At 39.7% G+C, this 54,280-nt stretch overlaps 1 protein-coding gene across 13 annotated transcripts; it reads left to right on the forward strand.

Annotated features, from left to right (window-relative positions):
* Positions 1–18,024: 18,024 nt before the first annotated feature.
* Positions 18,025–53,296, forward strand: Unc-115a (actin binding LIM protein Uncoordinated 115a). Of its 13 annotated transcripts, none has more exons than XM_076779893.1 (15): positions 18,025–18,212; positions 40,955–41,115; positions 42,260–42,425; positions 43,084–43,321; positions 43,409–43,727; positions 44,618–44,689; positions 45,233–45,419; positions 45,560–45,819; positions 45,883–46,144; positions 46,215–46,298; positions 47,426–47,526; positions 48,884–48,953; positions 49,719–49,801; positions 51,156–51,359; positions 51,564–53,296. In XM_076779893.1, exons 1-15 carry the CDS (start codon positions 18,209–18,211, stop codon positions 51,675–51,677), a joined length of 2,325 nt encoding a protein of 774 aa, XP_076636008.1. In that variant the 5' UTR covers positions 18,025–18,208; the 3' UTR covers positions 51,678–53,296. The 13 variants fall into 13 exon arrangements, 11 of the variants coding, with proteins under 11 accessions (XP_076636008.1, XP_076636012.1, XP_076636011.1 ...); XM_076779887.1 differs by lacking the exon at positions 18,025–18,212 and adding an exon at positions 26,059–26,464; XM_076779888.1 differs by lacking the exons at positions 18,025–18,212; positions 47,426–47,526 and adding exons at positions 26,059–26,464; positions 48,600–48,697.
* The last annotated feature ends 984 nt before the right edge of the window (positions 53,297–54,280 follow it).

Raw genomic sequence — 54,280 nt, forward strand, 5'->3', positions numbered from 1 at the left:
CTATCCTTCTGTCTGTTTTTATCCTTCGCGGTCCTCTTCCTCCTCTTCTTAGCCGACTGTCTTCTCGGGCGCGCTGCCCACTTTACAATACACTTTGTCCATCTGCCTTTTAAGGAGTGAAAAAATGAAAAAAGGGGGCGTGGTCAGGGGAGATCAAAGGGTGCCGCCGCTGGTACCTCCGCCAACGAAAGAGAGAGATCGTGATCCGCGGGGGATAGAGAGACCGGACCAGACGAGACGTACAACCACGGTGGTATGCACGCCACACGCTACGCCCGCCGCCGCGCCGCCGCGTTACCAAACCGCACACTACGCGATCCTCTAAACTGCAATACGCTATTCTCTATATATCGTCGCCGCCGCATCCTCTTTTGACGTCTTCTTCTCTTTTTCGGCCACGGTCGCCCGGCACAATGCCTCACGAAATCGCGTTTCGCGACTCGACTTTTGCTCCTTCACGTGATCCGGAGACAACAGATGCGTCTCGTTTGGTCTCCCTCGTCCCCCTCACCCCCCCTCTCCCGCGATCCGCTCTGTGTCGTCCTACGCGTCCTCCCTTCGTATCGCATGTCGAGCACCAATCTTCCAACCTCCACGGAAACACCAGTTATCGCGCGAATAAACTTTTACGCTCGAGATTCCGCACGACCTGCCAACCGAACGCCGTTAAACTTATCGTCGCTGCGTACATCCGACGAAAACCTTCTGGCCACCTTTGCTCTTCCTCTCTCGCTAACGATTATAATCGATCGTTCCTGAGATGAATAGCCTCTGAGCATCCACGTTGATCTTACGAGGTCTGTTCAAAAAATAATCGAAGTTTTTTAGTTACGTGTTTGTGTATCGTCATAGCAAGGAACAGTTGACAGTTGCAAGTGGCATAATCTTCCGTGTAACTGGTTTTTTCACAAATTGTTTACGTCTTGTTTAGTTTCCGAGTTATTGCTATTTCAGTGCAGCGTGCTTCACTGTTACGAAAGCAGCGATCGTGAAATTTTGCGTAAAACTGGGGAGAACGTTCAGGGAATCGTTTGAAGTTTTTAAGCAAGCTTACACAGATTTTAAAATGGTCGTCGATCGATTGGAGATGATCCTCGATCAAGGAAGGCCTTCGACTTGAACTGATGATATTCATATTTAGAAAATCGAAGACCTTGTGTGTATTAATTGTCGTTTGACTATCAGAGAACTTGCAGGAGAGCAGTATCAATAACAGCCTTGTTAATTCGCCAGTTTTGTGCCAAAAATCAGATGACTGTCCTCCCCCAACCTCCCTATTCCTCAAACCTTGCTCCCTGCAACTTTTTCTTGTTTCCAAAATTAAAATCAGTGTTGAAAGGACGTTGTTTTAACTTTGGAAGGATATTGCAAAAGAAGCTTTCCAGGAATGCACCATCGCTGGAACAAGTATGTGAATAGAGGAGGGGGATACTTTGAAGGAGACAACGAGCAATAAGTTGTACATTAAATAAAAAAAATTGTTTAAAAATAGTTCGGTTATTTTTTGAACAGACCTCGTATAAGTGATCGAGCCCTCAATTAACCCATTTGCATCATAATGAAATATGAGAAAATGGCCTTTATCACCAATTTCGTTTTTCATTATATTTAAATACAAAAAACAAGTAAAAAAACTTCATATTTCAGGACAAATAAATTGCAAATACGGGCTCCACGTTCATATTACTGATAATGGCGGAAATGTTGATTAATTATTTTGGGCAGTATGATAGTATTTGAAATGTTGAATGAATAAAGCCACTTCGAAAGTGGGTAGGATTTCGGGGGAATGTCTATTCACCAAAATTGATTGTAATTGACCCTCACAACCGAAAATAATTTTTCCAAAGTGATTTGAAATTTTTTTTCGGCGAAAAATTTCACACCATCTCGATTTTTTTTCTCGAAAGTGGGTAAGATTTCGGTAGTATGTCTATTGACCAAAAATGATTGTAATTAACCCCTGCAGCCAAAAATATTTTTTTTAGAACGATTTGAAATTTTTTTCCCCCGTTGAAAAATTTCACACATTTATGAATTTTTTTCTTACAAGTGGGTAGAATTTCGGGGGTATGTCTAATGACCAAAAATGATAGTAATTGACCCCAGAACCTGGAAATAATTTTTTCAAAATGATTTGAAATTTTTTAATTTCGTCGAAAAATTTCACACTTTCCCGAATTTTTTTCTCGAAAAGGCGTAGGATTTCGGGAGTGTGTGTAATGACCAAAAATGATTGTAATCGACTCTTGCAATCGAAAATAATTTTTCCAGAACGATTTGAAACTTTTTAATTTTGTCGAAAAATTTCACATTTTCTCGAATTTTTTTCTTAAAAGTGGGTAGAATTTCGGGGGTATGTCTAATGACCAAAAATGATAGTAATTGACCCCAGAACCTGGAAATAATTTTTTCAAAATGATTTGAAATTTTTTAATTTCGTCGAAAAATTTCACACCTTCCCGAATTTTTTTCTCGAAAAGGCGTAGGATTTCGGGAGTGTGTGTAGTGACCAAAAATGATTGTAATCGACTCTTGCAATCGAAAATAATTTTTCCAGAACGATTTGAAATTTTTTAATTTTGTCGAAAAATTTCACACTTCTCGAATTTTTTTCTCGAAAGTGGGTAGGATTTCGGGGATATGTCTAATGACCAAAAATGATAGTAATTGACCCCAGAACCTGGAAATAATTTTTTCAGAACGATTTGAAATTTTTTAATTTTGTCGAAAAATTTCACACCTTCCCGAATTTTTTTCTCGAAAAGGCGTAGGATTTCGGGAGTGTGTGTAATGACCAAAAATGATTGTAATCGACTCTTGCAACCGAAAATAATTTTTCCTGAACGATTTGAAATTTTTAAATTTTGTCAAAAAACTTCACATTTTCTCGAATTTTTTTCTTAAAAGTGGGTAGAATTTCTGGGGTATGTGTAATGACCAAAATTGATTGTAATTGACCCCTGCAGCCAAAAATATTTTTTTTAGAACGATTTGAAATTTTTTTTCCCCGTCGAAAAATTTAGGCACCTACCCCCTGTCGATTTTCCTTAGAAATTCGTTTTCCTTTTTTAGTAATATTATTTGACACCCTATAGAAAAGTTGTCTAATACTTTTTTGTAGGTATCCATGAGCTCTATTACAGAAAAAAGTTTCATTGAAATATATTCACTATCGTAGGAGTTATGGCTGTTTGAAAATTGGGCCATTCTTATGGGGTTTTCCTCATTTTTCGGGGGTCAAGGAACAACTTTTCGAATATTTTTAGAATTTCTACTTATTCTACACTAAAATACGCGTCGTTTGCTTTTTTAAACATTAAAATCGTCCAATCCGTTCAGAAGTTACAACATTTTAAAGATTCGCAATGTAGGAAATTTTTGTCCTCAGATTAGATTTTCGTTAAGGAATTTTTTTCTCAAAAATGCGCAAGATTTCGGGAGTGTGTGTAATGACCAAAAATGATTGCAATCGACTCTTGCAACCGAAAATAATTTTTCCAGAACGATTTGAAAAATTTTTTTTTTGCCAAAAAATTGCACCACCTTCTCGATTTTTTTTCTCGAAAATGGTTAGAATTTCAGGGATATGTCTATTCACCAAAAATGCTTATAATCGACACCTACAACCAAAAATAATTTTTCCAGAACTATTCGAAATTTTTTAATTTAATTGTAATAACTTCTTAACGAGGGCTCAGTCAAGCAATTGTTATTCTTTATTTTCGTCTTATTTTGGCCTCTAGAATCCCCCATTAAAATTTTTCCCAGGGGTGGTCGAACACCCTGTATATACGCTAACGATGCAAACGGGTTAAAGGATGCAAAGTCGATGGTTTAGAAACGTCCTCGACGATTCCGTTCCGAATAAAGAAGCCAGCGAATTCCCCGATCGCTAATGAATTCCCGGCGCTGTTTGCCGGCTATTTATCCGGAGCATCGAATACACCGCGTCCCGGGTAATTGGTTAATAAAACCCCGGAAGGCAGCTCTCTTTCCGGCGTGATTAATTGCACCCTCGAGCGAGTCTGCTCTTATTTTGAAACTTGGACATCCGACCCACCATCCCTGCGCCCCGCGTCAAGCCTTTCTCGCAATTAGTCCCTCTTTATCGCGTTACACGTTACTCCCAGTGTCCAACGACGAGGATGAAACATTCGCAAAAGCTCACTCTGTGACGCCATCGCTCCGAGAAAAATTGCTAAAACAGAGCCAAGAACAACGACGCCAGGCGAACCGCGTCGATCGAGCTTTTAATTAATTCGCCGGTGTTTTAAGTAAATCACGAACACCGAGACGATTCCAGGTAAAACGATCCGCGCTGCGGTGTTCGTTCGATCGGAACGAGTTCGTTAAACGTTTTTGTCCGATCGGTTGCGAAGACAACGGAGCGAAATATCGGTAAAAAAAACGATCGAACGCTGGCTGCTCGACACTGTACCTAATAAACAACGACGCGGCACCTTGGCAACAATTCGAACGCTTCCTGGCGGTTTCTCGGAACGGTTCGGAACAGAACAAGAAAATATCGCTTCCAAATGGCTAGGAACCTGCGTCTATTCGTCGGAGATAAGCTGAAACGGCGACGCACCGGATCCACGAAATCAATTCTTCACGGCGCGATCTCGTCGCGTATTCGTCGCGAAACGATCGGCAAAAAGTGAAAATAAGATGAAAAAAATGAAAATAATCGTATTTCACTCGTGGCGCTCGCGCCCATCTGGGCGAACACGGTGGGCGTACGCCAGGGGCGAGGGTTGCGGGGCGCGGGGTTTATAAGCGTTCAAATTGCAAAATTGCGGCGCCATTGTGCGGTGATCGCACGGTCCGAACTGTCTCGAAGCTTTTCGACGTTTATGACGCCGGTTGATTTACGATTTATTTATGCCGCGAACTCCTCTTTGTAATAATAATAATACCAGCTACCCTTACCGCGGCGCAGAAAGAACGAGAAGCGAGGGAACCGGGAGGGGGGAGGGGGAAGCTGCCTCTGTTACGAACGAACGACAGCCATTTTAAGTGGCCCTTAACTCTTTAGTGTTCCCGGGAACAACGGCAATCTCCATATAAAATTCGATTCCCGGCGTTGAGTGGCCCCCGTGGACGCGCCAGGACCAGGAAGCGGGGGCGTGTCCTTCCTGGGTGCATAAAAGTTGCACTAAGTAGAGTTTTAACAATGTGTTTAAACCTTTCGTTATGTCTTGCCCGCCGAACGTTTCCCTCGCCCGTTCCCTCGCTTACCGGAAGAAATTTCAGCCACGCGATCGATCGCGTCGACGTATCGTTTAATACTTTTCAACGAGGTTTACCTTTCGCGAGATTAAATCGCGCAGATATCGAGATAGCTACGATCGAATGTAAATTCCACGCGAAAAGGGCACCGTCCACCTGGCCACCATTTTACAAGGGCGCAGACCAACGCGACCAGCTTTGTTTGCAAATTTTTTATCCTCGAATCCGTATCGGAGCGGATAGTGTTTTATTGCCGTGCATGTCCGCGAATATCAGTACCATTTTATGGGGCTCGAAGTAAACCGGAAAATAACGATAAGTGAAACGTTCTCTTTCGCGACGCTGACGATAACAAGTCGTGGAATGAATACGAATTTTATTAGGTCGTTCCATAAATAATGTCGTTTTTTAACGGTGATTTTTGGTGAACAAAATTAAGATTCATTTTCAATCATCGATGTACAGGGTGTTCGGCCAACACTGGGGAAAATTTTAATGGGGGATTCTAGAGGCAAAAATGAGACGAAAATCAAGAATACCAATTTGTTGATGGAGGCTTCGTTAAAAAGTTATTAATAATTAAAGTTTCGTCAGTATTGAATTTTTTTCTAGAAAGTGGGTAGGATTTCGGGGGTATGTGTATTCACCAAAAATTATTGTAATTGACCTCTTCAACTAAAAATAATTTTTTTAGGACGATTTGAAACTTTTCAATTTTGTTGAAAAATTTGTCTACCTACTCGAATTTTTTTCTTGAAAATGCGTAGGATTTCGGGGGTATGGCTATTCACCAAAAATTACTGTAATTGACCCCCGCAACTGAAAATAATTTTTCCGGAACGATTTGAAATTGTTTTTTTTTCATCGAAAAATTTAGGCAATTAATTAGATTTTCGGTAAGGAATTTTTTTCTCGAAAGTGGGTAGGATTTCGGGGGTATGTCTATTCACCAAAAGTTACTGTAATTGACCCCCGCAATCGAAAATAATTTTTCCAAAACGATTTGAAATTTTTTAATTTCGCCGAAAAAAGGCACTACACCGTTGCCGATTTTTCTTAAAAATTCGTTTTTCATTTTTGATAATTTTATTTGACGCCCTACAGAAAAGTTGTCTAATACTTTTCTGTAGGTACCTATAGACTCTGCTTCAGAAAAAAGTTTCATTGAAATATATTCACTATTATAGGAGGTATGGCTGTTTGAAAATTGGACCATTTTTATGGAGTTTTTCTAACATTACGGTGTCAAGAGACAACTTTTCGAATATTTTTAGAATTTCTACATATTCTTCACTAAAATACGCGTTGTTTGCCTTTTGAAACATTTAAATCGTCCAATCCGTTCAGAAATTATGGTGTTTTAAAGATTCGCATTTTACGGGAACCATTTTTGGCCTCAGATTAGATTTTCGTTAAGGAATTTTTTTCTCAAAATTGCGTAGGATTTCGGGAATGTGTATAATGACCAAACATGATTGTAATCTACTCTTGCAATCGAAAATAATTTTTCCAGAACGATTTGAAATTTTTTCATTTTGTCGAAAAATTTCACACCTTCTCGAATTTTTTTTTCGAAAATGCGTAGGATTTCGGGGGTATGTGTAATGACCAAAAATGATTGTAATTGACCCCTGCAGCCAAAAATATTTTTTTTAGGACGATTTGAAATTTTTTTTTCCCGTCGAAAAATTTAGGCACCTATCCCCTGTCGATTTTCCTTAAAAATTCGTCTTTCAGTTTTAATAAATTTGTTTGACGTCCTACAGAAAAGTTGTCTAATACTTTTTTGTAGATATCTATGAACTCTAGTTCCCTCCAAAATTTCAATGAAATATATTCACTATTGTAGGAGTTATGATCGTTTGAAAATTGGACCATTTTTATGGGGTTTTTCTCATTTTACGGGGTAAAGAATCAACTTTTCGAATATTTTCAGAATTTCTACATATTCTCTAGCAAAATACACGGCGATTGCTTTTTTAAACATTAAAATCCGTCAATCCGTTCAAGAGTTATGACATTTTAAAGATTCGCATAAAGCATTTCTGGACTCACATTAGATTTTCAGTAAGGAATTTTTTTCTCGAAACTGAGTAGGATTTCGGGGGTATGTCTATTCACCAAAAATAATTGTAATTGCCCCCCACAGCTAACAATATTTTTTTCAGAACGATTTGAAATTTTCTTTTTCCGTCGAAAAATTTCACACCTTCTCGAATTTTTTTCTCGAAAATGGATAGGATTTCGAAAGTATGTCTATTGACCAAAAATGATTATAATTAACCCTCACAACTAAAAATAATTTTTCCAAAACGATTTGAAATTTTTTAATTTAATTGTTAAGTTTTTAACGAAGCCTCCATCAACAAATTGGTATTCTCGATTTTCCTCTTATTTTGAATTGCAGTATAAGACCCATTTTTCGTCACCAGTAATAATCTGATCGAGAAATGAACGATTATTTTCTCGATCTCGCAGGGAAACACAAATATTTATGCGCTGAATACTTATTTTTCCAGTTTCGATACTTTCCCCAATCGTATTAAATATCTATGAACAGTACTGCTGCTACTGCCTAATCTCTCAGCAATTTCATCGGTAATTAATTGTAGTTCTAACTCGATTAAAGCTTTCAATGCCTCAGAATTAAACGCTGTTGGTCGACCGGGTCTCGATTCGTCAGAAAGGTCAAAATCACCTTTTCGAAATTTGGAAAACCATCTTTGACACTGTCTCAAATTCAAAGCATGTTCACCATGCACCTCACAAATATTTTCAACCGTATTCGTAATTGTTCTACCTTTTTCAACACTAGGTTTACAGTACGCGTCAATTTGACACATTCTGATTCTAAACTTAACGTTACAGAACTCATAAATATTATTCGTTAGCAATTTATGTCGAATTGAATTGATGTATACTCTAATTAAAAGAAAAACTGCATTTCAATGCAACTGTCAACGTAGCGAATTACAATAAAAATATGCCCAACGAGTGTCCGCAAATGAAGTTCGAACAGGCTCATTTAAAAATTTTTTTTCAACTGAAAAATGTCGATCAAACTGCATCGAACGCAATCGATAGACTGTCGAGACTCTTTAAGCTACATAGAAAGAAGATTCTATAAACACATCGCCAAGATGCGATTCAAGTGTTTATTTAAATCCCATATTTAAAATTGCAGAACGCGTAAATATTATTCGTTAGCAATTTATGTCGAATTGAATTGATGTATACTCTAATTAAAAGAAAAACTGCATTTCAGTGCAACTGTCAACGTAGCGAATTACAATAAAAATATGCCCAACGAGTGTCCGCAAATGAAGTTCGCACAGGCTCATTTAAAAATTTTTTTTCAAATGAAAAATGTCGATCGAACTGCATCGAACGCAACCGATAGACTGTCGAGACTCTTTAAGCTGCATAGAAAGAAGTTTCTATAAACACATCGCCGAGATGCAATACAAGTGTTTATTTAAATCCCATATTTAAAATTGCAAAACGCGTAAATATTATTCGTTAGCAATTTATGTCGAATTGAATTGATGTATACTCTAATTAAAAGAAAAACTGCATTTCAGTGCAACTGTCAACGTAGCGAATTACAATAAAAATATGCCCAACGAGTGTCCGCAAAAGAAGTTCGAACAGGCTCATTTAAAAATTTTTTTCCAACTGAAAAATGTCGATCGAACTGCATCGAACGCAACCGATAAACTGTCGAGACTCTTTAAGCTACATAGAAAGAAATTTCTAGAAACACATCGCTGAGATGCGATACAAGTGTTTATTTAAATCCCATATTTAAAATTGCAGAACGCGTAAATATTATTCGTTAGCAATTTATGTCGAATTGAATTGATGTATACTCTAATTAAAAGAAAAACTGCATTTCAATGCAATTGTCAACGTAGCGAATTACAATAAAAATATGCCCAACGAGTGTCCGAAAATGAAGTTCCAACAGGCTCATTTAAAAATTTTTTTCCAACTGAAAAATGTCGATCAAACTGCATCGAACGCGTAAATATTATTTTTTAGCAACTTATGTTGAATATATATTCTAATTAAAAGAAAGGTATCACTAAAAATGTGTGTGATCAATGTCCGTAAATCTAGCGTTAAAGTACGATAAGAGACGACGTCACTTATGACCTAATATTTTCGACGACTCGAAACGTTTTCTTTGCCAAATCGGTGAATGCCATCTGCCATTTTACTTTGTTTCCCTTTTGGTCCCGCGGGCAAGTCCGGTTGCGACTTCCGAACGAACGTCAGGGACGCGTCGATCTTTTTACTGCTCAATAAACATGCACATACGAATGAACGAGAAAAATAATGGTCGCGTCCGCCGCGTTAAACTCGTACCACGGACGACTCAACAAACTATAAAATGAACTGCCGTTTGTATACGATTATTGCTGCTCAGGTGTCACTACCGTTTGCGAGACTCGACGATAATCTCTGAATAATGTCTGAGCTTTTTGCGAAACAGCTGCGGACAAGCGCTAATAGATACGTTCTAGGTCGATACGCGTACAACCGACAACCTATAAACATTCGATAGACTCTCGCTGTAACAAATCGTCCCGATCGGTGAGATTTAGAACCAGCCTGAGCCGTAACGACTCCATTAACGGAAACTGCAACCTAACGTGCAGGTTTCGGCAACGATTCCAAGAAAACAATCCATCGAGGTGAATGAGAGGGTTTGTATCCGTTCTTTTTAGTAGAACACCTGACGCAGCTGATCATTCTCTAACAGAAACCCTGAAAAAAGGTACGCGTGACCGCAGAGTTGGACGTTTCCCTTAGAAACAATGGCGACGATAGGAGAGACTTTGCTGTTCGAATCGCCTTCGAAACGGAAAGCATCGTTTATCAATGCTGGGCGCTCCGAACGTAACCCGAAGCGGCCAATTAAACTCGTTCGCGACTCGTGATTCGGGTCTCGTTACCAAACGAAACCTCCCGGTACGATGTCTGGGTCAGATAGTGGAACGCCAGATAGCTCGTGCGCCGGTAATTAAACGTTTTGCATAAATTAACGAGTTTTTGACGCGGTCGTTGTACGCGAACGACGAGAATAAAAGTCGCGTCGACGGGTCGTGGCGACAGGACGAGCACGGCAAATCCCTCGAAAGAGTTCCCATAATTTTCGAGCGTTTCTGGGCCCCCGAGGACGTCAATTACTCGTTCCTCCCGACAGACTTATTTGGATACAAAACGCGTCGGTCACAATGTCTCTGGCAAGAACGAACGTGCCGAGTTCCTGAAGGAGCTACGCTTCGGTGCTCTCTTTAACGACACGCTAAATACGTACTCGTAGGCGGTCATTTTTACCATGATATCAGACCGCCTCGTACCTCCTCGCCATTTTTATTACGACGTCGGTGGTTGCTTTTCGCAGAACGATCGCGCGTTTCTTTCGCGTGTAACTGCACGATACACCGGCGTTTCGCCGTTCGTACGAATCGATCCATTTAAATTACTCCGAGGAACGTCCCATTGTGCCGAGACGTGCGTGGCAAGAACGTTGCCGCGAAATGGACATTGTTCTCTTTTATTCATGGAACCCCAAGTGCCACGGCGTCTCGTGTTTCTCCGACGCTCGCTCAATCGCAGACATCCACGGACAACGCGAAATATCGCTCCGAACAGTTTATTCACCGCTAACTGACTTATCGACATTTTAGCATCCCACGGTTACCGACCGCTAGCTAATTAACCGACGTTTCAATGGTAGTTACCGACTAAAATTTCGCGACTCCGTTAGAGCGAATTTCGGCTGGCAGTTTTAAAGCAATTTGCTCAAAGGGGCGGAAAGGAGGAGAGTTGGCGAGGCATCAAGCGCTTATTATTAATACGCGAGGCGTCGGTTGCCAAAAGGGAGCGCGTTCGCGCATTTTTCCGTCGTGGTGGCCGTCCCGAAGGAAAACCGACCGTTCGAGGGTACGGAACAGGATGCTATCAGTGCACCTGTCGTCTCTAAATCTTGCTACTTAAGTCTGCCAAGTGTCACGGTCGTTTCTCACCCTTTCGTCTTCGGCATTGCACTTAATTGGCTAGCGCGTGCTTGCGTGTCTCCACTTCGGATGCAGCGCGCGTGTCTGCTCCGAATTAGCCTACGCTTAAATCCACGCATTCTGATAGCCTTCGATTCCAAGTTGAACTTTACAGAGAACCCATCGTCTTGTCAGTCGCGATTGTCTCGTTGATGCAAACTTTCTCGATTAAGCACGAATTGCAGGGAACATCTCCACAGAAGAGGACTACCAAAGTATCCTCGATTACTCTCTAAACTGAGACGCAATCGGAATAATTTAATAAGGAACGGTGGTGTACGAAAGAGGCACAGGAGGCGAGTTACAGCGGAGATTTAACAGCTACGAAGACTGGTCTTCTCGTGTTCCAGCACCTTGTTCTTTCTGGCGTTTCGCGGTTCGTCTGTCCGCTGCACGGTCCATGGAGAACGGCGTAAGCCGGCCAGCTTAATGTTGTTTTAATTAAGTAGGCGGTTAGCCGAAAAGAACTCTGTACTTTCGTCCCCCAGCTCGTCCCTCCCCTCTCTATTTCGAGAGGTGCGGCAGAAGCTAGTCCCCATGTGTTCCTCGTATGTTCAGACGTGATGGACGATTTCGCTTGACTAATCGCCGTCTTTTTAACCATCCTCGTCCCCCTCCTCTCTGCAGCTCTTCACCGACCGTTTGCGTTTTCTGCGCCGACGGGGAGGAAACCGAGGAAGTCGCGACACGCCTCATCCCGGAATTTCGAACGCGCTAAACGACCAACGTACCTGACAAAAATCATCCACGAATTTTACCAATCGTCGAGAATATTACCGCCTCGGTGTCCGTAAAGCAACGTGGTCCGGTTGCTGAATCCGTGGCAATGACTTTACGGAATAGTAGATCCGAAGGAGACACGAGAACCGACAAAGACGTTTGCTTTTTTGCCACACGCAAGGTGAACTACCTAACTTTACCGCCTTAAATACCTCTTAATCGAGCTACTGTATAGAAAACGTTTACGTACAATCGTTTCTTGCTACCGTGCTTTTTCACAGATGTACCAAGGCCATCTTTCATTTCTTAAATACAACGTCCAACTTTTTATTGCGCCGTTCGAACGAGAATCGAATTCTGGGAAACGCCAGCGGGCTCGTTCGTCACGCTTTACACTATAAATACACGGATAGTGTCGTTAATGAAAAGAGAAATGAAAATCCTAAACTTTGTTCCAGTTGCTATTACGCGAACTGCCGATTAAATGGCTTTCAAAGCAATCCAATACGGTTCTGCGATTGCTAATGGACGCCGTTAATATTTTAAAGGAAAATGGGATAAAACCAGGTATCGAGGTACTCGTTTATGTTTCAAGTACTCTTTGGCGCAGGCTAAAGCCCTCGCAACTAAACGCAGTTGCATGTTCCGTGATAATTTCAACCTACCACCACCTTCGATCTCTACACGCATGATAACGACGAGGTAAAGACCGCGGAAAGCTAGTTTCGCGTGCAGTTGCACATCGATGGACGCCCAACAACTGCATCCAACGTTGCACGAACATGGTACTCGGTGCAGATTAAACGTCCCACAATCCCGATCTGTACCTCGTTGATCGATAGATCGAAGACTGACAAAACGAGAAAGATCGCGTCCTCGATTAACGGCAGCTCTTTTTATCGGAGACTCTGATACAGTCCTTTCGCGAGCCTTCGTTACTGTTACGTGCTACCTAATTTCACGGTTCGAGCGTCTCCGTCTTGATTTGTTTCCGTGAATGTCTGCAAAATAAAAGCAACAACTTTGTTACCCTTGGTGGATGCATGGGAAATCGACGAGAAAAATGGAGAAACGTTCGAAGAGATTTGAATTAGCGTTAAACTTGAAAGTTTCAATCGGCGTCGAATCGATGTTAAATTGAAATATAACGAAGAACAGAGTGTCTCATTGGAGTTTCCGCTAAATTGTAAATCTGAATGACGTTCAACTTCTTCCTACTTGGCTCGCCGTATGGCCGAGAACACGCAATCATCAGAAATTACAAATTAGCGAGTAATGAAGCGAGAAATAACGCTATTGCGAACCTGCCGAGGCCGACACATTCTATTTACGTATTTACTGTAAAAACTTCCGTGATTAATGTTTCAGGGAAGACTACAGTTAGAAGGTTACAATGGTTCATGAGCTGATAGCCCACAAAAACGAGAATGCACGGAGAACTTTCTACAATTATTAAATTGTATGCATCCCATTTGCACTGTAATGAGCGACGATGGTAGAGTAAAGTATCAATTATCCGTACGATTGTCGAAACGTAAAACGACATTCTATTGTATTTAAAGTGCAAAGAAAATGTTGGTATTTGCTATGGATTGTTGTAAAAGAGCGACAAAGACGATAGTGACTCCATCTGATGTTTACTTGCCATAAACTTTACGGTTGAAAAATAGAATTGTTTTCGATACCTACAATTTTAGAAATATTCGTCTTTTGAAAAATCGTAAATACGAAGAAATACGATCTGAACCTGAATAAAATGTTAGATTTGGTTCTGACCACCAGTCTGTAAAATCAATTTCTACCAGTTTCTATAGCACCAATGGTAAAATCACCACCATAAAGTAGGGATTGAAGATACCTACTATCAAATGCGACGTTACCAATCTAGAAAAGAACAAGACTCCCGAGGTAACGGAATTACAAACAATTGTTATTAAATGTAACAATCTATTGTTCAAATTATAGAGATTTTAATTAAAGATTTCAAAGTACAAATTTATACTTACGTTGCTCGCCGATACGCCCTCTGGATACTGCTGATTTTCAGGATCACGTTCAGAGACTGTGAAAAAAAACTGTAAGAAAACAATTAGAATCTATTAAAGCCACGAAGATTTTTGATTAAAAATTTCAAAGTATGAATTTATACTTACGTTGTTTGCTCGTGGAGCACCGCCAAATATTCCTCTTCGGTGATGCACTGACTCTAATCGCGGTAACAAAGAGCTTTGATTTCAAATTAAAAAGATAATCAAATCTATTGGATACTAAATTACATTACCGTGTAATAATTTAAAATAAAAAACACTGATTCTATTCTCGCGTTTGCCTAACTACGTTGTACGACAACTCTGGGACACTTTGCCCTGAAAAACAAACTGTTGCTACGCACACTCACTGAAACTACCGGCCGCATTGCACGCGGTCAACAAATTTCCTGGAAAGAGAAATGAGACAGGACACAAGAAATACACACAAGAAGCACACCTGTGCTTTCCTACGATTTTCTTTCTACGCTTAGTGACCAACAATGAAAATACTGGTGTGTCTTTCTACATCAGAACGAATATTCAATTACATCGGAAAGAAAAAAGTTAAATTTTCTCAACACACAAATTTGAATATACAGGGTGCTCGGACACCCCTGGGAAAAATTTCAATAGGAGATTCTAGAGGCTAAAATAAGACGAAAATCGAGAATACCAATTTGTTGATGGAGGCTTTGTTAAAAAGTTATTAAAAATTAAATTCAAAATATTCAAATCGTTCTGGAAAAATTATTTTAGGTTGCAGGGCTCAATTACAATCATTTTTGGTTAACAGACATATTCCCGAAATTCTACCCACTTTTTAGAAAAAAATTCGAGAAGTAAAATTTTTTCACGGAAAAAAAATTTTTCAAATTGATTTGGAAAAATTATTATCGGTTGTGAGGGTCAATTACAATTATTTTTGGTGAATACACATACCCCCGAAATCCTAGCCACTTTCTAGAAAAAAATTCGAGAAGTAAAATTTTTTCACGGAAAAACAATTTTTCAAATTGATTTGGAAAAATTATTTTCGGTTGCAAGGGTTAATTACAATCATTTTTGGTGAATAGGCATACCCCCGAAATCCTACCCCTTTTCGAGAAAAAAATTCGAGAAGTGAAATTTTTCGACGGAAAAAAAAAATTTCAAATCGTTTTGGAAAAATTATTATCGGTTGCGGGGGTCAATTACAATCAATTTTGGTAAAATGGCATACCCCCGAAATTCTACCCACTTTCTAGGAAAAAATTCAAAAAGTGAAATTTTTCGATGGGAAAAAAAAATTTCAAATCGTTCTGGAAAAATTATTTTCGGTTGCAGGGGTCGATTACAATAATTTTTGGTGAATAGACATACCCTCGAAATCTTACCCATTTTCTAGAAAAAAATTCGAGAAGTGAAATTTTTCGACAAAATTAAAAAATTTCAAATCGTCCTAAAAAAATTATTTTCAGTTGCAGGGGTCCATTGCAATCAATTTTGGTGAAATGACATACCCCCGAAATCCTACTCACATTCTAGAAAAAAATTCAAGAAGTGAAATTTTTCGACAAAATTAAAAAATTTCAAATCGTCCTAAAAAAATTATTTTCAGTTGCAGAGGTCCATTGCAATCAATTTTGGTGAAATGACATACCCCCGAAATCCTACTCACATTCTAGAAAAAAATTCGAGAAGTGAAATTTTTCGACAAAATTAAAAAATTTCAAATCGTCCTAAAAAAATTACTTTCAGTTGCAGGGGTTGATTACAATAATTTTTGGTGAATAGACATACCCTCGAAATCTTACCCATTTTCTAGAAAAAAATTCAATAAGTGAAATTTTTCGACAAAATTAAAAAATTTCGAATCGTCCTAAAAAAATTACTTTCAGTTGCAGGGGTTGATTACAATCATTTTTGGTGAATAGACATACCCTCGAAATCTTACCCATTTTCTAGAAAAAAATTCAATAAGTGAAATTTTTCGACAAAATTAAAAAATTTCGAATCGTCCTAAAAAAATTATTTTCAGTTGCAGAGGTCGATTACAATCATTTTTGGTGAATAGACATACCCTCGGAATTCTACGCATTTTCGAGAAAAAAATTCAATACTGACGGAACTTTAATTATTAATAACTTTTTAACAAAGCGTCCACCAACAAATTGGTATTCTTGATTTTCGTCTTATTTTGGCCTCTAAAATCCCCCATTAAAATTTTTCCCACGGGTAACTGTACACCCTGTATAAATAAATAATAAAATAATTGGTCGTTTAAAAAATATTATATATAGATCCTTTGTTATTGGAGTCGTATGCGTAATGGTTTTAACTGAATTGAATTTTAATATATCTTTCGATTTTCATAAATATTCTAAAACGTGAAAAAATTAATGTTTCTTATTTACTTTTATCTGAATTGTATATAAGAATTATGCAGTTAACATGTTCTATTCAAGTTATATAGAAAACTATGTAATTGCAATTGCTACAATTCGTAATGGTAAATTTGTAAAAATTCAATAAATATTCGACATCCAGAAATATGTAATCGCGGTCAAAATGCAATAAAATACGCCATTTAATTCGCCAAAATCGATTATAAAACAAATTAAAAAATTATTTGTTATTTAATTTTTATTGTTTAATCTCAACAGTAATATATTAAGCTTTCGACAAGTAATAACTCGATAATATGATAAATGTATATAAAAAATGACAGTTATTATAATAAAATAGTATATTCAATCTTACTAATCCTTAATAGACCATTTGAAATTGGCGCCATTTCAATGTTCCCAAGTGCAGCGGCGTCGATTGCGTGCCGACAGCTTGTTTGAATTCCAATCTGAAACTTTTACACAAATAAAATACAAATTAAAACCAAATGCATTACAGTAAACATATCCAATCATAATTGAACAATAATTCATGTACAAGATACGCAATGTAGGTTAGAAAAATATAATAAATCGACGCCGGTTAGATGCCAAAGAAAACGTGCGAAAAACGATTCAATTTTCGTTACAATTCCGGCTCAATTTGTAATAGAAATGTATCAATTCTAAACGAAAGCACCGTTAGAGAGTAAATGCGAGTAATAATTATGATAAAATACCAAAAGGTTAGAAATACGTACTTCTCGTTGGTCACGGAACGTCGACACGTCTTGTCACATTAATTTGCACATTACGAATGACGACCTCTCGCGGTACCCAACAACGCTCGCGAATTAGGTAGAAGGGAGGGGGGAAGACGTTTTACGTTTTTCCAAAGGAAATTTTAAGCCTTTCGATACACAATAACCTAATAAACACAATCAGTGTTACAGCACAACCGGCTTCGACACGTTTCGATTTCTTTAAACGCAGAGCACGCTATGAAATTATACGAGGCTGGTATTTTAGTCCATCAAAGTCAAACATTGTCGACACTACGGTATTGTTTATTACATTAAACACACACCACACACGAGGTACAGAATAGACTATCTCACTGAAGTCGCCGTCACGTGAACTGAAATACCGACCTGGTAAAAAAGCCATTGGTTTGGTACGACCTCTTCGGAGGACGGCGATCTTGGGAACTATTCATTTACTGAAATCGGGTAGGTAATGCCGTTCAGGTCCGTTTAGAAATAGTAAATTCTCCCGATATTTAGTTCTGTAAGGGTTCTAAATTCGAATTCCGATGTGAACCGATAACGTTGGATACTTCACGGCGATGGTAAGGGAGATTTGGCTGCTCCACTAGCGTAGCATGTTCTCCCATAGGGTTCTCTTCCATTACAGAAAACTCTTCTAGTAAAAATCAAAATTTTCAAATATGAGAATAGATTTAACATTTTAAGATTGCTCCAGTACCGACTATTCGTACAATTAAATTTCAAGAATCCTTTTTACATTTAAATGTGTACAATTCGTTCGAAGGGGGGGTCTAGGTACGGCAGTGTCACAGGAGACGCGCATGCCCACTGCCGAGTTCGCTCGCCACTACAATGTCGGACGTCGAGCGTTCGGTGGTGAGAACGTCTTTCGCATTTCCCGTGATTTCCTAAGTGAAATCCCGTGCGTGTGCTGTTTCTATTCGTGATTAGTGTTGTAATATGATTGTGTAACCGATCGTCAGCGACGAACCGTGATCAGAAAGCATCGTAGCCCGTGCACGGCCGTAAAGATGGGTGAGTAAAAGGCGGAAACCAAGTGGCGAATGCCGGCTAGCTTTTCTCTCTCTCCGTGGCTTCGCCGTTCACGGCGAATGTACGCGCGCGTGTACCGTTCCTTCTCGCCAAACAGTCGAAACAGCTTACGCGCGCGGGGTACGCCCCTGCACGTTGCGATTTCCGCCCGATTTCCACGGGCTTTTCCTCGTGACGAGCAACACCGAATGTTTTCTGCGCGGATCGTATCCGTTAAACTCACTCGGGGGCTCTATAAATAGGTGGATCCATCGGTTTGACGTTTCCTAGGGTAAGCCGGACGCGTGTATACCTCCACTGTTTTTCCTGTTCATTTTGTTTTCGCGCTATTCAAGAGTGACCTGCATTCTCGAGCGCTGCGCTGGGTCGCATTCGATCCTCAGCTAGGGCTGCCACCTTTACCAAGCTCTTCTTTCCCCGTACATTTTCATTTCCACGTAAGCGAATAAAATAAGCTGGTTCATCGCCTTTCCAGCGTGTCGGTTGTTGCGTAACCGCGCAAAAGATTGCTTTTTACCATTTAGTGACGTAAAACTCTTCCACGTACGTAACGAGTCGAATTTGTAGGAAATTATTTTCGTGAGGATTATCTGCCCTAGAGGTGTATGCAAATTGACTTAGACGAATCTGTACAGCTATTTTCTTTTCTAATTATGTGAAATATCGACAGGAATTGAAAGTCTCCGTTGCGTGGCCCGTTTGTGCGTGCACTAGCGATTCCAGGACGGTATGTGAGGACGCCACGCTCGTAAATTTGCTCGCGCAATTATGCGTTCTACCCACGCAACCGTACCTTGCACGATGTGTGCGTGAGATTCGATACGTGTGCACGTCGAGAGGAGCAGCGATGCATCCTGCGACGATTATCCTACTGATTCAGTATTTTCCATCGTGCAGTAAAATTACGTGCAACTCTATTCTTGGTCGTGTAATTAAACGCACATCAGCGTGTCCTGCACGACGGACACGTTCAGGTTTTTGTGAAACACGATTAATATCAATCCAGCGAAGAGGAGCTCTGCATTTTCTCGAGTATTAGCCTGGCGCCATATGCGTCCATTGGTTTTAAATATTGACTTTGTTCGAGTGTAATCGCCGTGTTATCTATATCGCAGGAAACTGCGGTTGGTATTTATACACTCGAATTTCACGACATACTCGGCGCGTACTCTGTACAACCGTGTTGTTGCACCCATGTTAAACGAGTTTTATTTACAACGAAACGATTCGTAGCGTTTTGCGGAACTATACCATTGTGCATTATTGAGCAACGAACAGGGGGTGCGTTGAAACTGCGTTCTAAATAATGCAACGATCGACGAATGGTATTGATTCTTTTTGTTGTTGCGTCCCTTGTATATTGACATACATTTGGCACAAGGGTCTCACCCTCAGAGTGCCGTTAACGGCTTTCAGTGAAACTGCAAACGCTGCAGATCGATACCACCCCCTCGTGTTCGATTCACGCTGCGCTGCTAGCCGGAAGGGAAAATCTCGTGCGGTGAAATGCACCGGAACTGCTGTGGCCATGCGCTTTTGTGACGCTCGCTAACGAGAAGGCTGTCCTTAACTATAAGTACCGCAATCCATGGTGTACGGGATGGACGGCCAACCCTGGGAAAAATTTTAATGGGAGATTCTAGAGGCCAAAATAAGAAGAAAATGAAGAATATCAATTTCTCGACAGAGCCCTCGTTGAAAAGTTATGAACGATTAAATTAAAAAATTTCGAATCGTTCTGGGAAAATTATTTTTGGTTGCAGGGGTCAATTATAAGCATTTTTGGTGAACAGACATATCCCTGAAATTCTACTCATTTTCGAGAAAAAAAATCGGGTATTTTGGTAAAAAAAAAATTTTTCAAATCGTTCTAAAAAAATTATTTTTGGTTGCAAGAATCGATTATAATCAGTTTTGGTCATTACACATACCACCGAAATCCTAAGCATTTTTGAGAAAAAAATTTCTGAATGAAATTATCATTTCTGGCGTGAAATGGTTCTTCAAAATTTTATGTGAATCTTTGAAACGTCATAACTACCGAACGGATTGGTCGATTTTAATGTTTAAAACAGCAAACCACGCGTATTTTGCTAGAGAATATGTACATATCGCAAAAATATTCGAAAAGTTGTTCCTTGGCCCCTTAAAGTTAAAAAAACCCCATAAGAATGGTCTACTTTTCAAACAGCCATAACTCTTGCAATAGTGAATATATTTAAATGAAATTTTAGGGGGAACTAGGGTTCATGAATATCTACAAAAAAGGATTAAACAACTTTTCTATACAGCGCCAACCAAATTAATTAAAAATGAAAAACGAATTTTTAAGAATAATCGACAGGACATAGCTGCTGAAATTTTTCGACGAAAAAAAAAATTTCAAATCGTTCAAAAAAAAATATTTTTGGCTGCAGGGGTCAATTACTATCATTTTTGGTCATTACACATACCTCCGAAATCCTACCTACTTTCTAGAAAAAAATTCGAGAAAATGTGAAATTTTTTGGCAAAGAAAATTTTTCAAATCGTTTTAAAAAAAATATTTTCGGTTGCAAGAATCGATTACAATAATTTTTGGTCATTACACATGCCCCAGAAATCCTACGTATTTTCGAGAAAAAAATTCGAGAAAGTGAAATTTTTCGACAAAATGAAAAAATTTCAAATCGTTCTGGAAAAATTATTTTCGATTGCAAGAGTCGATTACAATAACTTTTGGTCATTATACATACCCATGAAATCCTACGCATTTTCGAGAAAAAAATTCCTTACCGAAAATCTAATTTCAAGCCAGAAATCATTCCACGAAATGTCATGCGAATCTTTAAAACACCATAACTCTTGAACGGATTGGGCGATTTTAATGTTTAAAAAGGCAAACAACGCGTATTTTGGCGCAGAATATTTAGGAATTCCAACAATAATGAAAAAGTTGTTCTTTGACCCCGTAAAATGGGAAAAACCCCATAAAAATGGTCCAATTTTCCAACAGCCAATACTCCTATAATAGTGAATATATTTCAATGAAACTTTTTTTCTGAAGTAGAGCTCATAGGTACCTACAAAAAAGTATTGGACAACTTTTCTATAGAGCGTCAAATAAAATTATCAAAAATGGAAAACGAAATTTTAAGGAAAATCGACAGGTAGGTGCCTAAATTTTTCAACGGAAAAAAAAAATTTCAAATCGTTCTGAAAAAATTATTTTCAGGTTCTGGGGTCAATTACTATCACTTTTGGTCATTAGACATATCCCCGAAATCCTACCCACTTTCTAGAAAAAAATTCGAGAAAATGTGAAATTTTTTGGCAAAAAAAATTTTTCCAATCATTTTAAAAAAAATATTTTCGGTTGCAAGAGTCGATTACAATCATTTTTGGTCATTACACATACCCCAGAAATCCTACGCATTTTCGAGAAAAAAATTCGAGAAAGTGAAATTTTTCGACAAAATTAAAAAATTTCAAATCGTTCTGGAAAAATTATTTCCAGGTTCTGGGGTCAATTACTATCATTTTTGGTCATTAGACATATCCCCGAAATCCTACTCATTTTCGAGAAAAAAAATCGAGAAGGCGTGAAACTTTAATTATTAATAACTTTTTAACAAAGCCTCAATCAACAAATTGATATTCTTGATTTTCGTCTTATTTTGGCCTCTAGAATCCCCCATTAAAATTTCCCCCAAGGTGACCGAACACAATGAATCGAAACTATGGAATAATATTTCTTTCAAGGTTCCATTATTAAGAAAATTCGCCTAGGTGTAGGAAGCACGATAAAATAAAAAAAAGAAACTTACGAATACTTAAATTCCATCGGATACTATAACGAAAGTGCCAACCTCACGTGTGCCTAATTAGCTTGCATGAAATTTGCTGGTCGACCTACAAGACACTGGTAAATAAAAAAAGAAAGTCGCTGGAGGTTTTCCGCTTTCGTAGTCTTCATTATGCGCGTCTTGGAACTAATAACGTTACTTATCAGGGGAGGGACAAACTGAAAGCGACAAAATGAGAGCACAGAAAGGATTGCGGTCATCGGACAGTTTAAGAGTTAAACGGATTTACGTCTTACGCAATCGTTGAATTCGCGTGCTCCATCGGGACGTTGAAAGAAGAATCGCGGGACCCTCAAACTGTTCTCAAGTTGAAATTTTCCGAAAGCTACAGCATTTCTAAAACACCCTGTGGACGCACATGTGCATACGTTTGATCGTGTCGCGCGTAGGCGTTCAACAAGTACGAGGGGGCATCGTCTGGAGTACCACCACTACGTACTCGAGGTCTGTGATCGTTCGATCGGCTCTAGACAAGCATCGATTATGCAAAAAGTCGAAGGGCTGCGGATAGAATTTCGTCTCGATCGCTGCGAGCACGGTGCAGCACGCGAAACCGAACTTTTCGTATATCGTTGCGTAAATAATGTCTTTGATTCCAAGGTATTTCTCGACGGCATCTATACACTCGGCTGTAACGCATATCAGCGCTATCTGAAAGAAAATAAGGCCCGACCGGTGTAGAATTTCCTTCTCGGTGCGCGTAGATCTCGTAACATAATAACACGGCCTCGTAATTAATTTCGAGATAAAACCGGCACTGGTCCCATCATTGGGAAACGCACATTAAGCTGTGTCTCCACTGCTATCCATGGCTATGTGACAAAACTATTTCTTTCTGATTCGATTAACAGTGAAATGCAAAATCTCTTTAAACGATGTTGATTTTTCTCATAACAATTTTTTTATTCGATACAAAATTAAGATCACCTTGATTTTTTTAGTAAAATTGTATTGTTTATTTTTTTCATGAATCGATGCATCTTTGTATCCTTTTGAAAAAAGTATTGGAGGCTTTAGGTCGAAAATTGAATTGTTTAAGAGTTATTAGTTTAGTCACGAACTCCCATATACAGAATGTTAGGCCACCCCTGAATGAGATTTTAATGGGAGATTCTGGAGGCCAAAATGAGACGAAAATCAAGAATACCAATTTGTTGATGGAGGCTTTGTTAAAAAGTTATTAACGTTTAAAGTTTCGACCGTACTGAATTTTTTTCTCGAAAATGCGCAAGATTTCGAGGGTATGTCTGTTCACCAAAAATGATTGTAATTAACCCCTGCTACCGAAAATAATTTTTTCAGAATGATTTGAAACTTTTCAATTTTGCCGAAAAAGGGGACCTGTTGATTTTTCTTAGAAATTCGTTTTTCATTTTTAATAAATTTGGTGGCCGCTGTACGGAAATGTTGTCTAATGTTTTTTTGTAGACATTGATGAACTCTACTTCCAAACTAAATTTCACTGAAATCCATCGACTACTGTAGGAGTTATGGTCGTTTGAAAATTGGACCTCTTTTATGGGATTTTTCTCACTTCACAGTGTTAAGGAACAACTTTTTGAATATTCTTGGAGTTTCTACATATTCTTTACTAAAATACACGTTGTGATCGACCCCTGCAACTAAATATAATTTTTTCAAAACGATTTGAAATTTTTTAATTTCCTCTAAAAATTTCAGTACCTACTCGATTTTTTTTCTCGAAAGTGGGTAGGATTTTAGGGTATGTCTATTCACCAAAAATTCTTGTAATTGACCCCTGTAATTAAATATAATTTTTTTAGTATGATTTGAAATTTTTTAATTTTGTTGTAAAATTTTTCCATCTACTCGAATTTTTTTCTCGAAAGTGCGTAGGATTTCGGGGGTATGTCTATTCATAAAAAATGATTGTAATGGACCCCTGTAACCAAAAATAATTTTTCCAGAACGATTTGAAATTTTTTAATTTTGTCGAAAAAGGGGACCTGTCGATTTTTTTTAGAAATTCGTTTTACATTTTTAATAAATTTGGTTAGCGCTGTACGGGAATGTTGTCTAATACTTATTTGTAGCTATCCACGAGCTCTACTTTTAGACTAAATTTCAATGGAATACATTCACTATTGTAGGAGTTATGAACATTTGAAAATTGGACCATTTTTATGGGGTTTTTCTCATTTTGCGGGGTCAAGAACCAACTTTTCGAATATTTTTGCGATTTATACATATTCTCCATCAAAATACGCGTAGTTTGCTTTTTTAAACATTAAAATCGTCCAATCCATTCAGGAGTTATGATGTTTTAAAGACACGTATGAAATTACAACGAAGCATTTCTGGCTCCACATTAGATTTTCGGTAAGGAATTTTTTTTCTTGAATATGCGTAGGATTTCGGGGGCATGTGTAATGACCAAAAATGATTGTAATCGACTCCTGCAACCGAAAATAATTTTCTTAGAACGATTTGAAATATTTTAATTTAATTTTTTAATAACTTTTTAACGAAGCTTCAGTCGAGCAATTGATATTCTCGATTTTCGTCTTATTTTGGCCTCTAGAATTTCCCTTTAAAATTTTTCCCAAGGTTAGCGGAACACCCTGTACATATAGTCCGGGCTACGATATAGTGAGGTCGAAAAGTCGAATAGTTGTCAATGTTTACATGTTTCAGCTTCCGAAACAAGGGAATTAACAAAAATACGAGTAGCTAAGGTCCTTAGACTATGATCAGGGCTTAATTTGGTCAGGTCAGAAATTAGTTTGTTTTTGAATTTAAGCAACTGCAATTTCTTGTCGGTTAGATACTGATTAACTTCAATAGGAAACATTTTTTTTGTCAATTCATCGAAAGGGGCTGGAAAATCATGGGGACTAGTTCATATGCCTCACCCTGTATAATAATAGACGAATCGCGTCTTCAATCAGATACGAATACTGACTCTGATTCAGATGTAGGCATAATATAATATATAATTGATTTAAAAAATATATTTAACGAAAAAATTCAAATAAGTGTTAATTTTTTATTCTTCAACCCTATATTCTATGTACTCCAGTGATTAATTCGATTTTTTCAAGCATTCTCGATAAACTGACAAAAAATTTTCCAATAAAAGTTACTCGGTAATTACGTGACAACAAATGGTAAACGAAAAAATTGGGAAAAATCTTTTTATTCGATAAAGAATTAAGGTCACCTTAATTTTTGTAATAAAATTGTATCTTTGTATCTCGATGATGGTTTTGGAACGAAATTTACATAAAACTCTGTACGTTGAGGGCTCAACAGACTACTTGACTGATGCACTCTGCATTTTTTTGTTTGTTTTTTGGGAATACTGAAGCAACAAAAGTTAATTGCCGGTCTTGGCACGATCTTTTTTGATGGTTACCGACATCGTGCCGATCGGCTTTCCAAGCCATGCTATCCTAGACGATGCAGGTCTTTAGAGTGTTTGGCTTTGCCAAGAAGTACTTAGAGTGCCGATCGACCATGCTAGATGACAAATGCCGACGCAGTGGAGACGCAGCTTCAAATTGTACGTCTCGCAGAGTCGTTAGCCTTTCCTCGACGAAATTCAATCGTCGCAACCGTTTGTATATTTATAAAATTGATTTTCATCGTTCGCTGTGTGAGTTCGAAGCTTTAAGGAAAGAATATTTCTCCCCTTCCACGCAGTACGTAATTACGTAAAAGGCGATTAACCGTCGAGCTTTCCGAAATACTTTGGAATCCCTTCGATCTTAACGAACTAACTAATGTCTCTGCATACCAACGAACTGTAACCGCTTACATTCAGGTAAGTTTCGCACAAGCGTTGATGATCGAGTTGCTCAAATATGATAAGCAAGCATCGATTCCATCGCTAGCCTCTGGCCCGATCTCCGCACGCAATCGCTATACCGATGGCCGTGAAAAGTAAACGTCATTCGTGCGACTTGACAATCGAAACTCGACGCACGAATCTCCGCGCGCCTCCGACCTCCATTAGTCGACGCACAGTCAGTCTGCGATCGGCGGCCGTGCCGATGATATCGTGTGTGAAACGTTCGAGAAAATCGCGACATCGAACCAAGTCTACTGCTCCAAGTACCTTGGTCTATCCAACTTTCCCGGTGAATCGATACTTTACGCGGGATTTTCGAAATTTCGACGCCCACCGCGACGTATCGTCTTCTATCGAAAGACGAGGGATTCACGCAGCGGCGAATCGAGATATTTATTATCTTATCGCGGCCTAGAGAGGAGAAAAAGGCAAAGGTGTAGTCTGCGGCGCTGGAGCGTTACACAATAGTCACCGACCAGCGGGGACAATGAAGTCGAAGACGAGCGAGAATTTTATAGCGAGTGAAAGTAACGGGGTCAAGAGGGATCAGGAACTCAAGCAGAAACAGCTCAAGAAGGGTAAGAAGTATCCGATATTCCCGGATTCCAAGGCAATCTTCCAATATGATAAGCAGATAAGGCTCGAGGTTCTAGAAAATTAACAATAGTCCGATTTAGTTTCTCCAGATCTGTATAACCGATAGAGTTGTCCCTGGGACGATAACAGTACAAGTTTCTAGTGGAACTTCTCTAGGAATTTTTACGTCTTTCGACTTGGGTACTGTCTTTGCACAACAGTGGAACTAGATTGTTAACGCTTGCAATAGCAGCCAAGTGTATCGATACGTGAAAAATCCACGTAGCGCTCCGCGATTATCGCATGACGTAATTCGTCATTCGAGTACAACAACCAGCAAAATTGTTTCGTTGCAAAAAACACGTTGGAGCGTTTCCAATGGCATCGATTCGATGGGGGAAAGAAACGATAAAGTTCGTCGTCGTTCGCGTGTGTGTTTCTTTTTTATTATTCCGCCAAAGAGCGGTCGCGACGAACGTGACCGTCTAGACACGATCGATGCATCCTTAAGCAGGACGATCGTCGGTGAAAAGCAGCCGGGGAATTTCGCTATTTATAAGACGCGTCGCTTCGACGCGAACACCGTTTTTCTGCTCGAATATTCGTCGCTGACTCTAGAGTAAAACTTGCCGCGTTTAGTTCCCGTTCGATGGCATTAAAAAAAGAACAATTGATAAACCGTTTGCTTGGAAACGAACGTTACCGATTTCTCTGGTCGCCACCATCGCGATATTGTTTCGCTAATCGGCCACGCAACGACGGAAGTTAAGTATAGTTCGGCCCAAAGTATAGCGAGGTTGTAAACTAAACTCTTGAGGGTTGGGACCAAATACTGCTGCTACTTAGGGTCGTATGTGACATCTTGCTTGAGGGTGGCTTTCTGAATGTTTTTCTGTGTCCGAAACTGCACTATCTTTTTTCATTTTCTACGTGTATATACAGGATGTTCAACAACCCCTGGGAAAAGTTTTAATGGGAGATTCTGGAGGCCAAAATAAGACGAAAATCAAGAATACCAATTTGTTGATGGTGGATTCGTTAAGAAGTTATTAACGTTTAAAGTTCCGCCAGTACTGAATTTTTTTCTCGAAAATGCGTAGGATTTCGGTGGTATGTGTAATGACCAAAAATGATTATAATTGGCCCCTGCAATCAAAAATATTTTTTTTAGAACGATTTGAAATTTTTCAATTTCGCCGAAATATTTAGGCATCTACCAACTATCGATTTTTCTTAAATATTCGTTTTTGATTTTTAGTAATTTGATTTGACGTCCTACAGAAAAGTTGTTTAATACTTTTTTGAGGGTACAAATAGGCTCTACTTTAGAAAAAAGTTTCATTGAAATATATTCACTATCGTAGGAGTTATGGCTGTTTGAAAATTGGACCATTTTTATGGGGTTTTTCTCATTTTTCGGGGTCAAAGAACAACCTTTTCATTATTGTTGGAATTTCTACATATTCTACACCAAAATACGCGCTGATTGCTTTTTTAAACATTAAAATCTTCCAATCCGTTTAGAAGTTATGGTGTTTTAAAGATACGCATGAAATTTCGGGGAACGATTTCTGACTTGAAATTAGATTTTCGGTAAGGAATTTTTTTCTCGAAACTGGGAAGGAATTCGGGGGTATGTCTATTCACCAAAAATTATTGTAATTGACCCCTGCAACTGAAAATAATTTTTTTAGAACGATTTGACAAATTTATTTTCGTTGAAAAAATTAGGCACCTATCCCCATTGATTTTTCTTGAAAATTTGTCTTTCATTTTTAGTATTTTTGTTTGACGCCCTACAGAAAAGTTGCCTAATACTTTTCTGTAGGCACCCTTGAGCACTACTTCAGAACAAAGTTTCATTGAAATATATTCACTATCGTAGGAATTATGGCTGTTTGAAAATTGGACCATTCTTATGGGGTTATTCTCATTTTTCGGGGTCAAGGACCAACTTTTCGAATATTTTTGTGATTTGTATATATTCTCCATCAAAATACGCGTAGTTTGCTTTTTTTAACATTAAAATCGTCCAATCCGCTCAGAAGTTATGACATTTTAAAGATTCGTATGACATTTTTATGGGAAGCATTTCTGGCCTAAAATTATATTTTCGGTAAGGAATTTTTTTCTCGAAAGTGAGTAGGATTTCGGCGGTATATGTAATGACCAAAAATGATTGTAATTGACCCCCGCAGCCGAAAATAATTTTTTCAGAACGATTTGAAATTTTTTAATTTTATCAAAAAATTTCACACCTTCCTAAATTTTTTTCTCGAAACTGGGAAGGAATTCGGGGGTATGTCTATTCACCAAAAATTATTGTAATTGACCCCTGCAACTGAAAATAATTTTTTTAGAACGATTTGAAAAATTTTTTTTTCGTTGAAAAAATTAGACACCTATCCCCATTGATTTTTCTTGAAAATTTGTCTTTCATTTTTAGTATTTTTGTTTGACGCCCTACAGAAAAGTTGCCTAATACTTTTCTGTAGGCACCCTTGAGCTCTACTTCAGAAAAAAGTTTCATTGAAATATATTCACTATTATAGGAGTTATGGCTGTTTAAAAATTCGACCTTTTTTGTGGGGTTTTTCTCATTTTACAGAGTCAAGGAGCAAGTTTTCAAATATTTTTGCGATTTGTATATATTCTCCATCAAAATACGCGTAGTTTGCTTTTTTAAACATTAAAATCGTCCAATTCGTTCAAAAGTTATGACGTTTTAAAGATTCGCATGAAAATTTCTAGCCTAAAATTATATTTTCGGTGAGGAATTTTTTTCTCGAAAATGGTTAGGATTTCGAGGGTATGTCTATTGACCAAAACTGATTATAATTGACCCCCGCAACCGAAAATAATTTTTCCAGAACGATTTGAAACATTTTAATTTAATTGTTAATAACTTTTTAACGAAGCCTCTATGAACAAATTGGTATTCTTGATTTTCGTCTTATTTTGGCCTCTAGAATCCCTTATTAAAATTTTTCCCAGGGGTGGCCGAACTCTCTGTATTATAAGCAGGTAAATTAAGAAATTAAAGACTCGAGTAAAACCTTTATCTGTTACTATACCTCTAAAAATGGCGACACTAAATAAAATATTTCTTCGTACGGCCCTGACTATGGCCCAAAGCCCTTAGTTGCTCGTATTTCTGTCAATTCATTTGTTTCGGGATCTGAAACATGTAAAAACTTTGACACCCACTCGATTTTACAACCTCGCTATATTTTGGCCCTGACTATACACGTTGTTCGCCATCCACTTTGTAATTCAATTCTACCGTTCGTTTCCCGTGGGTTACGATGCTCGATACATTATTAAATAGTTGTAACGCGATTGTAATGCTGCTAATTGCATGCCAAAGTCCCATTACATCCTGTTGCATACGCAACGGACTATCATTTCGCGCGGTGGTTGCGTAAAATTAATTACGCGGGATCGATCTCTCGCGAACAACTCTGTTCCCAAGCGTCGAATCTCGAATCGAATAATGAGGAAGAAAGTGGTACTGTGCGGTTCTTATCAGCCCGCGATGCTCGATTCGCGATACCTCACGATACACTCCGATACAGTGTGCAAAAATGGCGATAACAGAGGCACGAGCTATTAAAAGAATACAGCTGATAACGTCGAATCGTTCGAATCTCGGTCGAATTTTATTTGGAAGAATATACTCGAGAGCCAAGCTCCGTTCTTTCCGTCTCGACTGGCTGTTAAATAAATTTATTTGCACGTATTATTTATCAAACGATTATCGTATCGGTGGTAATCGTGTTAACGATCGTTACCAAATATTCGTTCGCGCCTAAAATCCTTCGACGCGAAACACGTAATAATTAACAGCCACTGCAAACAGCCATTAAACGCTCTCGATCGTCGATCGATTCTGTGACCCAGAGTGCATCGAGAGAAAGAGCCGACCACTTAGGGGTCGTTGTGTTTGACCCCACTTTGCGACATCCTATTTAGACCACTTACGAATCATATTAACATACCGAGGCGGCGGAGAACGTATGTAGAACAAAGCTATTCGATGATGGATCGTCATCACGAAAAGCTTCGCCGACCTCCGACACTGGAAAAGTCCAAAATATACAAAATCAGTCGACTTAACGGTGTCTCTTTCTGTCCAGAGTCCCGAGAGAAACGAAGCAAAGTGTTTCGTTCGTTAGCCCGCGGAATTAGTAAAAAAAAGAACTTCAGTGAGGATTTTAGGTAACCTGGAAACACCGTTTCGCGACATCCCATTTAGAGCGGCTTATGAATCATGTTAAAGTAGTTTGCGCCCGGGGTACAATGGATGTGGGGCAAACAGCGCGTGAGCGATATGCAATTATGTAACTTTCTTTTTTTCTAACGGTGTTTGTTACAAGCCGTTCGAAACACCGGTCAGCTTTTCATCGAATCTGGACGGTTGCGTTGGTCGCGAGCAAATAAAAATCTCCGAGCTAAGTGGTTCCACGTAGGTGTGTTACGTGCTGTCGGATTGTCCAGCCGTCGACGTCCATCGCGCCTTATCATCTCTCGTTAGAAATGCTGAGCACCTCCCACGAGACAGCACTTACCGGTTTCTAACGCGATTACCGCTCTGTGAATTCGGAGCCAGGAATTCCAGCGTGATTGCTATGCTACCGCGTGTAGAAATAGCACGCGTATCCGCGATTGCAAAACGGTTGATCACGATGAAACGATTATCACGATGGCTCTTCGGCGTTTAACGGGTCGTTTCAAGACCAATGTAAAATTCTGTTTGTAAAAAGCAGTTAGTCTCGCTTTGAAATACGGTCGAAGGTTGCAGACTCGCGCTTTCCAAGGAATTGTAAACGTACGCGTAAAAAAATACATAGAAACGAGGCAAAGACAAGGCGAGGGACGTCGGAAATTGATCGATGCTTGCAAACAGGAATTACAGCATGCGTACACGTGTACCTGGAGAGATAATAAAATTACCATGAAATGGTTAATACGTACAATAGAGAATTACTTGATAATAGAATTAAATCGTTTGATTAAAGTACCGTTCTGTGTGAAAAGGCATTCCGACGCGGAGTCGGTCTATCGAAAACCGCCATGTAATCGAAGTAGGAGTGACGCGCGGACGAGGGTGTGTCTCGACGAACGACAGAGTACTCAATTTAAACAGAACTCACCTCGTTAAATTTTCTAGTTGCCAACGAGTTTCTGCTCCATCCGTCGTGTCTCGAAACTGGTATTCGATCTGAGATTCTTCTTCCCGGTCAGACGTTCGATAGGAAATTGCTGGCTATCGATTTCCTATAAGCAATTAAAATTATCGTGAGAATGGAGATCGGTCCGTCGTACGCGGATCGCGACAACGCGCGATGACGTCAAATTGTACGAACGGCTCTCTCGAATGATGTCACCGTGTATTTTTAAAATCCCCACGACGCGAACGTTTGGCGAGAGCACACGAAATTTTTGTAAACAACCGTCTGTCACGGATACGTGGATGAATTCGTTCGAAGATCAAGCTCGATCGTTCTCTTGTACGAAATCAATCGTCGAACTTTTGGACCCGGGGATCGTAGCTTGTTTGCCTGGCGCGTCAGACAGCCTTCGATAAGGAAGCATTTTCTTACGAAAGTATCCTTAACGACGGGGCATTTTTCTTAAAACTTTCCTATACGATGATTTTAATGAAATAGAATTCCTTCTACATGTGTATACTAAAAATGTGATAAGTATTTTTGTAATTAATATGGTTTATTAAGATTTTCAGGAGTTATATGTGAATAATAGAATTTTTTTTCTTGTGTTGTTGGAGAAATTACTAAAAAAAACACAAATTTATCGTAAAACGAGAATACTCGTTTCCCGTCGGTAATATGTTAACGCTAGATTTATGGATGTTGATTATATACCTATTTTTACTGAAGTGAGCCAATTTGACTCATACAACAAAACTCAAGTTGTTTATAAAATAAATAGCTCCAAATTAATTTAAATGGAAGATTTATTATTAAAAAATTTCATTGAAAACATTTTTCAAGTATACACACTGTTTCTAAAATACAGTTAGCAAAAGAAATTTTTTCCAACGATGGTAACCCTACGTAATTAGATATAAAATAAATATCAATTGGAATATCTTTTACAAATACATATCGAAATTACCGTGGTGGATCAAATTATTTGACGAAAAATTGATTTTATAAAATTATATTATTTCGCTAAAAATGCTCCGTTTGCACGCGATGTATAAATCGCAATTATGAAAGAATTTTTTTTGGCCTTAGTTAATTAATAAATTGACAAGATTGAACATGAATGTTTACGCTTAATTGGTGTTAGAATTCTGATTCTTTATACAGGGTGTTGTGCCAAAATAAGACGAAAATCAAGAATACTAAATTCAAAAATTTCAAATCGTTCTGGAAAAATTATTTTCGGTAGCAGGGGTAGATTACAATCATTTTTTATCATTACACACACCACCGAAAACCTATCCACTTTTGAGAAAAAAAATCGAGTAATGCTGAAATTTTTCGGTGAAACAAAAAAATTTTCAAATCATTCTAAAAAAATTGTTTTCGGTAGCAGGAGTAGATTACAATCATTTTTGGTCATTACACATACTACCGAAATCCTACGCATTTTCGAGAAAAAAATTCCTTAATGAAAATCTAATCTGAGGTCAGAAATGGTTCCCCGAAATTTCACGCGAATCTTTAAAATGTCATAACTTCTAAACGGATTGGGGGATTTTTAAGTTTCAAAAAGCAAATAACGCGTATTTTAGTGAAGAATATGTAGAAAATCCAAAAATATTCGAAAAGTTGTTCCTTAACCCCGTAAAGTGAGAAAACCCCCATACAAGTGGTTTAATTTTCAAACAGCCATAACTCCTACAATAGTGAATATATTTCAATGAAATTTTTTTCTGAAGTAGAACTCGTGGGTACCTACAAGAAAGTATTAGACCACTTTTCTATAGGGTGTCAAACAATATTACTAAAAAAAAAACGAATTTTTAAGGAATAATCGACGGGGGAAAAAAATTTCAAATCGTTCTAAAAAAAATATTTTTGGCTGCAGGGGTCAATTACAATAATTTTTGGTGAATAGTCATATCCCCGAAATCCTGCTCATTTCCTAGAAAAAAATTCGCGAATGTGTGAAATTTTTCGACGGATTAAAAAAATTTCCAATCGTTTTGGAAAAATTATTTTTGTTTACGGGGGTCAATTACAATAATTTTTGGTGAATAGACATACCTTTGAAATTTTGCGCTTTTTCGAGAAAAAAATTCAGTACGAGAGGAACTTTAATTATTAATAACTTTTTAACGAAGCCTCCATCAAGAAATTGGTATTCTTGATTTTCTTCTTATTTTGGCCTCCAGAATCTCCCATTATAATTTTTCCCAGGGGTTGTTGAACATCCTGTATATTAATCGTAAATGTATGGTTTAACATAAGCCGTAAACGGAGTGACACGTGGCGATCGATTCGAAATGGCGCGAGACTACGTCGCGCGAGATCGTAAATCGCGCGACGACGCGATTGGACGAGCTCTTACCACGTGTAATTTTAACAACTGCTGGATGAATTTACTCACGTTCGGTTATGTAAACGTAGTTACATTTGACGTTCTTGTCGTTCGTTGACTCTACGGCTGTATGTCTGACGTATCGTAAAACTTTAGAGCTGGTTACGTGATCTATGGTACATTGCAATCTTGGTGCGTGAAATCTCTATCCGCGTTTCTTTTTAACGGAATTCCAGTGAAATATAGAGAGGGAATAAAGTCGAATGATCCAATATAATTTATCTGCGCTCGATTCAAGAGCAAACGGCGCACAGAATGCGCCAATGATTCAGTCCTGTGCCAGAAGGGCACCAGATGATAAACGTGTCTGTTTCGTTAAGTTATCTTTTGCTTTGAACGTAAACTCTGCCCCTTCCTCGTCCGTCAGTGTCGTCTCTGAATTACTGTGCTCTGTCTGCCACTTACAATGTGTGGATCGTACAGGCTCGAGCATCGAGACGTTGCATTCTAGGAAAGACCCAAAGATCCAGCTGGTTATCTTTAATAGAGTCGACGGATTGTCCGTTATGCAAACGAATTTATTTCCGTCGTATCGCGAAACTGTTCGCGGCTGTGGAAAACACGATTAGCATAATCCACTTTCACGTCGACTGCGAGCAATTAGGTTCCTTTCTGGCCCGACGATACACGACGATATTCGAGTCGATGTCATCATCGGGACCAAAATACAGAATGACTAAAAACTAACGACGATCTAATCGAAGCTTCGAAAGCGAGATCGTCGATTCGTTTTCCAAAGATAATACGCGTCTCACGCCCTGTTCTCTCGAGAAGAAAGTTCTGGTTGATTGGTTACGCAACTCGGTACGTGTCGAAGAGAAGAAAATCCGCGGATCTATAAGGTTCGTTCGTTTTTTTCGGAATGCCGACGACGCGTCTGGGTTTTCCGGAAACATAAATCAAGCTTTCTCGTCTCATCTTGTTAGCCTCATTTAAACGCCATAATAACTCTGTACTCAATTGGCGAATCGCGAAGGAGTGCGTAAGACGTTGAACGTTGAATCGCGAAGGAAACGGGACTCGAGATTTATCCGAAACGTGGATCACGTTAGGATTCTTGAAGAGGTTTCCGATGCGCTTAGCACTAGATTTACGGACTGAGCCAATTTGACACATTTAGAATTTTTAATATTATTTTTCAATAACATACGTTGGTTTTTAATTCCGTAATGAAATATACATAAATATGAATTCCTCCCATTTCGTATTGTCAAATGTGGCACACCTATTTTCACGATTGTGAGCCAATTTGACTCGTAAAATGTTAATTGCATTGCAAATCAAATTTCTGGCTTATATAGGGTGTTCGGCCACTCGTGGGAAAAATTTTAATGGGGGATTCTAGAGGCCAAAATAAGACGAAAATCAAGAATACCAATTTATTGATGGAGACTTCGTTAAAAAGTTATTAATAATTAAAGTTCCCCCCGTACTGAATTTTTTTCTCTAAAATGCGCAAGATTTCGGAGGTATGTCTATTCACCAAAAATGATTGTAATTGACCCCCGTAAACGAAAATAATTTTTCCAAAACGATTTGGAATTTTTTTTCTCCGCCGAAAAATTTCACACCTTCGCAAATTTTTTTCTAGGAAATGAGTAGGATTTCGGCGATATGATTATTCACCAAAAATGATTGTAATTGACCCCCGCAAACAAAAATAATTTTTTCAGAATGATTTAAAAAATTTTTTTTTCGTCTAAAAATTTAGGCACCTACCTCCTGTCGATCATTCCCTAAAAATTCGTTTTTTTTTTATTAATATTGTTTGACACCCTATAGAAAAGTTGTCTAATACTTTCTTGTAGGTACCCACGAGTTCTACTTTAGAAAAAAATTTCATTGAAATATATTCACTATTGTAGGAGTTATGGCTATTTGAAAATTGGACCATTCTTATGGTGTTTTTCTCATTTTTCGGGGTCAAGAATCAACTTTTCGAATATTATTGCGATTTGTATATATTCTCCATCAAAATACGCGTAGTTTGCTTTTTTAAGCTTTAAAATCCCCCAATCCGTTCAGAAGTTATGACATTTTAAAGATTCACATTCGAGGAACCATTTCTAGCCTCAGATTAGATTTTCGTTAAAGAATTTTTTTCTCGAAAATGCGTAGGAATTCGAGGTTATGTGTAATGACCAAAAATGATTGTAATTGACCCCCGCAAACAAAAATAATTTTTTCAGAACGATTGGAAAAATTTTTTTTTTGTCTAAAAATTTAGATACCTATCTCCTGTCGATTATTTCCTAAAAATTCGTTTTTTTTTTAGTAATATTGTTTGACACCCTATAGAAAAGTTTTCTAATACTTTCTTGTAGGTACCCACCAGTTCTACTTTAGAAAAAAATTTCATTGAAATATATTCACTATTGTAGGAGTTATGGCTATTTGAAAATTGGACCATTCTTATGGTGTTTTTCTCATTTTTCGGGGTCAAGAATCAACTTTTCGAATATTATTGCGATTTGTATATATTCTCCATCAAATTACGCGTAGTTTGCTTTTTTAAGCTTTGAAATCCCCCAATCCGTTCAGAAGTTATGACATTTTAAAGATTCACATTCGAGGAACCATTTCTAGCCTCAGATTAGATTTTCGTTAAAGAATTTTTTTCTCGAAAATGCGTAGGAATTCGAGGGTATGTGTATTGACCAAAAATGATTATAATTGATCCCTGAAACTAAACATATTTTTTCCAGATCGATTTGAAATCTTTTTTTTCGCCAATAATTTTAGTACCTACTCGAATTTTTTTCTCGAAATTGCGTAGGATTTCGGAGGTATCTGTAATGACCAAAAATGATTGTAATCGACTCTTGCTACCGAAAATAATTTTTCCAGAACGATTTAAAATTTTTAAATTTAATTGTTAACTTTTTAACGAAGCCTTCATCGACAAATCGGTATTCTTGATTTTCGTCTTACTTTTGCCTCTAGAATCCGCCATTAAAATTTCTCCCAGGGGTGGCCGAACACCCCGTAGAGAGACGTCTCGTCGATCGATCATGGAATCGGAAATATTAATTTTGGCGCGTAGCCAGGTGACGGAAACAGCCTCGAATAGAACAGAATTCGCGCGATCATCGGTAAGGAGCCGCCAGCACCTAGCGAGCCTCCAATTAAAGCAAAAACCGGATCGAGTTTTTTGCGCGTACGAAGATAATTGAAAAGCGGGCCCGGGGACTGACCGATAGGTCCATTAGCTACGATGGAAAGCGAACGACTGGAAAGAGACGATAAAAAAACGCAGCAGCCGCGTCGCGTAGCCAACGATTTAATCACGGTGAATCGCGACAACGATTTGATCGTCCGGCAAAATTGTCTGCAGCCCCGCGTCGCTTTTTTAGCGGCGATTATCTCGAAGCCGCTGACAGCCGGCGATAAATTATCCCGGTGATTTTTTCACGACGATGTGTCTTGAAAATTCACCGACTCGCGGCTACACCTGCGGTTCGATCGAAGAAAAGACCTTCACCCAGATTCGACACGCGGGTCGCCTGCCGCGTAACTGCATTCTGACAAGTGTCCGCCGGCCTTTTTTACTTCTCGCGTTTTTCTATAACCGGTACGCTAAGCAGGTCTCCTCGAGCCGGGCTTTACAAGTTCCACGACGACCGGATTACGCGTGTAACGCGCCATCATCGAGCGTTACGTGCGCCGATTCTCGATCAGCCCGAACGCCATTGATTGACCGAGCACCACGGGAACACGAATATCGTGTGTCCCCCGAGGCTTACCGAATCGATTACTCATCGCGTGGGAAGGGTACAACAGGTAGCCGAACAGGGACCGTGTAAGGTGCGCGAGAAAAACCGATCGATACCGATCGCGCAATTATGGAAGAGAAATCGCTCTCGTAAATTCTATTCTTCTCGATAACGTTTCGAACGCCACGCTAATTTTACATGGAATGTCTGGCCAACGTGTATTTCTTATTGTGCACTACGTATTAATATTAATGTAATTTGCACAAGATAATGTGTGTAATCGTGTGTGACGAATTTATCTTACTGAGGTCACCGGTGACCCCCACGGCGCTGAAATGCGTTTCTTTGTGGTGGCAGGATTTTCAAATTTTTTTGCGATTTTGTAGCGATCGTACGCATGTGGGAAAATTCTTCATGTACGAGTTTAGTGAGAAAACTATGAAATAAAAAAAATGCAGGGAAAGCCAGGGCCACGCGACGATTTTGCGAAGTGTGCTACGAAAAAGATTCGAAAAACCTAGGTAGGACAAGGGCAAAAAATTGTTCCAAAAAAGTTGTGACATACTGTGGAGACTGTACTTTTGGTTCGACTTTTTTTTGTTTGGAGTGTTTTAATACGATACGAATTGAAATTTTTTTTTTTTCGTAGTAAAATTTCACACATTCTCGAATTTTTTTCTGGAAAGTGCGTAGGATTTCGAGGATTATCTATTGACCAAAATTGATTGTAATTGACCTCTGCAGCCAAAAATATTTTTTTTAGAACGATTTGAAATGTTTTTTTTTCGACGAAAAATTTAGGAACTATATCCCCTGTTGATTTTTCTTTAAAATTCGTTTTTTATTTTTAGTAATTTTATTTGACGCCCTACAGAAAAGTTGTCTAATACTTTTTTGTAGATATCAATGAGCTCTAGTACACAAATAAATTTCATTGCAATATATACACTATTATAGGAGTTATGGCAGCTTCAAAATTGAACCATTTTTATGGGGGTTTTCTAATTTTACGGGGTCAAGGAACAACTTTTTCAATATTTTTAGAATTTCTACATATTCTTCACCTAAATACGCGTTGTTTGCATTTTGAAACATTAAAATCGTCCAATCCGTCCAGGAGTTATGACATTTTGAAGATTCGCATGAAGTTTCAAGGAAGCATTTCTGACCTCGCATTAGATTTTTGGTAAAAAAATTTTTTTCTCGAAAATGCATAGGATTTCGGTGGTATGTGTATTCACCAAAAATAATTGTAATTGATTCCTGCAACCGAAAATAATTTTTTCAGAACGATTTGAAATTTTTTAATTTTGTTGAAAAATTTCACACCTTCTCGAATTTTTTTCTCGAAAATGCGTAGGATTTCGGGGGTATGTGTAATGACCAAAAATGATTGTAATCGACTCTTGCAACCGAAAATAATTTTTTTAGAACGATTTGAAAAATTTTTTTTTGCCAAAAAATTTCACATTTTCTCGAACTTTTTTCTAGAAAGTGGGTAGGATTTCGGGGATATGTCTAATGACCAAAAATGATAGTAATTGACCCTAGAACCTGGAAATAATTTTTTTAGTACGATTTGAAATTTTTTTTCCCCGTCGAAAAATTTAGGCACCCACCCCCTGTCGATCTTCCTTAAAACTTCGTTAAAAGTTAGTTTTTCAGTTTTAATAAATTTGTTTGACGCCCTATAGAAAAGTTGTTTAATACTTTCTTGTAGGTTCCCATGGGCTCTACTTCAGAAAAAAGTTTCATTGAAATATATTTACTATTATAGAAGTTATGGCTGTTTAAAAATTGGACCATTTTTATGGGGTTTTTCTCATTTTTCGGATTTAAGAATCAACTTTTCAAATATTTTTGGAATTTCTACATATTCTTTAGCAAAATACGCGTCGTTTGCTTTTTTAAACATTAAAATCGACCAATCCGTTCGGAAGTTATGACGTTTGAAAGATTCGCATGAAATTTCGAAGAATCATTTCAGGCCAGAAATTATATTTTCGGTAAGGAATTTTTTTCTTCGAAAATGCGTAGGATTTCGCGGGTATGTGTAATGACCAAAAATGATTGTAATCGACTCTTGTAACCGAAAATAATTTTTTCAGAACGATTTGAAATTTTTTAATTTTATCAAAATTTTTTTGATAAAAAAAATTCTTCTTAAATTTTTTTCTCGAAACTGGGAAGGAATTTGGGGGTATGTCTATTCACCAAAAATGCTTATAATTGATCCCTGAAACCAAAAATAATTTTTCCAGAACGATTTGAAATTTTTTAATTTAATTATTAATAACTTCTTAACGAGGGCTTAGTCGAGAAATTGATATTCTTGATTTTCGTCTAATTTTGGCCTCTAAAATTCCCCATTAAAATTTTCCCCAGGGGTGATCGAACACCCTGTGTATATAAATAAAACTATTTTTATATTCTATACTGCATTAATTTCTACACACCATTTTAGTAACGATGATAATATTGAAAAATTTACTCGAATTACATGTTTCTAGTAATCTTGGTTTCGCCGGTCACCGGTGACCCCCACGTCATTCAACATGTTAACAACTTTACAGCCTCGCAGTACAAGGATTATGTCCACCGGGTGTTCATTTTTTAAACGTCGGTTTCCTTCGCGTTCCAATTAGCGAGACCGCCGATCAGGAACGATTCGGTTCGACCGCTTTTTTCCGAGATAATGTCGGTGGAATAGTTACCGCTTCCTGTAACGAAACACGCCAGCTGTTCTGCTCTATTTGCTATTAATTAACGCGTCTGGCAGCCAGATCGCGAGGCAAACTCCTCGAATTCGTCCGCGGAAGGGAACACAAGGAAGTCCATTCGAGGCAATCGCGCGGAGAAAGCACTCGTTTTGCGCGAAACTTTTACCTTCCGCGAGGCGAAATACTGGCCGTAGATAAAAGATCGACCTGCCAAGAAATTTCCTTTCACCTCGCGAAAAGAACGCGCGTTCCACAAACGGAGGCGCGACGATAATGAGGCTGGATTTCGCGCAGGAAAGTTCTCGAACACGGTTGCTCGCGATTAACCGGAAAGAACGCCGCTGCTCGAATCAAGATTGATGAATCGAGTACGTAACGCGGTGTTAACCTTAATAAATGCACCCACCGTTATGTACCCTCCGCAATGGCGGGAACTCGAACTGTATCGTGCAACAGCTTTGACACGCGTGATTATTTTCTGTTACAGGTAAAACGTTCTGCCAGTCCTGCAAGAAGAAGTGCAGCGGAGAGGTGCTACGAGTGCAGGACAAGTATTTTCACATAGGGTGTTTCAAGTGTGCTCAATGTAGCTCGAGCTTGGCGCAGGGCGGCTTTTTCGCGCGCGAGGGCTCTTACTACTGCACCAAGGTACTGAAACGTGTAAATAAAAAATATCACATGGCAGTTACTGGACACGTAAATAGCGGGAAGGTCGAGAATTATTTGGAGCGCGTAATGCACCGGCGATAAATACAATAGAGAACCGCGTTTCGCTACACTGTTGCCCGCGTTTTACACTTCCCTTGGTTTTTCTATTTTAATTAACGCTCGAGTTTCATCGCTCGAAACGTCGGCTGAAAATTCTTGCAAATTCCTCGCGGAGGAACGTTCGTCCTCGCGTTTTAATAAAGGGTACAGCCGAACAGGGGGGTCAAATGTACCCCCAAACTGAGTCATTCGATAGCTTATCAAAAGAAAACTCTATCTGCCAATTTTTAACTTGAAATCTCGACCGTGGAGGTAGTAATGGGGTGAAAACGAAGATCATGTTTTTGTACAATCTCTCTTAACCTATTCAGTAAAAAAATGTAAAAAAATTCAGAGACACTTCGGGTATCGGGACACATATTTTGGGAGATTTTCAGATTTTTTGATCGAAGAAGAGTAGAAACATTAAACAGTGTACAATGCATAAAAATTCAACGTGTAAGTTACTTTAATACGCAGAAAATGAGGAAAAAATTGGTTTTTATTTTTTTCACTGCGGCGCACCAAAATGAAAAATATGAAAAAAATTGAGAATAATAGTAATAGCAATACGTGTTTACTGTAAAAGTATAAAAGTAGTTTTTTCGGCATTTTTTGCGGTTTTTTATTTTTTACTACCTGGTTCTTCAATCAAAAAATCTGAAAATCTCCCAAAATATGTGTCCCGGTACCCGAAGTGTCTCTGAATTTTTTTACATTTTTTTACTCTATAATTTTTTTTTAATCATTAAGATAAATTATATAAAAACATGATTTTCGTTTTCACCCCGTCACTACTCCCGCGGTCGAGATTTCAAGTTAAAAATTGGCAGATAGGGTTTTTTTTTGATAAGCTATCGAATGACTCGGTTTGGGGGCACGTTTGACCCCCTTGTTCGGCTGTACCCTTTCTCTGGCGTGCCCTAGCGTACGCGATGACAAACAAGCTCGCAATGCGATATTTTACAGCTCGAACTCCGAGATGTTGTCTGATGAATTGGTCGAAACGATCGTGTGTGTGTGTTTGTTTGTTGTAATTATTCAGGACTACAGGGAACGGTGGGGCACCAAGTGCGCCGGCTGCGGGGAGTACGTGGAGGGCGACGTGGTGACCGCGGGCGAGAAGCACGCGTTCCATCCGAATTGTTTTCACTGCCAGAGATGCAGACAGCCGCTGTTGGGCCAGGGGACCAACGTGTCCCTCGTTCAAGGTAAGCTCGCGTCCCGGGGGGGACCCTCTCGAACCTTTTAAACGCGTCGGAGAAAGGCGTCCTCGGGTCAAGTTTTACCCGACGCGAACGTTGCACGTTTCTCGGTTTTGATACGGGCCGCGAGATTGCCGTACCGGTGAACCTGTTGAAGCAAATTACCACTTAGGTGTATCGCTGGCTCCGGCTTAACGAGGCTAGGCACGTGTGGCCTTGTAACGATTACCCGGTTAACGCTTGGAAATACGTCCGCACGAGATACATCGAGATCCTATCGCGATTTTAAACCACCTCCGCGCTCGGATCATTACCTTCTTCCCGTGGAAATGTTTACGCGCGTCTTTCCAGGCCGAGGCCCCTCTTCATCGTCCCGCCGGAATGTCGATAGAGTCGCGTATTTTTAGAGAATGCCGCTGCAACGCACTCCTCGAAAAGTATCGTCTCTCGATGACTGGAGAGAATCGCTTAGCTATTTATACAACGACGAGACGCAAATCGAACGAGTAAACAATCGCGAAGCTGCGCGTACAAACGATGAATCAACCGAGTAGATGCTCCACAGTCGGGATAAAAGACAATGGTGGAGTAGCAGCGTGCGTCATCGGGCATCGGATCGTCGACCGGATCTCTCCAATCTTAACTAACCGTACATTGTCTATAGGTCAAGCTCTATGTCATCGATGCGTCGGTATCCCGGTTCGAGAGGCCTCGATGCCGGTTGGTTACTGCGCTGTCGCCAGATATTCCGGAGACGGGCCCTCCGACCCCGGTGCTTGCGCCGGTTGCGGAAACCAATTACGAGAAGGTCAAGCTTTGGTCGCTCTCGATCGCCAATGGCACGTCTGGTGCTTCAAGTGCCACAGCTGCGACACCGTGCTTCACGGCGAATACATGGGAAAGTGAGTCCCAAATTCCTCTCGTCCTGTAACAAAATATACCCCGTTAAACGAACCCGTTTTACGAACCGAATTTTGAAACTCTACCAGAGACGGGGTACCTTATTGCGAGAAGGACTATCAGAAGCAGTTTGGCGTCAAGTGCGCCTACTGCAATCGCTACATCAGCGGCAAGGTGCTGCAAGCCGGTGACAATCATCATTTTCATCCGACTTGCGCGCGATGCACCAAGTGCGGGGACCCATTCGGGGACGGTGAAGAGATGTATTTGCAGGGCGCCGCGATATGGCATCCGCGTTGCGGCCCGGGGCCCAGTGGTCCCAACGGTATCGTCAACGGCCACGGCGAAGCTCACACTCCCCAGCATCGAGAATCCGAACGGATCTCCAGCAGTGCTTCTGAAATGCAGGTAAGATCGTACAAATCGAGAAGGGTGAACTTTGTTCGCGAATTCTCGATCTTGTCCAGCCGACAACGACTTCGAGCGTTACGAAAGCAAGTCGATAGGACTCGACTCCATTTTCATTTCTCATCGCTGGCGTTTATCCTCAACGTAAATTTTAATTCGGAACTGGCGAATCGGATATCGATCATGTAAAATATTCCAGTAAACCTCGGCACAAATTTATCCATCTTATCGTCCACGTTTTCGATAACCTGGTACTTAATTAATGCTCTATTTTCACGATCATACAGACATTCGATATCGTTCCAAATTAATATGTGCACGTTGCTCTCCACGTCCGCCAAATGCATTTTTCCGTTTTAGTTGCATCGTTTGCTGTCGAACAACGAACATTGTACTCGTGTGCACACTGAATTGAGTTTGTCGTACGATTGTAAAATACGGAGTATTTTGTCCAAGCGGCCGTGACTCGAGAAATCGAGAAAGAAACACGACGTTCAGCTTGCATCGTGCTTATGTATATCCCGAACCGTTGTTACGCAACGTTCCTGTGAAACATTATCCGGTTCACTTTGTGTCTGTGCCCAATTGTTGAGATCAATATAGCGTAGATCAGTCTAGAGCGTAAAGTATCTTTACTTTTTTTATTTGTAACGGCTTTGTGTATAGCTTAATTTTTTATTCTCGATGATATATGGCTTTTCAACTATGCATCGTTCCGTAACGTATCGTTGTGTATCTTTTTTCGCACGCTTCGATGTCCGGATTTTCAAATTACATATATATATATACACTTCATCAATTTTACCATATATTTGATTTTATTATTTTTTATTTTTATTATTGCTTTCTTAATCGTTGTTTACTTTTTTTCGCACGGTCATTGTGTATAGTTTTCATTGCGGTCACGCACGCCAAGCCTGAACGGATCACTCTGCAGCCCTTACAGCAGCCTCAGTCGCAAGGTATGCCACGTATCTCCTAGCACATACACTCTCTCAAGAAACACTTTGCGTCAACGAACATTATAGCTAAAAAAAAAAAAACACCGCCTTCTCGTTGGAATTTGCTAAAGACTTTGCTCGAGGTTCTCTTTTGTACTTTTGCTTCGATCAGTCGATGCTTGTAGTAGCACCCCTTTGTCGGAAGTTCTTTTTGCCCATTTCCACCACTGCAAGTTCTGGATTAGCCTTCGATTCCTATTTAACGAGCCAAGGAAATTGCAAGGACACGGTGATGGTTCCCGTCGGAGAAGGAAGTTTTATATGGCTAAAGCAAAAGTTGCAGGAATAGAAAAGCTGTCTGAGAATGTGAAAAAAAAAAAACGAAAGGCGAGAGTTTTGTTACGGAACAGAGCGACGTTTCTTGACGGAGTGTTAAGCGCCATTGAGTTTTAATCTTCTCTCGTTGAGTACGTAGCTAAAGTAAACGGTATGAGAGACGTTTTGCGATTCGCCGTAAAAGCCTGGCACGAGTTTAGCCGCGATAATATGCGTTAATTGCCTCAGTATTACCCCGCACGAACTGGCAGTCCCGGACTGATATTGAGAGAGTACGGACGCGGTGCATCCGAGGATGTGTCTAGGATTTACACTTACTCGTACTTGACCGAAACGCCCAGCCAAGGATACCTGAGACGCCCGATACAGCCCTACGACAAACCTCCGACTAGCCCACACTTTCATAGACCTAGCTGTAAGTCTCGACGTTCTTTATCCGCTCGGAAGCGAGTACCAGACCGAGTACTCGTTTCGTTCAGGGCAGTAAACTCTCTATGGAATAGTTTACGAACCGAACGAACCGCGTCTCTAAATTTTACCGTCGTTTTATTTTAGCCTCGCGTTCGATAAGGAGCAGCGGTGGACGCAGCAGCCGATCCGGAATGCGAGCTCTGGTCGATGCTCTCAGCGAGCCCAGACCGAAGTCGCCGGCCAGTCAAGTAGATAATGACGAGCCAATAGAGCTGGCGCATTATCCGGACGCTATGAAGCCACCTCCTGGAACCAAGCCGCCGATCGAACGGGACGATTTCCCGGCTCCTCCTTATCCTTACACGGATCCCGAGAGACGTAGACGATGGTCCGACACGTACAAGGTACCGGATCGATATTTAACCAAGTCGATACCGTTTCGATGACGCGTCGCGTTTCCGATTCAGGGTGTACCCGCGTCCGACGACGAAGACGAAGTCGACAACAAAACGTACATAAAGGAGGTGGAGGAGAAACTGAAAAAGGAACAGGACGAGCTGAGCAAAATCGACACTGGGATAGCGAAGGTGTTCCTGCAAGATCGCGAAAAGGATCGGGAGAACTTGAGACACAAAGCGGCGAACGTGGATCCTAGAAACGCGTCGAGAACACCGTCGGCGGCCAGAGAACCGACTTACAGACTGCGATACGAGAGCCCGGTCGGCGCATGTAAGTTATTAATTTCCGGTTTCAAAAGTTCGTCGAATCGTGCGTTGCAAACGTTCACTTTGACCCGCAGCACCCTCGAGAAATATAGATCACGCGAGACCCTGGGAAGACGACGACGGTTTTAGCTACAGATCCAGCGGTCCGAGTTACAACGGTAAGTCTCGACGTCACGTAAACGATCGTTAGTTGTCATTATTATCATGATCGTCTCATTAACATAAGTGATAATCATCTCATACATGTCCACACGTTCGCACATGACACTAACATACCACTCTACCGTTTAAAGTAACGTCGGACATTAGATTCCGAAGTGATAGCGGGGTGGGGAGCGAGAAACGTTCCACTTTTACCACTAAAAAGTTTGTGCTATCGTGGAACGGGAACCGTTGCAACGTGCGAATGCGAATCACGCAGTGGGGGAAGGGTCCGTGCTCGATTAACGAACGATAACAAGTGCGTGACTCGAGCAGGAAGTTTAAGTTTTAAGTGGCATAGCACCAAATACCGCACACTCTGGCCGCCCATTAACGTAAACCAGGTGATGTATGTTCCGCTTTTGCATGTGGTCGGCATATACCTTCGATGTGCTTGCCTCTTCTTACCGTATCTCGACTATCTCTCATCCGAGTACGTAACAGTATGCGAACGAACATCATCCTTCGAAGTAGCGTAATCGATGCAAAAAACCCCCCTCGTTTTTTCTTTCACTTAGCCACGATCGTTCCATTCGTCGTTACATATACGTTGATTATCCTAAACGTCATCTTGCTGATCCTCTCGCATGGTACTTTGGTTTCAATCTTCGCAACTGTCCATCATACACGAACACACATTGCTCAAAATAAAAGATAAAGCGTACATCATTCTCTCATAATCTTTTGAACGTTTCATACTTACAATGTTGGAAGATAATCCGAATACGCTGTAGAGTATCTGTATTGACTTCGTACAGGGTGTGGAGACTGCACCTTGGTACACAAAAGGACAAATTACTATTCTTTTTTGTTAATTTACTATACGCCTTGTACGCGTCTACGTACGTACATGTTCCTTTGCGCCGCATGACACTTTGGTTTCTTCGGCACTGCATACCTTCGTCTCGCTTCTTCGGATACTTTACGCGGCAAGACGCGTCTCCAGCGCCTATCTTCCAATGTTGGATCATCTAAAACGATAAATAGAATACCGCTACGTCTACGTTAGTCCACACACCGCTACCTGTATCATCGTGTCTCTATTTGTGTTTTTGTGTTTGTGTTGTGTTTGCGTGGGCGGCAGTTGGGAGGTCATCGGCACGCTCCCCGGCTCCCAGAAACTATCCACCCCTTGGTACTCAACGCGCCTTCACTCTTCCAAACGCCGCTAGGCACTATAATTCGGTGAGTTCGAGAACTTTCCAATTCACCTACCGTTGATCTCAAGTCAAACGATAACTTTCTAATTGGGACCGAAAGGGAGTTTCAACCCCTTGAAACTCGCCTCTCGCCCGCGCAGGCCAAGAGACTTTTCAAGAGCAGCCGCCGCGTTAACGACCGAGGATGATTTGTTGTTGACTTGTCTTCACCGGAGGGCATGCTTATTTTTTTTATCTCTAGCTTATGGAAAAATGTTTATTATACTTAGACACAGGTGCTGGCTTCTTCGTACGTAAACATATACAGTGGCGTGCAAAATTATCGGACCGCGATACTCTCTCTCGATCGATTTTAACCAGTTAACTCTGTTTTACGAGTATACTCGCCATGGATTTTTGATGCGATATTTTGATCGTCGTCGATTGATTTTCGTGACACACAGAAATTCGCACTTTCAACAAGGGGCGACACAGTTAACTGGTTAAGCCTGTTTGGCCCAGTACTTTTACACGCTGCTCGTGTATAAATATATTCTTTTTCGTGTACACGCGCGTTACCCTTGCACATTCTCTGTTCTACGGAGAAATAAGAAGCTTGTGCACTATAAACATCGGGTATGTTCCACCTTCTTGCCGCGGGGATGCGAGAAACGGTTGAATTGACTATAAAATCTCTAAGGGGACCTAACAGCTTGTATTTTTTTTTTTATTATTTGTCTATCGACGGTCTTCTTCTTCGACGCGTTCGTTCACCGTCCATGCCACGATATTTATAGAGTATCGAGCTCGCGTTCGAGTTACATATTCCAAAGGTGTTAAATCGCCTTTGGAATGTACGATGTGGCGGACGCGTTAACGGGAAGAGGAAGGGAACGTCGTTTCGAGATAAATGGCGTGAACGGTGGGTAGTCCCGATGCAAAAGGTTAAAATGGTTTGATCCTGTTGTACACGAACGAGTCGAAACCACTCCATGCATACAAAGTTGTACGAAACGTAATGTTTTGTTGGCGAACGTTGGGCATTCGTATGGGAATGAACGATTCCACTTTTCCGTTGAAACTAATGAGTAATACTGTCGATTGACTATTTGAAACCAGTTGTGAGCTCCCTTCGGCACATCCCGAAGCCAGGGTACGGTCTGGCACCGCGAAGTCACACCTTCTCCTCGACCGGCGGTTCTGTATCTGCTCTCCCTGTAAGTCTTGCACAATCGCGTCACAATCGACGACCAATCTCTTGCACCTGTTGCTGAATTTAATGCTCTAAAGACTTATTATTATTATCATTATTATTATTATTATTACTACTACTACTATTACGCTATACGCGGATACGAAGGATTTTCCGTCGACTCTAAGATGTACGCTTTTCTGTCGTCTAGGGTGATTATTCGTTCAGTGGGATGGGAGACAAGACGCACAGCACTGATTTCTCATCTGGCAAGTCAGATAGTGAGTAACAAAACAGAAAGGAAACCGATCACGTTATCTTGCCACTCTATTACTCTCGCAGTACTCTCGAACTTCGACTTGTACATGCTTTTTTTTTCTTTTCTCGAAGTAGAGGTGCTCGTGGAACGAGGGGTATCTCGCGAAAGCAAATTCTGCGTTCTAAACGTTCCACGGGCACGCGACACTTATTTATTATTTTTTCTTGATTATATTACTACGATTACTAGGCTTAATACCTGAGCATGCTTTACTAATGCATCCTCGCTCTGACACGCAACAAATACACACACACATACACACACAGAGAGAAACGCATACACACAAACACGTACCCAACTCGTTACACTGTCACGTTTCATTACCTTAGGTGATTCGACGTGAGTTATCGTTTAGATTACAGATTACGTAAGAAACCGTTCGGACTGTTATGATTATTAACCGTACGGATGATTTCTAGCGATGCCCGAACGATAACGTGATTTTAGGACACGTGCTTGAAGATGTTTGATCGTTGAAAGCTGCCACGTATCGCGTAGCTTATTAGTGAATTCAGGTCATATGTACAATAACGATCATCAGACATTTGCTTATAGTGATTCGAGTCGAATCAATCGTGTTCCCGGACCAAGTTTCGATACGGAATGTTCTCGTTCGTTGAAACGGAGCACGATTGAACGATCGAAAGATTGTACTTAACATAACGAAACGGTTTGTGCAACATGGTTTGACATGGTTTTTCTTTCCCATTTTTTTCCCCAATTTTAGTATCGACAGGCAGCATCACGGATGTGGATCGACGGGCATTGGTATGTACCACAGCCCCATACTACTCCCGGCGAATTAGCATGGTTTGTAGCTTGTTTTTGCATCTGATTTATAATAACCGCGCCTCGATCGCGTTTATCGTAGACACGTTCGCGCGCACCTGGCGAAAAATTCGCGTAAAGACGAGTAACGTACCAATAATCACGGAACCGATTAACGAAGTACATGCTCTGTACATAATTACGTTGCAGTTTGTCTCTATCGCAATGTAAAATACTATCTGTACATACAAGCGTTGTATATTCATTTGCGCATGCCTGCTGTACATTTGCTGCGATTCCTTTATATTTTTTGCATTTTTACATAGTTGTCATTTTTTTTTTTACTTTCTTACTTGCCTTGGCATTTGAAGTTTGCATATTTGATTTATATTAACCGGAACGATTCGATCCAGATTGTTTTGAGATTATTGGCTGCATTAATTTGCCGATCTGCCTTGCAACCGAGATTTTCGTCGATCCGACGAATAACACGATGCGAGTTCTCGCGTACCGATCTTCGTCAGCGTTCGCGGTCTTCTCGTCACTTTACTACCACGGAACGTCTTTTCTGCATTGGAATTGCGTCTGTTGCATAACCGTGCATAAAAAAAAAAAGAACCGGAACTATGTCTACGCTGAAATGAATGCGCATGGTGCACACCATTGCCCCCTGTTTCCTTCTTCGCGCCAATTGAAAAGCGTAAACAACGATTCCGCGGTGAATAGAATCAGTTCGTGCAACTTCCACGGAACATTGCACGAGCGTTTAACGACTGCGCGAGTCCAAGAATTAATCGTAACGAGCCAGTTCCTATTACTCGTTTCAGTCTAGCTATAGTTCCGTGTCGCGTCGACCCTTGCTGAATAGACGCAAACGGGACGCCAACGACGTTACAACGCGTCATTAACGAACATGGCGTTTTGCTGATTCTTTTTCTTCCCATTTTTTTTTTTTAATTTTTTTTTCATTTGCTGCAAAGTTGGTACGAATCTTGGGTCTTATACAGCGTCGCGACAACAAAGTTCTCGCACGGACAAAGATCTAGATCCAATTGAGCCCGAAGCACCTAGGATCTAGGATATATCTGGAACAGTGTTTTCCAAAAGGCTACTTTCCTCGTTTTTTTCTTAATAAATATTAATTTCTTGGGAGGGGATGCTCCGAAAGGTTTGGAATCCACTGATCCAGAGTATCGGTTCGATAAACTATTAAATATGATCTTTAAAAATAGTCACGATGCTGCGGAACTGGGGGACGTTGGGACGCGGAAGACTCGTGAATCAGTTTGTCTTCTGTCGTGCGAGATACTTTATTTAATTAAGTGCACCGCTATTAACGCTCATTACACGATAAGACGAGCTCGTTGCGGTAACTGATGTTTGATTGGTGCTTCAGAATGATGGTGGAATGCTTCCATCATCGACCACGTATACAGGTGGCCTCGGTTCGGTGGTCGGAAGTCACGGGGGCCATCATGTGAGAAGATCGTTGCCAGACATGGGTACTACGTCATCCGAACCACCGAAACTCTATCCTTACCACTTACTTGTCATCACTAACTATAGGCTGCCCGCCGACGTGGATCGTTGCAACCTTGAAGTAAGTAATTACACGACTAATTGATACCCACGGATTCAATAACGGCTAGAATCGAACGAATGACTGGAATTCCTTTCGACCGTGTAATACTGCTGCACAGCAATCGACGATTGTTACCGTGGGATCCGTTATTGTTGTTTCAAAGCGTGGTACCTGACATGAATCTGTTTTGAACGTTGCATGAGAACGTCGTTTAATTTTTAGCGACATCTTTCCGACGCGGAGTTCGAGGCAGTTCTTCAGTTTACACGTGCAGAATTCTATAGACTACCACAATGGCGTCGTAACGAGATCAAAAGACGCGCCCGACTGTTTTAACCAGCAGCATTCGTACTACGCGTTCTACTTACTACCTTCGTCGTGTCACGACTGTGTTCCCCGTGGTACAGAGTGCACATTCCTTCTGCCGCAGTAAGCGTATCATGAGATAGAGGAACACGTGTTCGATACCGGCCATCCGTGAATGTTTTTAGTCGAGAGATAAAAAAAAAAAAAAAAGGTATATATGTATCGCCAACGCCATGTGAAAAAGTTAAGTATATACATATACATATATACATACCATTCTGAAAATTCGCTTCAACCACAGACACAATTACTACTTGCAAAGGGTTGTAACACGAAAACGCTACTATTATAAGGGCTATCGTTATCATTAATTTTTAATTATTATATTTTACTATAAGCAATATGAAAAATTTAAGGTATAAGTAGATAGGAAGTCCAGTTTTGCCGGGTGACGTGTATATACGCATACATCGTCGTTTCTGCATGCTGTACCTCTGTTTTATCTCGCGTGAAATATACAGACTGTCCTGTAATTCGTGATACAACCGTAGAGATCATTTCCAGACCCCCGTACACCCTTTCGATTTATATTAAAAATATGTAATGTGGATACGTATCTGTTTACGTATATGTTCGATCGATGGCCTCGTCGATATTTGCCCCATTTTCCGGTTCTATCACCGATTACGAGACACGCTGTATAAAATGTTTCTTAATTATTTCTCTGACTTGCATATCGACTGCACAAAAACGTTCTGCGGTGCGGGCGAGAGTTGTGCATATTTCGCTGAAGAAACTATATTCGCACTTGGCTAAAGCAAACTACACGAAAAAAAAATGTTGAAACTAAGCTCTGTATTCCGTAGGGGTACTTCGCGCGAAAGATAGCCGTGCGTACGTTGGATGTAGAACGTTTAAACCTAACCGACCAGATGTCGATTTCCGTATAGTTTCGTGGAACGCAATTACATCGAGACACATCCCGAAACGACTGTACGAGAGAATCTTTCCGATTTACTTGTCGCGTATTACTGCACAAGTCCGTGAATCGTGTTTTACTATACTACACTACGCCTCTTACCCTAAGTCATGTGCCTATATGTGAATGTCGGCGGACATTTTAACACGAGGAGTCGTTTCTCTTTCGAGAGTGTCTAACGCACGTTGTACATTTGCGCAAATTCCTGCAGTTTCTCGCCGCTTCGTTACAAGAAGGTTTCGAACGTGCCCCATGATCTTGCAAAACAAGGGGGAAAAGAAACGATCCACTCTACGCAAACTGCAACATTTATCGTTCATTTGCAGTGTTTTATCGCGGCGATAACAAGCCCGTCGAGAATTTTAGAATACATCACACGCTCGAAGCGTCTTTTATTTTTAACCGATTCTACAATTTTTCTTTTTTTCTTTTATCGGCGGTTATTTTCGCAATTTCCTATTTTGTTTCTTTTTTTTTTTTTTTTTTGTATTTAAGTTTTATTTTAATCACGATGAGTGATCGCAAATAAACCGAATTGTGACACAGATCATGGTGCACCGTTATAATTCACACTGTGCAATGCGAACCAATGTATACATACGTTTCTGTTGTATAGAGCACATTGCTTCCGCTAGTCCCTGAAGTTAAATAAACGCAACCTACACGAAAACCTGCATTCACGCGTTCTTTACATTCTCATGAATATTACACGCGGCGATAGAACCATCACGCGTCACTATAGTATACAGGGTGTTCGGCCATACCTGGGAAAAATTTTAATGGGGGATTCTAGAGGCCAAAATAAGACGAAAATGAAGAATATCAATTTCTCGACTGAGGCCTCGTTAAAAAATTTTTAACAATTAAATTCAAAAATTTCAAATCCTTCTGGAAAAATTATTTTTGGTTGCAGGGGTCAATTATAAGCATTTTTGGTGAATAGACATATTCTTGAAATTCTACCCACTTTCGAGAAAAAAATCGGGTAGGTGAAATTTTTTGGCAAAAAAAAAAAATTTTTCAAATCGTTCTAAAAAAATTATTTTCGGTTGCAAGAGTCGATTACAATCATTTTTGGTTATTACACATACCCCCGAAATCCTACGCATTTTCGAGAAAAAAATTCCTTACTGAAAATCTAATTAGGTGCCTGACAAAAACAAAAAAAATTTCAAATCATTCTGAAAAAATTGTTTTTGGTTGCAAGAGTCGATTACAATCGTTTTTGGTCATTACACATACCCCCGAAATCCTACGCATTTTCGAGAAAAAAATTCCTTATCGAAAATCTAATTTCAAGTCAGAAATCGTTCCCCGAAATTTCATGCGTATCTTTAAAACGCCATAACTCCAGAACGGATTGGGCAATTTTAATGTTTAAAAAAGCAAATGACGCGTATTTTGGCGTAGAATATGTAGAAATTCCAAAAATAATGAAAAGGTTGTTCTTTGACCCCGTAAAATGAGAAAAACCACATAAAAATGGTCCAATTTTCAAACAGCCATAACTCCTACGATAGTGAATATATTTCAATGAAACTTTTTTCTGAAGTAGAGCTCATGGGTACCTACAAAAAAGTATTAGACAACTTTTCTGTAGGGCGTCAAATAAAACTACTAAAAATCAAAAACGAATTTTTAAGAAAAATCGACA

The sequence above is a fragment of the Colletes latitarsis genome, chromosome 12 (genome assembly GCF_051014445.1).
Source record: "Colletes latitarsis isolate SP2378_abdomen chromosome 12, iyColLati1, whole genome shotgun sequence".
Taxonomy (NCBI): domain Eukaryota; kingdom Metazoa; phylum Arthropoda; class Insecta; order Hymenoptera; family Colletidae; genus Colletes; species Colletes latitarsis.

What these genes read in the sequence shown, in the direction of transcription:
- Unc-115a (XM_076779887.1), top strand. Translation starts at nt 26,374, where the DNA reads ATGAAGTCGAAGACGAGCGAGAATTTTATAGCGAGTGAAAGTAACGGG. An exon ending in ACACTTTCATAGACCTAGCT is followed by an intron (nt 45,420 to 45,559) that starts GTAAGTCTCGAC and finishes GTTTTATTTTAG; the next exon opens with CCTCGCGTTCGATAAGGAGC. An exon ending in GATGGTCCGACACGTACAAG is followed by an intron (nt 45,820 to 45,882) that starts GTACCGGATCGA and finishes TTTCCGATTCAG; the next exon opens with GGTGTACCCGCGTCCGACGA.